Source organism: Brachypodium distachyon, chromosome 1 (assembly GCF_000005505.3).
Source record: "Brachypodium distachyon strain Bd21 chromosome 1, Brachypodium_distachyon_v3.0, whole genome shotgun sequence".
Taxonomy (NCBI): Eukaryota; Viridiplantae; Streptophyta; class Magnoliopsida; order Poales; family Poaceae; genus Brachypodium; species Brachypodium distachyon.
Genome location: NC_016131.3, coordinates 52,054,739 through 52,124,103, shown reverse-complemented (window position 1 = coordinate 52,124,103; position 69,365 = coordinate 52,054,739). Strand labels below are relative to the sequence as shown.

The following is a 69,365-nucleotide window of genomic DNA, read 5'->3' as shown; positions in this document are numbered from 1 at the left end:
CAGGGCTGCCGCGAGCCCTGGCGAGGGCTCGCAGAAGAAGGGTTCCCGCAAGCGCAGCGGGAAGCAAGTCCTCGCTGCGAACTCGGGGGCTCCTACCGCGAGGCCCGCGAAGAAGGCCTCGCCGGGTGGAGAGTCTGGCGGGAAGCAGGGCGACGCGCCCCCGCTGCCCCATCCACAACAACTCCACCCACGACGCGCAGAATTGCCGCGTTATGCAGGGGATCAAGCAGCGGCGGGAGCAGCGCCACGAGGAGCGCCGCGCCGCCGGCGCCTGCTTCAGTTGTGGCGACATCGGGCATCTCTCCCGAGATTGCCCGAACGACCCCAGAGCGGGTCCGAGGCCGGCCGGCGGTGGTGCCGGCAGGGGTGAACCCCAAAGGGGGCGCGGCCAACCCCGCGCTGGGCGGGAACGTCCTCCTCGGGGACACGACAGGGCGTGTGCTGAGGAGCAGCGCGAGTCCGACTATACCGGCGGCGACGAACCGGGCTTCCAAGAGCCTCGTGGCGTCGCCTGCATCCATGGGGGAGCTTACGCTCTCCCGTCCCACGCTGCGGTGAAGCGCCTCACCCGCGACGTGTGCGCACTGTTGCCGGATGCGGAGCCGCAACAGCCGCTGAGGTGGTCGCACGTGCCGAGCACCTTCAACGCCGACGGATCACCCAGCGCGACAGTTGGGTTCCGGGGTAATACCCTTCGTCATCTCGCCGATCATTAGCAATATGACGGTGACCAAGGTGCTGGTTGATAACGGAGCGGGGTTTAACCTCCTGTCCGCCAGGCTGGTGGAAAAGTTTATGGCGGCTACGCATTGCGCCTATGGCATGATGAAGATGCCGTCCGTCTATGGAGTCCTCTCCATCAGGTGCGACCTCAAAGACGCGGCTTGGTGCGTTGGCGAGGTCGTCCGGGCCGCTGCTGCAGCTGACGCCGGTGGCGAGGATGATTTCGAGGACGACGGCTTGCCGGGCGATGCCCCGGCAACGAAGAAGGCTCGCGCTACCCCGCAAGGGCTTGTTGGGGGAGGCGCAGGCCCGGGCTCGCACCCCGGCAAGGGGCAGGGGCTCCGGGAGGAGGCCGCCAAAGTGAAGAAGCTGCCTCTCCAAGCCGGCGACAAGGAGCGCACCGTTACTGTTGGTGCGAACCTGGCCGCTGAATACGAAAGCGCCCTCATCACCTTCCTCCGGGATAATGCCGACGTGTTCGCCTGGCAATAGTCGGACCTTCCCGGAGTCCCCAGGGAGGTGATTGAGCATCGGCTCGCGGTGCGCCCGGATGCGCACCCCGTCAAGCAAAAGATCCGGCGGCAAGCACAAGAGCGAAAAGATTTCATCAAGTAAGAGGTGGGCAAGCTCAGGGCTGCCGGGGCAATCAGGGAAGTTTTGTACCCCACTTGGCTGGCTAACCCTGTAGTAGTGCCTAAAGCAGGGAATAAGCTTCGCATGTGCATAGATTTTACTGATCTTAATCGTGCATGCCCCAAGGATCCCTTCCTTGTACCCCGTATCGACCAGATAGTTGATTCTACCGCTGGTTGTGACTTGCTGAGTTTTCTGGATGCTTTCTCTGGCTACCATCAAATCAAGATGGCGGTCGAGGACGAGGAAAAGACAGCGTTTATCACCCCGGTTGGCTGCTATTGCTATACATGCATGCCTTTTGGGTTGAAGAATGCGGGCTCCACATTCCAGCGCGCCCTGCGCGAATGTTTGGGGCCCCAGCTAGGCCGCAACGCGGAGGCCTACATGGACGACATCGTCATCAAATTGAAGCGTGGGGACTCGCTGGTTGATGACCTGCGGGAGACGTTCGACAACCTCCGCAGGATCAAGCTCAAGCTGAACCCTGATAAGTGCACCTTCGGTGTCAACTCCGGGCAGCTTCTGGGTTTCTTGGTTTCACACCGGGGGATACAGGCCAAGCCGACCAAAATAGAAGCCATCGAGAAGATGGAGGCCCCCCGCAAGGTGAAAGATGTCCAGCGCCTCAACGGCTGTGTTGCCGCGCTGGGACGTTTCATCTCCAGGCTGGGCGAGCGTGCCTTGCCTTTCTTCCGGGTAATGAAGAAGAATGGTCCAGTCGACTGGACTCCCGAGGCCGAGGCAGCGTTCTAGGAACTCAAGCAGTACCTAAGGTCGCCGCCCATCCTCGTCGCCCCCAAGCTGGGCGAGCCGCTGCTACTCTACTTAGTGGCGACTGACCAGGTGGTCAGCTCGGTGCTGATTGCGGAGAGGGAGGAAGACGTCCCGGGGACTGGGGCTGCGGGGCAGGGGGCTGGGCGGGCCCCAGCAACCGCCTCAGACCCGGGGACCACCCCCGAGCCGGCAACCTCGGCATCGGGGAAGCGGTTGGTGCAGCACCCGGTGTATTTCGTTAGTACGGTGCTACGCGACGCGCGGACAAGGTACCCGCAAGTACAAAAGCTCCTTCTGGGGATTCTCCTTGCGTCCCGAAGCTGCGCCACTACTTCCAGGCGCACCGCGTCATGGTGGTGTCCGGGTTCTGCCTTGAGCGAGCCCTCACCAACCGTGAAGCCACCGGGAGGGTGGCCGAATAGAGGATGGAGTTATCAGAGTTCGACCTCCACTTCGCCAACTCCAAAAGCATTAAGAGCACGGCCCTGGCGGACTTCGTCGTGGAATGGACGTCCACGGGCGTAGAAGAAAGTGAGCCGGAGACCAGCCTGCCTAGCAAGCTGGACGAGGACCACTGGGTCCTCTACTTCGACGGTGCGTTCAGTCTTCAGGGAGCAGGCGCTGGGGTCGTCATCGAGTCACCAACAGGGGACCAGTTGAGGTTCGCTGTTCAACTCGGCTTCGCTAACTGCACCAACAACACGGCGGAATACGAGGGCCTGCTTGTCGGGTTGCAGGCAGCGGTCGCCCTGGACATTAAGCGCTTGGTTGTTCGCGGCGATTCCCAGCTCGTGATCAACCAGGTGAACAAGGACTACGACTGCCCTCAAATGGCGTCGTACGTGGAGGAGGTCCGCAAACTAGAACGAAAGTTCAAAGGTTTGCGCTTCGAGAATGTCAAGCGGAAGGATAACTTCGCTGCTGACGAGCTGGCCAAGATGGCAGCAGAGCGCCGGAAGCCTCCGGCGGGGGTGTTCTGTCAGAAGCAAGTGGCTCCTTCAGTCGCCCCCCAGCCGGCTGCCGGGGACGCCTCTCCGGCCACCGAAGGAACCCCTGCAGCAGTGGGGGTCCATGCCGCTGATATGGCAGCATGCGTTGGCAGGGAGATTCCCCCTGGGCGGAAGAAATCGCCCGCTATTTGAAAGGGGAGGCAATCCCGGAAGATGACGTCGCTGCGGAGCGTGTAGCGCGGCAAGCCAAGATGTACACTGTGGTAGATGGTAACATCTACCGCAGGCGTGCGAACGGTGTCAAACTCATCTGTGTGCCGCAGGAAAAAGGGTGCGCACTGTTGGAAGACATACATCGAGGCACAGGTTCACACCATGTGGCCTCCCGGGCTCTAGCCGGCAAGGCGTTTCGGCATGGCTTCTACTGGCCCACGGCCCTGGCCGATGCGGAGTGACTTGTGAAGACGTGCGAGGCATGCCAATTCCACTCAAAGAAGAGCAACTAACCGGCGCAGGCCCTGCATGTCATCCCGTCCTCATGGCCGTCCGCGGTCTGGGGGCTGGACATCGTCGGCAAGCTACCAAGGGCGGTTGGCGGTTACGAATATTTGTTCGTGGCCATCGACAAGTTGGCTCCGAAATGGGAGGGGCCCTTCCGGGTAGTGCAGGTGACTAGGCCGGGGGCTGTCCGCCTGGAAACCGAAGACGGCTTGCCGGTGCCCAATAGCTGGAATATTGAGCACTTGCGCAAGTTCTACCCGTGAAGCGGCGGAGCCCGACCCTCAGGTGATGCCTCGATGCATACCTCTCGAACTAGTGTAACCGGGCAGCCCCCGCGTGTAAACCGCTAGTTAATCATGAATAAAGATAAGTGTTTCGCCCCTGAGCTTTGGATTTGCCTTGTTTATTCGCGTGTTTTTTTCCCTCTTCTGTCTCCTGCTTTAAGTGCACAAAGGTGTCTTTCCATACTTGGTTGTGAGCAGGGGGCTGTTGTGGCCTCGAAACGTAAACCCGTTGCCGGATCGTTCCGGCACGGGACATGCCGTTGGCGGGCTTCCCGCAACGTGCATCACGGGGCGTGCAGTTGCTCGGCCCTCCGCATCTTGCACCGCGCAGTCGCTGCGCCTGGGAAAGGAAATGCTCACATCCAAGTTTGGCATCGACCCCTTTGTGCCCGGGGGCTGGGAAGCAGGAGGAATTTGTCTGTGTTGCTTATTTTCTCTTATTTTCGTAAGTTTCGAAATTTTTTGCAGTATCTCAGGCCTGGTAAGAGTCTAATCTGCAGGAAAGGGTGGAATCTTGTACACTGTGGTGCCCGTGAGCTGCCCACGGGTCGCACCATATACCGGTGCCTTGTGGTGCGGGAGGACCGCAACACAAGGGGCTCACCGCACTCCGAGGCTTCTGAGTCGACAGGTTGCCGCCACGTGTGCCAGGGTTGCCTGGAAAACGTGGCGGCAGAAACTGCGCCGCGTTCGAAGGAAGGGCGCCACGGGTGCTGCGCGGGTCCGTCGCGCGCGGTGGCAAATCACCCTCCCTCGCCTATAAAAGGCGCGCCCCAACCATTGAACGGCTCAGAGCGAAGCCGGGTTCGGGGCCGTTAAGGCGGGTGGTGCCACGGAGGCGCGGAGGTGGTGCTTCCCGCCGGCGCCTAGCACGGGCGGGTGCGCTGCCATCGTGCCCCTGCTGCATCACCCCATCGAGCCTGCCCCGAGGGACGCCACAGAGGCACAATGGTAGTGCATGCCATCAGCGTCCTGCGCCGACGGGTGCACTGCCGTTGTGCCCCTGCCGCGCTTCCTCAAGTGGGCGGCTCCTGGGCGAGGGTCGCCGCGGAGGCACTGTGGTGGTGCATTCCATCAGCATCCGGCGCTGACGGGGTGCATTGCCGCAGTGCCCTTGTCGCCCCCCTCCATAGGACGCCTCTGCAAGGAGCAGGGGCTGCCGCGGAGACTCTATGGAAGTGCATGCCCTCTGTGCCTTGTGCCGACGAGTGCACTATCATAGAGACCCGGCCGCATTCCCTTTGGGAGAGTGTTTTTCGGGCGCGGGTCGTTGCGAGGACGCTATGATGGCGCCGGTGCCGGCGCTCGTCGCCCGTTCCGGCCCATCACCGCATCCCTGCCGCGGCCCTCGAGCAGTTTTGCTCCCGGGCAACAAGGGCTGTCACGTCCCTTGGGACGAGTTCCCCAGAAAAAACCAGGTCTCCCCAGTTGCGGGGGCTGTCGCTGGGAGGCTATAACTTCCTCGCCACCCGTGCCCGCCGTTCGGGGTGGGGCGCAGCTGGCGGCGACGGCGTTATAGCCGTCTTGCGGCTGCTCCCGAGGCGGAGTCCTCCTAAGCCAGGGTTCCTCCCTAAAGGCCAGGGTTCCTCCTTGAAAGCCAGGGTCCGTCCGTGAAGGCGAGGGTTGCCGCGTGAGCGTGGTGGTAGCATCGTCTGCGGCGGTTGCCGCTGTCGGCGATCCTGCCCCCGCGCTCCTGCCGCATCCTTCAGAGATCATTTCCCTTGAACAGGTACCCAAGGTGGGTTCCTACCAAGGCAGTGCCCCGTCTGCACTCTACCGCCGAGCGTCACGAGGCATTGGACCGAACGGAAAAGCTAAGTGTCTGAACATGAACGCTGAATTCGCTAAGAGCTGAACGAAACTGAGCACTGTCTCGCTGGGTGCGGCCCCAGATCCCGCGCGCAGCCGGAGTGTTAAAAAGGACGCGCCCCTGTGTGGCTTCGCGGGTCTGTCCTGGAGGGGCACGGCTTGGAGTAATTACCCGGCAAGTGGAGTGGCTCCCCGCTACCGCTAGGCCCCAGGTCGGCACCACGGGTCCATCCCGGGTCCCTGGTCTGGTCAAGGGTGAGGCGCGCGCGAGTCCCCCACAACACAAGGCAAAATACGCAAAGGCTAAAAGGGGCCACCCCGCTAGACAGCATCAGGAACAACGAACTTGTCGAAAAGTTTACTTAACTAAGAGTTAACGCTGCTTCGCCAAGTGTGGTTCCGGAACCTGCGTGTGGTCAGGGTGTGAGGAGGACGCTTGCGGGGGGAGTGCGCTCCCCGTGTGGCTCCCGGGTCCGTCCCGGGAGGGCATGGCTTGGAATAGTTACCCCGCAAGTGGAGTGGCTCGCCGCCTACCCCTTGGCCCCAGGTCGGCACCACGGGTCCGTCCCGGGTCCCTGGTCTGGTCAAGGGTGGGACGTGCGAGTCCCCGGCAACACAAGGCGTAACACGCAAAGGCTAAGGGAACCACCCCGCGAGGCGGCCTCGGGAATAAGGGACAAAAATTGAGCAAATTAACAAGCTTGATTGACTAAGTGCCGAATGATTACGTGGACTAATCAAAAGGTGATTGTTCAAACGGCGCTAAGCGCCAAACTTGCAGGGAAAGCAAACAAAAGAAGGTACAGTGGGAGCAACGAGCACGGCTGGGGGCTACGGCAACTAGTTGTCGCCGTCTTCGGCCGGGGGGTCGGCGGGGAGATCAGGCTCCGGCTTCATCTGCGTCCGCTCGACGACCTCGTCGACGAACTCGCGCACTGCTTGGGTGTGCGCGGGCTCGTCCTCGCTGTCGGACCAAGCGTCCAGCAGGGACTCGAAGGGAAACTCCGGGTCCTGGAGATGAATCCGTGGGAGGATTGTCCCGGCAACCTCCCGAGCGCAGTTGGCGACTTCGTTGGCGCCATACCTGGCGATCCAGACATCGAGCGCCCCGAGCTTCCCCACCAAGTCGGAGAAGAAGGGGATCAGCGTCGTGACGTCCGTGCCGTCCACCTCCGCCGCCTGCAGCTCGAACTTGGGCAGCAGGTCGTGCAGCGACTGGGCGGTCTTCGTCAGCTTCTCCGTCTCGAGCTGCCGCTGCCCGATCAGTGTGCCGTGATGGAGTCGGGCATCTTGCGTGGCCTTCTTGGCCTTGCTGACGCGGCCCTCCAGCTTCGCAAGCTCTGCGGCCTTGGTCGCGTTGTCCTTGCCGGCCTTGGCGAGCTCCTCCCGGATGGCGGCCAACTCGGCCTCGAGCCTGGCCACTCTGTCTTTGGCGGAGTTGAGCTCGGCCTCGTGCCGAGCCGCCGCTCTCGCCGCATCCTCGGCAGCCTTGACCTGCACCTCCAGCATGACGCGGAGGCCTTGGATTTCGCCGCGGTAATTGGCAATCAGTTCGCTCTTCTCGTCCAGCCGCGTCTGGGCCGTTGCAAGCACTTCGGCGTGCTCCTTCCGGGCCGCCTCGAGGGTGGCCGCCATCGAGTCCAGCTTCCCCTAAAGCTGCGCGCGCTGGGCCTCCAGCTCCCGGTGGAGCTTGGCCTCTGAGACCATCGGCTCCCGGGCGGCCTCCAGGGCTTGCCGGGCCAGCCGCACCTCCTCTCCGGCGAGGCGTGCCTCCTCGCGCAGCCGGGAGAGGTTACGCCCCTCTCCCTCCACGGCCTCCCGCACCTCGCAGAGTTGATTCTTGGCGGCGGTGTGGTGCTCCCTCACCTCGTTGAAGGAGGCGACGAAGGCCAATTGCTGGTCCTGGACGGCATCCAGGAACCGGTGCCCCCGCTCAAAGACGCTCGGATCCCAGATAAGGGGGTTCCAAGCGACCCCGGCGAGGGTGCTGAGGTCGGTACCAGGGAAAGCCGCCGAGGACGATGAAGCCCCTGCCGCCGCTGTGGGGCTGTGCGCGGGGTTGCTAGCCTGCTCCCGGGGGCCTTCCTGTCCTTCCCCGGCAACTCCCCTTGCGCCTGCGCCCAGGGGCCCCGGGGCTGGGGAAGCCTCCCTGCTTCCGGCGGGGGTTGCCCCCTTCTGGGCGGATGGTGAGCCTGTGCCAGCCGCGCCCGCGGCTACGGGCGCGTCGTCGGGCACAGCCGTCACAGCGGCGGCGATGCCCCCTGCTGCCGCTGAGTCCGCCGCAGCGGGACTCGATGTGCGAGCCAGTTCCGGCTCCACCTCCGCCCCCACGGCCTCGACGACCGGGTCAAAATCGACCACGGCCGCGCCCATTCCGGGCATGGGCGCACTTGTGCCTGCAACAATGAGAAGCGTGAGGATCGGCGAAGGATGGCGCCTTCAAAGGCGGACAAGAGCAACCAGGGCGGTTACCTTGTGCGGCCGTCGGGCTTGCCGGGGCAGCCTCCTCTGCTTCACCTGCGCCGGCGGGAGCATCCACAAGGATTGCCGCGGGCGAGCTGCCGCCCACTGCAGAAAGGAGGTACGTTCATGAGCCTAGCTAACAGAAATTGCAGTTGCAGAGAATTAACGAAGACATACCCGGTGCCGGCCCTGCCTCCGTTGGGGCTGGGTCGCCAAGGGACACGCCCGCGCCGCACCGCCGGCGTCGGCGCGCGTCCTCTTGCTTGGTGTGCCGGGCGGGGAATCGCTCCTCGCCCTCTTGCTGGCACCCACCGGCGAGGAGGACTTCGGGGGGTTGCGCCGGAGCGCGAAACCCCCGGAAGACGCCACGAGTGAGCGACGCCGTGGGCGCCCGCGGCGTCGTCGTGACCCGGAGAACTCCGGGTGTCGACGGCAAGGCCGCCGCGGCGCCGGGAGCCAAACTCGCAGAGGCCCCCGCTACCGGGGCGAAGGCCGTTGCCGGGGCATTGGTGACCCCCGCAGGCACTGGGGCTGCCGGGGTACCGGCGGGCACCCCGGGACCAGTTCCCGCCGCTGTGCTGGCGGCCGCCGCCAAGGCAGGGGCCGCCGCCGAGGCACCCGCGGCCCCTGTTGCCGCGGATGCCGTCAAGGTACCGACGGGCGCCCCAGAAGCGGCGGCCGCCGCTAGGTTGGGGGCCGCTGCCCGGGCGACGTTGCCGTTGAGGAGATAGCTGCGGCCGCTGCGAACGCCCTCGATCTTCTCACGATCCAGGGCGCGCTGTCGCTGCTTTCCTCGTCGTCGTCCTCCACGGCGACGACTTCCGGGGACGCAGCCACCTGGCCCGCCTCGTCGTCCAGCGACCGGAGGGAGGGCCAGCTGGGCTCGGACCCGCCCTCGCTCTCCTCGAGCACCTGCTTCCCACGGGATGCTTGCGGGGGAGCGTGCGAGACCCGGGTGGGGGTGTCGTCCATCAGCCCCCACTCGTTGCAGGGCGGGAAGGCGCCGACGATGTCGCTGAGCGCCTTGACGCCGGCGTGGAGAGCTGAAACCCCGGCAGGAACTCCGTTGATTGGAAGATCTCGCCGGAGATTCCCCTCACCCATGTCCTGAGGGCCTCCAAGTCCGTGCCGTCCGCCTAGAGGCGTGTCCTGTCCCCGGAACCCGTGTACATCCACGCGGGTCGGGAGCGTAGCTGCAGCGGGGCTATGCACTGATGGACGAACGTCAACATCGGTGAGCCCCGCTAGCCGCAGCGCCTTGATCTTCTTCACGATGGGGAGGAGGTCGGCGTCGCGGTGGTACCTGTCCTGCCAGCCGTTCTGGGGTACCGACAACTCCGTCGGCGACAGGATGAACTCGTGGGGGTCCTCCACCCGGACCTAGCACCAGTCGCCCCGCCACTCTTTTTCAATCTTCTTCCCCGACCAGACGATGAACTCGGACTTCATCTAGTCGCGGGCACGGAAGACCACCCCGGACGACATCGCCTTCGCGTTGTCGATGCACGGGTAGAAGTAGTGGCGGAAGAGCCCCACCGACGGCATCACCCCCACGAACGCCTCGCAGAGGAACTGGAAGGTGGCGAGGAGGAACAACGAGGTGGGATGGAGCTGCGCTACCCGCAACTGATAAGACTCCATCAGTGCGTGGAGGAACAGAGAGAAGGGCGGCACCAAGCCGCAGAGGAGGAAGCGCGCGAACACCCGAAAATCGTTGTCCTGGTGCTCGGGGCCCGCCGGGAAGATCTGCGTCTCCCCGTGCTCGTTAAAGCTGGAGGCTACGGCGTGCCGGAGCTTCCCCAGCGCCTCGCCGTTATAGCCGGGGCGGAAGAAGGCGACTGTGGCGCCCATCTCCCGCCTCTTCTTGTCCTTGGCGGCGGCCGCTTTGATTGCCGCCTCGGTCTTGCTTGTCGCGGGCTTCTTCGAGGTTTGGACCTCCTTCCCCTTCCTGGTGGTGGGGGGCCCCATGGAAAGCGAGGGAGGAAGCTGACAGGAGCGCAGGGATACGAGATGCGGAAGAGGATGGAGGCGAAGGGGCAAAGTGTTGTTCCCCTTTTGGCAACAGTAGAGGTTTTATGACGCCCGGCTGTTTGGTAACGACCGGTTCCGTAGCCCACGGGTGCGCGGGGATAACTCCTAATCACTGGGAGTAATGCGCGGAGTGGCCTTAACTACCCTATTTACGGGGGGGAGTTAGGGCGGAGATCGCGCGTCCACTGCTCCGCTTGTAACGGCGCCGTACACGGGGCAGCGAAGGGACGCGGGCCCGCGACTGATCGGGGCCCACGCGTCGGTTAAGGGCGTAGCCCGGCAACCGACCAGGGGGAGACCCTTCCGGGAACAGGTGATGCCGGCCCACGCCCGGGGGCGACTGTCGCACTAGTGGCACCCGGGGTACCACCGCTGCGCGACGCGCGGGCCCCGTTCTCGGGTTCCCGGGAAGGTCTCATCCCGGGGAGCGTCTATGAGCTCCCCAGCAAGCTACCAGCCCGAAAGGGGCTAGCGGGGCTTCGGGGAATATTCCCGCCTGGGCACCTCCCGGGAAGCCGCTTCCCGGGAGGGGTGTCCTGGGTGCGTTGGGCCCGGGTGCTTCCCGGGATCGACGTGCTGGGACTGGGGGTTCCCGGGCGCGTGCCCCCGCCTCGGGCGTGGGGCCCAGTGGACAGCGCCACGCGGGCGCGTGGCGGGCGCGGGACGCGCGGTCCCACCAAGGCAAGGAGTAAGGCGCACGGCTCAATAAACGAGCCGACCGACGGGTAGTTACCCGTCCGATCCAAGGAACAGTGGTTGTCTAATCCTACCCTAGAGTCTTAAGCCCCTAGCAGCGGAGGTGGCACCCATGCACGCCACCAGCTCACCGGGGGGAGTTGCATGCCTCCCCGTTGGACACTTGTAGCTCATGCACCGTGGCACATGTGGCATCCCCTTATGTATAAAAGGAGGACCCATGCCGACGGTCAAAGGGGTTAGTCAGTTAGTTGGTTCAGACGAAGCTCGCTTGACAGACGCTTAGTGGCTCCAGTAGGTAGCCAGCAGAGAGCGGTGAGGAGTACCTAGCCACTGAGAGAAAGTCCGAGAGCTTGCCCGGCAACTTGTAAACATTTGATCCGTAATCAATATCAGCTCAGACAGGCAGGACGTAGGGTTTTACACCTCCGGGTGGCCCGAACCTGGGTAAAAAATGTGCGTGCATCTGTTCTTGGACTAGCGCGTACCCCTAGCACTTCGTCTCACCGGCCCCGTAGGGCCTCATCGGCCGTGCCGGCGATCACCGGGTCTCTGCCCCAGACGCCCCCACCGAATGTAAAAGTGGGACGTGGCCGCACGCCCCCGGTGTCGGAGCACCGAGCGACGACAGTGATGCTTACACAAGATGGCTATGTTTCTGCTAGTGATGATGACAAGGTTGATGTGCCATCTGCTGTGGAGTCTGAAGATCATGATAACTTTGATGTTTGTCCCGAGGATGCTGCTCCTAATTGCACTAATTTGATGGTGCAACGTGTCCCTGATGATCGCATAGAAGGACAAGGACAGCGCTGGAATATATTTCAAACCCAATGCACAGTGCATAACACCGCTTGCAAGTTGATTATTGTTGGTGGCAGTTACACCAATATTGTTAGCAAGAGTTTGGCGGATTCTCTTTCATTGCCTACATGGAAACACCCACAGCCACATTGTGTTGAGTGGTTGTATAATTCAGAAAAGCTGAAGGTAACACATAAGGTGCGCCTGAAATTTTCATTGGGTACTTATGAGGACACGGTGGACTGCGATGTTTTGCCTATGGATGCTAGTCATGTGCTATTAGGCCGTCCTTGGCAATTTGATAAACGTACCACACATAAGGGCATATCCAATGTTTATTCTTTGGGGCATCAAGGGAAGCGTCATGTGCTGCAACCTATGCTTGACAAAGATATTAAGGTGGCTACGTTTGCTATGAAGAAGAAGGTCCAACAAGCCAAGTTGAAATCGAGGACGGTTTCCTCTCAAGTTGGGGGAGGGGGGGGGGGGGATGATGAGGGGATGAGGGGAGGATATCTATTACTCCTGCTATTTCACCAACTCCATATATTCTGAGGTTTGGATCTTTTTGCGTTCAAGTTCATCAGAAAGATGAGGTGAAGCCCAATTTCAGAACACCACCACTTTTGAAGTTTACTTCATTTTAGAGTTTGAGATTTATTTAAGTCTGCAATGTTTTCTTTATTTTCCTTTGATTGTTTTTGGGCCTGTCCAAAACCACTTTTAGTTCAGCCTATGGGCCTTAGTTGTGTGGCGTGGGGCCTGTCCCATCCAAGTTGCGTTAGAGTCGCCCTATAAAGGGTTCTTGGCAGCCGTCGTCGTAAGGGAGTTGAATATTCGAGATTAAGGATAGACCAGAAACGTCCCAATGTTTGGGGGCGCATATCGTCGAGTTTGTTTGCTAATCTTGAAGATCTGAAGTCTTGCCGTGCGGTGGAGTTGATTTCAATTAATTTCAACGTGAGGAGTTGACGGCATTTTGATCTGAATCACTTTAGATTGATTTCCATGGGTTGTTGTTTTACTTGCTAGTTCGATCGCCGTTAAAAATTGGGCCTAAACCCTTTTTGATCAGGTTGATCCTTATCAGGTTTATTTTATGTAAGCACCTCACTAATAGGTTCATTGAAGATGCTCTAATGGGATCAAGCCGATGGAATCACACTCAGGAGCTCTGTCAAGTGAGCTCATTAGCAAAAAAAATCTGTGGCCATCGACCTCTTATCCATCCAATGATATCTTCCTCATTTCGCCATATTCCAGTTACCCAACATTTCGTCAGTGTATGGTTCCTAAAAACAAAAGTGATGCAAAAATATGGGAATTCTTTCTCTAAGCTAGTGTGTTCATGAAAGACCGACTCAGATGGAGCCTTTCGGACTGACTTTAGTCCATTTGCAGCAACAGACTGCTATTTCTTAAGCGTGGAGTCAGTCTGCCCGTGCATTGCCGGGTAGGGAAAATCTTCACTTCCTACAGTACAGTGCCCTGTCATTCGATGGAGGCGTCACCACGCCCAGACCTCGCATTCATCGATCTACTCCCACCATTTTTAAATTCTTGTTTGAACTATAACCACGACAAGAATTTAGGAACGGAAGGAGTACTATACAGTGCCAATATCAGCCTCGAAATTACTTCATTATCATTCATACCAAGAAATGCGATTTTGGAGCAAGGAGAGGTTGCTTATCACCATTATTATTACACTAGCTTCCACATACACGCTTACTTGTTGTAAACTTTTGAGGAATATATATTCACATATTGACAGGAAATAGAGTTGCAAGGCCCTCCTCGTTTTGTTATTGCAAACAATCACATTTTCCTCAGATTGTCCAGCCTTGCCTGCAAATCAGCGTCGATTCCACCATTACTATTATGCTCGGCGTTTTCGGCCTGGGCAACCCTCCCGTGTGCAGCGGGCTGGGCCACAGCAGTTGATGGGGCTTTCACAAGCTGCAGAAAACAGCAGAGATAAACATGTTAGTTTCCTTAGTTTGCTGGTCTCACAATTGTACACAGCATTGCCTAAAAAAAGTGTGGATAACATAACTCGTGTATGGAAACATTGTATATTGGGGAATTTCCAACTACGTTCCAACTGAACTTTGATACTACTATTATTAATTGTCATAATTTTCCTGTTTACATGACCTGCAGCTTAAACCTACTGCTAAATTGTATAAGATTTATTATTTTCATAACTATTGAGACACTGATCTTACAAATTAAATGTTATGGAGCCATGTATGACAAAAGGCGAGAATGAATCACTCTATTGGTGGCAGGCTAAACAGACATATTTGAACCCCTAATGTATTGAATTGTATCACTCCTGTTGCTCAATCGGTAATCGGTAATAGAAGTAAGATTAGAAGTGGAGAGCAAGCAGGAGACAGGGAACAGACAGGACTTGGGTTACAGGTTCAGGACTCAGGAGTTTGAGAGAGATCTGGAGCCCTTGCTCCACGCACAGGAAGCTTGATCTTACATGCTGGAGTACTACTCCTGGTTAACAGCAGCCCGTCGGTCCTCTTGATGGCTTGCCACAACCTGGGACTGGTCCGACTTGTTCCAGAGCCACAAAACCAGGGAAATGCCGCTGCATATCAACCAAACCCTGCCAAGTCGCCATGGATTCTGGCAGGTCCTGCCACTTGACAGCACTCCTGGAGCTGCTCTGTTGCTGCATTTGATAAGGGAGCGCTGCAAAATGCGATCGGGCACCAACAGGAACTCAGCATCAGTAAAGTCAGGAGGCACCTGATAACTCACTGGGGTGTATGGTGGAACATGGTGTTTCAGCTGAGACATGGATAACTAGGTGGATTTCACTCTCGGCTGGCAGCTGAAGATTGTAGGCGGTGGGACCTAGTTGGTACAATGGTGTGTGGCTCGAAGTAATGGAATGCCAGCTTCTGATGCGGGCATGAGGCCACTGATGACTGAATGTGTGGCTGGAACTTCAGGTTAGAGATTGTACCGCTGCCTTTCCGCCAGCCACTCCTCCACATCCAGAACAGAGCACACCCGAACATCAGAAATTCCAAGTGTTGGAGGAGGTGACCAAACAGAACTTTGGAGCGAATGCGCCCCAGTGCCAAATGGTAATTTGTGTTATACCATTACTCGGTTACAGGTAACCAACACGGAGACTTAGTCAGGCATGAGTGAACAGAGCAGGAAGGTAGATTTCGAAGCATTGATTGAGCTTCTCTGACGGACCATTGTTTGCGGGTGATAAGAGTAACTGTTTTCGCCTGTTGGCGAACAGAGGAGCCATTCGCAAATTTTGTCATAGTGGCTTTCAGGTTTGGCCAGGCGAAAAGCCTTGACGCGCTGGTAGGTTCCCTGGATGCCTGAGTGGCTACCAATGCCGCTGTGATGTCCTCCTGTGGGAGAGTATTACCATGGAACCAAATGCGCCCATTAAGCAAATGACGCCATCGTGCAGAGTGAATCCTCGCGGTGCTGGTTCACCACCACTGAAATCAATCAGATTAGGATACTTGTCCTCGAACGGATTTGGTCTTTTTCTCGGTGCCAGAGTGGGCAATGATTGGCTCTTGATACCAATTTGTCAAACTCCTGTCGCTCAATAGGTAATAGAAGTAGAATTTGGGGTAGAGCTACAGGTTCAGGAGTTCAGTTCTGTTCAATTGCTCCAGAGATCTAGTCGCTACACATAGCTTTACATGGGCCAAGCTCTTACGGGCTCATGGAAGCTTGATCTTACGGGCTTACAGGCTCGAGTACTCCTCCTTACGGGCTCGAGTACTCCTCCTTGGTCGCAGCAGCCCATCCTCCTGAGGGCTTGGCGCAGCCTGGGTCTAGTCCGCAACCGACACAACCTTGGTCATGTCATGTAAGCGGATGTACATAACTAGACACCCGTAAGCCCAACCACTGTTCTGAAGGCGTCCACATATCCCCGGCTCCCCGCCTATGCACTAGGAACCACCCTACTACCGGCCTAGCACGAACCTAACAACTGGTCTGAAGGCGTTCACGTATAGCCGATAAGAGCCACCATACTGCCAGACTAGCGCCGACATTTATATTTACAGGCTATCCAATGGCTTAACTATGTTTTGTATATTTAATACCATTGCCATGATGATAATGTGGTACAATTTAGAATGCCAGCTGCAACTGCAATACCGCTTTCAAGATAGTTCTAACCTGCACAGTGCACTCACAAAATGGAAAAGGCACAACAAAATCATACCTCTTGGTTAATATCAATGCCAATTTCATCAAGGACTTGATTCACGAGTTCCTCAGTTTCATCCTCTTCCTCGTCACCCTCCAAAGCATCATCTATAGCATCCCCCATAACTTCACTCGTCATCTCCATCCTCTCATTTTGCCGTTCAAACTCTTGCATAATCTTCTGCAATCCTGGCAGATTTAGTTGTCTGTTCATCTGAGACATAGCCTTTGTAACACCTTTCATGGCATCACCCATAGCTTGAGTTGATTTCAGTGTCTGCCATAGTTGGAAAATTCAGATGCTAATTTCAAGGAAAATGGATGCGACAAAAAGACTGAACACAGAGAAAGCTATTTTGAACTAAGAACTATGCTCTATGTTCAGTGTTAAGACCATAGATGGAATATCTATATCACTAAAGTGAAGAACTGGAGATGCAAACTCTCCAAGAATTTTGTCAGATGAGAATTAGCAATTCATTATCCACCATGTATTTCCTGCTCTATACCCATAACTAACTAAGGCAACAGACCAGTTGAGCATTTCTTCTTAGTGCAAAGCTCTTTTCTCTATCCCTAACCAGATGTAAGCTATCGAATTTGTACAGCTAGTTTTAGTAATTGATTGGTTCAGGCTGGCCTAAAGCCTGCCTGTAATTTGGTAAAAAACTTATCAAGGACCACTGACACTATATCAATAAAAAATTTACATTTCTTTTACTGACCAGTTGACCAAAGAAAAAACTCACTAGATCAACATAAACGAATTACTGACCACTGGCTAGGCTGATATACACTCGAAGTCACCCTTGAACTAGTTGATAACAAACACCCACAAGGACTATAAGGAGAGAATGAGTTAGCAGGAATATGACAGAAAGCAAATTCATAGTTACCTGAACTCTTAGAGAAACTCCTTGAAGCTGAGATTTAAGCTGGTAGAACTTTGTAATCTGATGTCGTGTACGAATAAGATCTTTTGCCATTACTTTGACAGCTCCCTGCAAACAGTGGAGCCTAGGATAAGGTCCAAATTCTATAATAGGTAACACAACTCAATAGATATTGTTGTCTGAACACACTGGAAGAAAAATATACGAACTGCCGCGTCCATATAAGGTCTAAGGCTTGGGCAACCATTGGTGGCGGATGCACCCTAGCACTTTTTTGTGTGGTTTCTTCACCACGGTCTTCTGACTGGCCCCTTTGCAAATATCCTATTACCTTTTCACCTCTCCTAATCGAATGACAATTGACTGCCTTTTCCTCAAAAAAATTGTCTCATGCTGTTTTGTCTGTAAGTTTTATTACATATCGCAGTGTAAGTAGTAAAAAAAACAGAACTTCCACAGCAAGGATACATGTTTCCAGACTAAGGATTTCAAGGCAGCATGAAGTGCTCATCACAAGATTTGAGCACTGAAACTTGATGTGATAAAAAAAAATGTGCTTGTTTAGACTGAAAAATAAGAGTATGTGTCCCAAAGTAAGGTGATAGCTGAAAACATTTCCACCACGGCAGGTTGCAAGATCAAGCTACCACGACCAAGACCTCACACAATTACCCCCTGCGAAATCTAACCTGTGGCACGTGTGTCATCAAATATAGAAACAAAAGTACATCCAGCACAAAATAAAGCCAACTAATTCTAAAATATAAGATCTCATACCATTTGGCCTTCTTTTGCTGTTTTCTTGATCTCAGTGATAAGTTTTTTCTCCTGGGCTTGCAGTCCTTGTCTCTCCCTCTCAATTTCCCTGATTGATCGATCCAACATTCTCTTGTTCTCCCTCAAGAGCTCTGAAATTACCGGCGAAGACAAAGTAAATTACTACCAAACATTCATTTGACATAAGAAAAGGCACTACTCAACATGGGAAATATACTACGAGATACATAATCCTGCAGAAGTTCGCTATCGATAATACTACAAGTAACTTGAGCATGCCAGTATGTTGCTTCCATACCAGGTGCCAGAGATATTAATCCCCAGTTTGAAAGAGGAGGCAGAGGGGACCAAACCCAAACAGTGGACATTCTAACAATGTTTCTTTTATTAGTTGAGGGAGAACATGAGAAGATGATATGCAAAATCAAAACAAAGCAAAATATCTGACCACTCCGGGCATGCTAAGACCAAGACAATCCAATCCAAATATTGACCTTGCACTAAATCCATACTCCTTATGACCAAAGCAGCGACAAGAAAACTAAATTCACCCTTTACGCAGCTTGCGTCCAGAGTTAAGACGGCTCCCAGTCCTTGTGCGGGGAGCTGCAACTCCACGACACAGATATACGTAACAGCGCGCGGCACACAGAAACTAGATCGGAGTAAAAAAAGAATGCGAATTTGCACTAAATTTCTTCAAGGTTGAGGGCAGGGATCTTACCGGCGGGCGTCTTCCGCTTCCCGAACAAGAAACTCATCTTGGATTGAATTGGATGAGATCAGATCAAGAAGGGACGGGAGGAAAGGAGGGTGAGTTGGTTTGCTTTTTCCTTGCTCGAACTCGAAAGCCCTTTCCCCTCTCCTCCTCCTCCCTCACCAGCGCAAAATTCTCTTCTCTTTTTGTTTTCGAGATGCTGGTAGATTCTCAGATTTTTTTTTTTGAGAATAGGTACTGTAGTACGAACTACTAGAAATTTAGTGTTTTGGGCCGGCCCAACGGCGGTTGGAGCGAAACTTTTCATACTTTTTTTTTTCTAACTTTCTTTATCTTGGATTATTATATTTATTTTTTTGTTTCGTTAACTTATTTTTTATTGCTTTGTATTTTATTTTATTTTGTAACTTTTAGAGTGGTTTTTCATGTGTTCAAAAATTGTTCTACTATATTCTTCGTTACAATTAGATACTGTGCTTTTTTGTTATAATATGCTAAAATTTGTTGTTACGGTTGTTTTCTAAATTTGAGTTATATCTTTATTGTTGTTTTAGTTCCTACATGGTTAATAATGCCCCGCTGGTGATGAGACAGCAACCCTAAATGTGGCAGTCCAAATTAACACACCGGCCCAAAGGCGGCCAATCATTAGCCTCGTAATGGTATGGTGTTTTTACATGATTTACACTAATGTGGGGATATGCTCGAGCGCTCATATCTTCTGTATCTAATATATTTAAGTAGAATCAACCCACTACTTCATTTCTCTAGACATGCAAGCATGCCACATCATCACATAATTAATTTGTTCACACCTATTTAGTGGAAAAACTCATACTTTTGCACATGCATGCATGTTGCTTCCATCGAGCTATCCCCACTAAATTAAGAATGTACAATTTTATTGTATGTTTTCAATTTTGAATACTCTTTGTGTTAATTAAAAATTTCCGCAACAACATGCGGGACATCATCTATGTCAGCACACCTGGGCCTACGACCGAAGAGGATGTTGGGCCGGCGACCCGGCCCATGAGAAGGAGGCGTGTTCCAGCTTGGCTTGCTAGCGAGGACCGGGCCTATTGAGGATTTTCTAACCATTCTATTTAGCTAGGGTTTTGTTTGGCTTGTAACTTGGCTTTGAACTAATGACCGGATGGACGGAATAGCTGTGAGGGTGGATGGGAAGAACAGCGACCGTGTAACATCCCAATTTTCAAAACCCTTCATATGCATTGCATTTCGTAAGCATCATGTCACCTTTGCATTTAATCACATCTAAAACCCTAAAGTTTAACTCAGAAAAACCCATTAACAAAAGTACTTTTAATTGAATCTGGCTTTCACCTTTCTTTTGTTAATTGTATTTTCACCCATGAGGGTTTTGGCATAAAAAGGGGTTTAATGCATTTATAATGCTACCCCATAACTTGGTATTTGAATTGGATTTGAAACACTAAATATTTTAATAGCTAAAAATCCCTAAAGGCAAGTTTATAGGCAAAAGTATTTTTAAATATTTTATTTTGAGGGAATTCTTGTCCCAAAAGTTGAATCAAATTTTACAAATTTTGTTGCATTTTATTTGGTTTGATTTGGAGCTTTGAATCAAATGTTGTATTCAAAAACAGGAAATAGAAAAAGAAAAAGAAAAAGAAAAAGAAAAGAAAAAAAACAGCCGGCCCGGCCAAATGGGCCGAACCGGCCCACTTACCTCCACGCACCGAGCCAGGCCGCAGCCCAGCCCCCGCGCGCGCCGAGCTGCCGTCGCTGACAGGCGGGCCCCACCCGTCAGAGCCGTCGTCTTCCCCAACTGCCGGCCGAAGAATCCGGCCACGACCCGAGTCCATGCCCAAGCTTTCCGGTCCCGATTTCTCCGCGCACACGACCCCATATCCGAAGCCTGTCGCGTCAGTTTGAAGCCCTCGACCCCCTCTCTCTTTTCCCCCTTCACCCTGTCCCTATCGCGCCCCCAGGTTGCCGGAATTTCTCGCCGAAGAAGCCCACTGCCGCCGCCGTGTTCTTCGTCGCCGCCGGCGAACCAAGAGGTCCAAGCCGCCGCCGCCTACCCCTTCCTTCTCCTCTCTTCCTTGCGCAGCTTTTGACGCGCTTCGTCGCGGTTTTGGTGCACCGTAGCGTCCGGACCGCCGACGCCCGAAGCTTCTCGCCGCGGACAACCTCTCCGCCGTCCTAGACGTCGCTGTCGTCGCCCTCGGGACTCGCCGCTACCATCATCATCTTCACCGAGGCGAGACGCGCCTTCCCCGCAGCTCGCCGGAGCCCGAAGACCATCGGATCCGCTTCGCCGCCGCCGCTTGCCGGAGCCCAAACCCTAGCCGGAGGTAAGCCCGAGCCTCCTCGTCCGTTAGATCTTGTTCAACGGGTAGGATAAGACCACTTAACCGAACCGGTACCGGCTAATGAGAAAGCGCCACGTGTCTCCCTTAAAAATGTAACATCCCAAAATTTCAAATCCTTTCATATGCATTGCATCCATGAGCATCATGCCACATTTGCATATTTGAATTCAAATTTGAATCTCAAAAAGCTTTAAAAGAATTTATTTCAAATTAAACCCTAGGGTTTACACCATTTGAGCTTTGGATCTTCAAACCAATAGGGTTTATTTATAAAGGGGTTTATTGCATATATAAGCTATCCCTAAAGGCATTTATAGGGAAAATGTATTTTTATATATTTTATTTTGAGGGGAAATTATTCCCAAAAGTTGAATCTTGATAGAACATGATTTTACAAATTTTCTAGAATTTATTGGGGCCAATTTGGAGTTCAAAATCAAAAGTTATCAAAGAAATGAGAAAAAGGGAAAAAGAAAAGGCTAAAAGAAGAAAAAAGGAAGAAAACCGGACCGGCCCGGCCGTTTTGGGTCGAACCGGACCGGCCCGGCCGCACCACGCGCGCCCGCGCCACTGACGTGTGGGACCCACGCGTCAGGGTCTTCTTCCCTGGAAGGAAAGCGCCCGCCGAGTCCGCGACGGACACCGCGCAGCCGCGATCTCTGGAATCCGGCGATTTCGGCCTTCCCAGAGCGAGCCGCCTGTGTCCTTTAAAAGCCCGAGCTCTCCTCTCTTCTTCCCCTCTGCTCACCCCCGCTCGCACGCGCCCACGCCGCCGGAATCACTCGCCAGAACTCGTCGCCCCCCGCCGCACGTTTTGGTCGCCGCCGGTGAACCCTAAGGTCAAAACTCCGCTCTTCTCTAGCCGTTCGCTTTCCCTCATCCTCGTGCTTCTTCTGACGCAAACCTCATCGATTTTGGTCCACTGCAGCGCCCCGACGCCCGAGCCCGAAGCTCCGCCGCCGTCCACCGCCCGCCGTCGCGTCTGCGTCGTCCTAGGCGCCGTTTCCGTCGCGCCCGAGCCTCGCCGCCACCACCAACGCCTCCGCCTCAACGAGCCGCACCCGGAGCCCGCTTCCCCGTTGTGCCCGCGTCACCAGAACCGCCCGCCGCTGCTCCCCGCCGCTCGCCGGAGCTCCTCGCCGGAACCCTAGCCGCCGGAAGTGAGCCCGATGCTCCCGAGCCATCCGATCTAGATCAACGGTGTAGATTAGATCTTGTGTTTTTCTTTTAAATGAACTGGTACGCGCCAATCAGGAGCTGACACGTGGCACGGTAAAATAAAAATAAAAAAGGAATTTTAATCCCCCGGTTTAATTAAATGGCACTTTTGCAGAAAAGCCCCTGTAACTTCAAATGATCATATCTTTTAATCTGTTTGGCCAAATTTGACAAACTTGACCTTTTTGGAAAGTTCTCAACCTTTAGAATCTTTTGGCATGTTTAAATTTAAATTTGAATTTTTCAATCACAGTCAATTTACAGAATAAAGTTTAATGCCATTTAAATCATAACTAATTATTTAGAGGTCCTTTTTAAATGAAACCAGTGCCCAAATTTTTTTTTTAATGTCTTCTGTCCATTGGGACAGAGAAATTAATATTTCCAAATAAATTATTTGGCTGATGCCAATAAAACTATAATTTAGGGTTTTTAATCGATTGTTTTTGTTTTTGTTTAAAAGCCCTAATGCTTTTGTTTTATTTACCAATACTTAAGATCAGTTGATCACCTGAATAAAATCAACCCACTCATGTCACATGTTTTGCATTACATCATTGCATATATCTTACTTTTGAATTGTATTTTGTGTTTATGTATGCAATGTTTGTATTTGATTAGTTTTCTCGGAGAGTGAACTGTGTGATTGCGAAGAGTGCTTGAATACCAACTACTATTAAGGCAAGTTCACTTTGACCATCATCCTATTATTTTATTATGCACTAGATTTTATTAGTTGCATTGTTAGGATTATTATTGCATCTATGCTAGCTATGATTCTCCTAGTAGTATAGGATACCTTTGCCATGTTCTCATCACAAATTGCCATCGTAGTAGTAAAATGCTATGCTATGATAATATACGAGTATGGTATTATTGCAATGTGATACTATTGAATTACAATATGGTTTTCCTAGTGTATGGCAAAACAAGTAATTCAATGAACCGTCCTGGGTGGGCTGCTTTGAGGAAGTGGAGATGTATGCGACGTCAGGTCCATTTCTATGGGTCCATTTCTATGAGTCGTATCGCCATTTCTACGGGAGCGCCTGCGTTGCAACTGAGAAATGCCACCCGGGGTAACCAGAGACTGGACTAGTTTGACTTCCAATACAACCACATGGTATTATGGGCTCTGCCAGGATGGATGTAAGAAATATGAACCTGGATCCGAGGTGACATCGGTATGTAGCAGTGTAGGTTGGAACGCGTCCCTCGGGTGGTTTGGGGGAATATGTTCTGAAAATTCCTGTAATCGATGTCGTTGCTACTCTACCTGAGGACAGCAAGGGATTAACACGTCGATTTCTTGTGGGTAAAGTGTACCACCTCTCGAGAGTGTCAAATTAAGTACTTAGCCGTGTCCCCGGTTACGGACAATTATGAGCCACTAGATATTGGGGCTGTAAGGAAGGTCTCACTCATTTGAATTTCCTAATAAAATGAATGGATTGACTGGGTAGGAGCATTGATGTTTCTACTCAATGTGCCTAGGTTAATAGGAGCATGGGTGTTTCTACCCCGTGTCCAATAGAATTCAAAACTATTTGTTTAAAACTGATAGGATTGAACAATGATGTTTTTATGCAAACAACCAAACTCCACATAGCCAAATTATGCATGTACTTGGTAGGTCATTTATAACTCTGGTGACCTTGCCAATACAATCAAATATATTGACCACGTAGTGGCTGCAATTAACAATGCAGGTGGATCCGACGATGAGTGAGGTTCGTCGTTATGTTGTGGGTCATGTGCTTACATTCCAACATGCTCTCACCTTGGAGTAGTGTGGCCCTTTTGTTCTACCCTTTTCCGCTGCAGTCTTCGGGACCGGCGCACCAGGCACCACCAGGCCCCGCACCGCCGTCCCCGTCTTCACCTTCCCGCAGGTGTCCTGCAACTTGGACCCTACCGCCAGCATCGACGGTGTCGCCAAGCGGGAGTAGCGATCACCCACTCGAAAGAGGCGCCCGAACTTCGGATCTTGCCGCATCGGCACCATCTTCCCGAAGCACTTCGCGATGATGTTATGACATCCCCCGCCACTGATCTTGGTCTCGTAACCACGGTGCTCCGGCCCGCCATACGGACCTATCAGCTGCGCGGCCCACAGCGCCACCCTCTCCTCGAAAAACGTCGCTGAAAAAAGACAAGCCAAAGTCGTTAAGTACCACCGCAAGGGAAAAACAACCAAGGCCCGAAAGGAAAAAGGAAGTGGCACTCACGTGTGGTGACGGCATGCGGAGGACGGAAAGCCCGAGGAATCCCAAGCTCGGACCTTGGACGACTCTCATCATGAAGCGCCCGGCCATCACCATCTCCTCCATGAGGTCACGGAAGCTCCTCTCGGCGGACACCTCCTTGATCTTGGTCACCTTCCAAAGGTCGGTCGACCGAAGCTCGCCTGGGTGAGGCACCTCCTTGAGGCCCCCAGCCCCCGAGTGTCGAGGAAGATCGCCTGAGTGTCGAAGACGCATCTTCGAAGCCCGAAGGAAAAACCACTAGGACTCCCACTTGTCAAACAACTTCACCGTGCTCCTCCCCGGCATGAGCAGGAAGTCGTCTCCAAAGCCGGAACGAAGCCTCAGGTTCACCGAACCGAAGGCGCTCAAGGGTAAAGCCGTCAGGAGTGAGCGACTCCCTAACCTCCATGGTGAAGTAGAACAGCAACAGCTTCATCGAAGGCTCCTCGTGAAGCGCCGTCTCGCACAACCAGCGAAACACGTTCAACTTCACAATCGCCGAAAGGTGCAGCTGGGCCAACTCGATGCCGTACGTCTCCAAGAACTCCATCAGGAAGGGGTGGACGGGCATACACAAGCCGGCATGGAACCAGGCCGAAAACACCACGATGCACCCTGGACGCCGCTTGCGGTCGAGCTTGAACTCCTCCCCGTCGGGCAAAATACCATACCCCTTGGGGAAGTATCCCGCCTCCTCCAGCTGGACAAGGTCCTCGAGGCTCGTCGAAGACGGGAGAAGGTAGTTGTGAGCCCAACCACCCTCCATCAGAGCCATCGGGACCACCGGAGGATCGCCACGCGGGTGAAAGGCGACTTTCTTCTTCCTCGACGGTCGGTTCGGCGCACGCTCCGCCGCGGAGCCCTTGGACGGCCCCCTCTCGGTCGCAGGCTCGGTGTCGGGACCCGCCATCTCACCTACGCAAACAAGGAATCAACAACGGTTAGTCGGAAGTACGAGGAAATCACAAAGAGACTAGCTAGCAAAAAAAAAAGGAAGAGAGGCCAAGCCTCCCAGGCCGAAGGCCGAAGGCCTGCCCGTGCGTAAGGAAAAAAAGGAAAGGGGAGCCCGAGCTCCACGGGCCTCCAGCCCACCAGTTCCTTGGGCCGCCGCGTGCAAAGAGAAAAAAAAGGGAGAAAACTATCGCCATGCCCTCCAAGTGTTCGGGGTAATGCCTGAAGCCACCGCCCCCGTACAGGGTTCGATCTCTGTGCTTACAGTGCTAGTCACTGGATCGACTCGCTAGCACACACAGTTTCAAGATGGAATATCAAGATACAAAGGTCAAAAGTATATTACATCGCATGGATCCAGAATTTAATAGTACCTTACATACTGCCTAACCTCATGGGTTAGCTCAAAAGAAAAGGAAATCTTGCAGCGGAAGGCAGAAGATACAGGAGTCCCATAACAACTCTGAAGCGATCCTCACCCTTACAGGGTTCGATCTCTGTGCTTACTGTGCTAGTCCCTGGATCGACTCACTAGCACACACAGTTTCATGATGAAATATACAGAAACAAAGATCAAAAGTACTTTATTACATCGCATCATTCAGAATTTAAATAGTACTTACAACCTCGCATGACCTCTTGGGCTAGCATAAACAAATACCGTTTCACCATCATAAAACATTGTTTTCAAAACTGCAGCGGAAAAGGGTAGAACATAAGGGCCTCAACTACTCCAAAGTGAGAGCATGTTGGAATGTAAGCACATCACCCACAACATAACGCCGAACCTCACTCATCGTCGGATCCACCTGCATTGTTAATTGCAGCCACTACATGGTCAATACATTTGAATGTATTGGCAAGCTCACCAGAGTTATAAAGGACCTACCAAGTACATGCATCTTTTGGCTACGTGGGGTTTGGCTATTTACATAAAAGCATCATTGTTCAATCCTATCATTTTTAATCAAATAGTTTTTAAATTCTATTGGACACGAGTGTCGTCACACGGGGCTCCGACACCGGGGGCGTGCGGTCACGCCCCTTTTTTAGGTTCGGCAGGGGCGTCGGGGATCGCTTCGGCGATCGCCGGCGTGGCTGATGGCGTACGTAACCTGCAAAGTAATGCACACCGGATACATGCAAGCTAAGAACACATGCACACACGTTTTTACCTAGGTTCGGGCCACCCGGAGATGTAAAACCCTACGTCCTGTCTGTCTGAACTGGTATTGACTATAGATCAAGTGTTTACACGTTGCAGGGGGGAGGGTCCCCGGGCGTTCTCTTTTTGGCTAAGTGATACTTACTACTTTTGGGCACTGCTAATGGCTAATTGTGAGTCCGACGAACCTAGTGTTCGTGGAACTGTGAACCGTCCAGCCGTGTGATCGACGAACCGTAGAAAAAATGTGGAACCCTTTGACCGTTGGCGGGGGTTCTCCTTTTATATCCAAGGGATACCATAGGTGCGACAGTGCATGCATTGCAAGTGTCGATCAGGGAGACATGCAACTCCCCCTTGGTGAGCTGGTGGCGTGCATGGGTGCCAACTCCGCTGCTAGGAATCTAAGACCCTAGAGGTAGGATTGGACAGCCACTGTTCACCTGATTTGGACGGGTAACACCCCTCCCGTCGGCTCATTTAATGCGCCAGGCGCCTCACTCCTCGCCCTAGTGAGACTGAACACCCGACGCCCACCACGCGCCCGCGTGGCGCTGTTGCTCTGCCCGCTGGGCCCCACCCTCGCGGCGGGAGCCCGCGCTCGGGACCCCTCCTCCCGGGAAGTGGCTCCCGGGAGGCACCGAGGCCTAACACGCCCGGGAACCCCTTCCCGGCAAGCGGGTTCCCTGGAGGTGTCCAGGCGGGAATATTTCCCGAAGCCCCGCTAGCCCTTCCAAGCTGGTAGCTTATCGGGCTGCTCGTGGCTGCTGCCCAGGACGAGATCCTCCCGGGAACTCAGAGACGGGGCCCACGCATCGCGCAACGGTGGTAACCCGGGTGCCACTGGTGCGACAGTAGCCCCCAGGCGTGGGCCGACATCACCTGTTCCCGGACGAGCCTTCCCCAGGTCGGTTGCCAGGCCCCGATTCGCCTAGGGCCCGCGTCCCTTCGTTGCCCCTAGTGCCACGCCGTTACAGACGGAGTAGTTAAGGCCACTCCGCGCATTACTCCGTTTGATTAGGAGATATCCCCACGTACCCGTAGGGTACGGAACCCGCCGTTTGGTAACGGCCGGGTGTTATAAATTTTTTACCGCTTCCCAAAAGGGGAAAGCACTCTATTCCCCACGACCTTCGTCTTCACCCTCCTTTTGCACCTCGCATCCAAGTGATCTTGCTAGCTTCCACCTTCGTCCCCCATGGCACCCCCCACCACCAGGAAGGGAAAAGAGGTGCAGGTCTCGAAGAGAGCGGCGGCCAGCAAGAGCGAGGCGGCAACCAAGGCACCACCGTCAAAGACCAGAAGAAGCGGGAGATGCGGGCCACGCTCGCCTTCTACCGGCCTGGCTACAACAGCGAGGCGCTGGACAAGATCCGGCATGCCGTCGCCTCCAAGTTCAACGAGCACGGGGAGACCCTGATCTTCCCGGCGGGCGCCGAGCACCAGGACAAGGACTTCCGGGTGTTCGAGCGCTTCATCCTCACCGGGCTGGTGCCGCTGTTCTCGCTGTTCCTCCATGCACTGATGGAGTCGTACCAGCTGCAGGTGGCGCAGCTCCACCACACATCGCTATTCCTCCTCGCCACCTTCCAATTCCTCTACGAAGCGTTCGTGGGGGTGATGCCGTCGGTGGCGCTCTTCCGCCACTATTTCTACCCCCGGATTGACAACGCGAAAGCGATGTCGTCGGGGGTGGTATTCCGCGCCCGCAACCCGATGAAGTCCGGGTTCATCGTCCGGTCGGGGAAGAAGATTGAGAAGGAGTGGCGGGGCGACTGGTGCTGGGTCCGAGTGGAAGACCCCCAAGAGTTCATCTTCTCACCCACAGAGTTGCCACAACCCCACAGCGGCTGGCAAGACAGGTACCTCCGCGACGCTGATCTCCTCCCCATCGTGGAGAAGATCAAGGCGCTGCGGCTAGCAGGGCTCACCGACGTGGACGTGGCGTGTACCTTCGTCAACCGGCGTATCGCGCCGCTTCAACTGCGCTCCCGGCCCGCGTGGATGTACACGGGTCCCGGGGACAGAACACGCCTCCACCAGGACGGCATGGATTTGGAAACCCTCACGACGTGGGTGAGAGGAATCTCCGGCGAAACCCTCCAATCAACGAGGTTCCCGCCGGGGGTCTTCTCCCTCCATGCCGGCGTTGCGGCGCTCAACGATATCGTCGCCGCCTTCCCGCCCTGCAATGTGTGGGGGTTGATGGACGACACCCCCACTCGGGCCCCGCGCGCTCCTCTGCCCGCACCTCGCGAGAAGCAGGTGCTTGAGGAGAGTGGGGGCGAATCCGAGACCAGCTGGCCGTCCCTCCAGTCGCTGGACAAAGAGGCGGGCCAGCCGGCGGCGTCGCAAGAAGTCCTCCCTGTGGACGACGACGACGACAGTGACGGTGCGCCTCTGATCGTGCGAAGATCAAGGGCGTACGCTGCGGCTATGGCCATCTCCTCGGGGGCCACGGCGGCGTCTTCCCTAGCGGCGATATCCACCCCGGCAGCGGCTGCCAGCACCGCGGCGGCAGCTGCTACGGGGGTGTCTGTCGATGCCCCGTCGGGGACCATCCGCGACCCGGCAATGGCTTCAGCAGCAACAGCCGCCGGGGATGCGCCGGCAGCCTCCCCGGGGTCGGCCCCTGACGCCGTGGTGGCTTCGCCGTCGACACCCGCGACACCCCGGGCCACGGCGGCCCCGCGGACACCTACGGCGCCGCCCGCTCGGGGGGTCTTCCGGGGCTTCGCGCTTCGGCGCAACCCCCCGAGGACCAACTCACCGGCGAGCGCCAGCAAGAGGGGGAGGAGTGACTTCCCGCCTGCTACGCTGAGCAAGAGGGCGCACGCGGACGCCGAAGGCGCCGCTGACCCGACCGTCGCAGGGGCTAATGGCCCCGTCATCGCGCCCGCCGACAACCCAGCTCCAACGGGGGCGGGGCCTGCGACTGGTACGGCTCCTTCGCTCCTCCTCTGCTACATTTATTAGTTGTTAGTTAACCATGCGAACGTACCTTCTTTTTCAGCAAGCAGCAGCTCGCCCGCGGCAAGCCTCCCGGAAGCTCCCGCCGGCACGAGGGAGGCGGCGGAAGCCCCCTCGCAAGTCCACCTGCCCTGCAAGGCAATCGCTCTGGCTACCCTTGTCCGCTACCGATAACTCTTTTAGTTGTCCGTCCTCACATTCTTATTGCTATAGGCAATCACACAGTTCGCTCTCCGAGAAAACTAATCAAATACAAATATTGCATACATAAACACACAATACAATCAAAAGTAAAAATTATATGCCATGATGCAATGCATAACATGTGACATGATTTGGTTTATTTTATTTGGATGATCAACTGATCCTAAGCATTGGTAATTAAAACAATGCATTAGGGTTTTAAACAAAAGGCAAAAATAATTGATTAAAAACCTAAATTATAGTTTTATTGGCATCAACCAAATAATTTAATTTAAAATATTTATTTCTATGTCCCAATGGAGAGAGGATAATAAAAAAAAAATTTGGACACTCATTTCATTTAAAAAAGATTTCTAAATAATTAGTTAGGAATTTAATGGCATTAAACCCTATTCTGTAAATTGACTGTGATTCAAAAATCTCAAATTTAAATTTAAACAGTGCCAAAATATTCTACAGGTTGAGAGCTTTTCAAAAAGGTCAAGTTTGACAAATTTTGCCAAAGGGTTTAAAAATTATAAGCATTTGAAGTTACAGGGGCTTTTCTGCAAAAGTGCCCTTTTAATTAAACCGGGGTTTTATATTTTCATTTTAACAGAGGCCACATGGCGCGCTGTGATTGGCCGGTACCGGTACGGGTTGGGATTTAATCCCAGCCGTTGGATCTCATTAACATAACATGTGCGGCCGAGATCTAAGCGTACAGGTTCGATTTAAAGGATCTAATCTCGTCCGTCGGACGAGATCTAACGGTCACGGTCGCCCGCGCGTCTCCGGCGGCTAGGGTTAGGGTTCCGGCGAGTCCTTCTTGCCGGCGAACTCCACGGGGACAGCGGCGCGGGCGCTCCGAAGCGTTCTAGGCGATGCGGCAAAGGGGAAAACGAAGAGGAGGCAAAACGCGGTCGTTCTCGTACCTCTTGGATGGCGGAAGATCAACGACGGCGTGCGGTGGTCTTCGGGTGAGCTCGTCGGCGGCGTGGAGCTTCGGGCGTGCATCGGCGGCGAGCTACGGCGCCCCAAAAGGAAAATTGCGCGTGTCAGAAGATGCGCACGGGTGTGGGGATCAAGAAAAACACGACGAGGTCGACGATGTCTCACCTAGTTGCCGGCAGCGAGCTCAGGACGACGGCGGCCGAGGCGAACGGCGGCGAGAAATTAGGGCGGCGTGGGCGCGTGCGAGCGGGGGCAAACGGAGGGGAAGAAGAGAGGGGAGCTCGGGCTTTACAAGGACGCGGGCGGGCAGCTTCGGCAAGGCCGAAATCGCCGGGATTCCGGAGATTGCGGCGGCGGCGATCCAGCGCGGACTCGGCGGCGGCGCGACCGCTTTCCTTCGGGGACGAAGGCCCTGATAGGTGGGCCCCACCTGTCAGCGGCTACGGGCGCGCGCGCGTGCGGCGGGGCCGGTCTGGCTCGGTCGGTTCACGCGGAACTGGGTCGGTTCGGCCCATTTGGCCGGGCCGGTCCGGTTTCTCCCCTTTTTTTTTCTTTTAGCCTTTTCTTTTTTTCCTTTTTCTCAATTCTTTGATATCTTTTGAATTTGAACTCCAAATTGGTCCAAATAAGTTCCAGAAAATTTGTAAAATCATGTTTTATCATGATTCAACTTTTGGGAGTAATTTCCTCTCAAAATAAAATATATAAAAATACATTTGCCCTATAAATGCCTTTAGGGCTATATAACTATTTAAATAAAATAGTTTTTCGACTCCAAATAATTTATCCAAAAATTATGGGATAGCTTATTTATGCAATAAACCCCTTTTATAAATAAACCCTATTGGTTTGAAGATCCAAAGCTCAAATGGGTGAAAACCCTAGGGTTTAAATTGAAATAATTTTTTTAAAGCCTATTGAGATTCAAATTTGAATTCAATTATGCCATTGTGGCATGATGCTAATGAATGCAATGCACATGTAAGAATTTTAAATTTTGGGATGTTACAAACTCCACAGTCGAAACATGTTGGAATGTAAACTCGTAACCCTAACAATGCGTACCTCACTCTTCACCTGGTTCATCTGCAACATTTAAACGTTGCAGCCACTAGAGGGTCAATACATTGAATGTATTGGCAAGTTCACTAAATGGTTATAAAAGGACCTACCAAGTACATGCAAATTTTGGATAGGTGGCGTTTGGCTATTTGCATAAAAGCATCAATGTTTCATCCTACCATTTTTAAACAAATAGTTTTATCACTATTGGACACGGGGTAGACACACCCATGCTCCTATTAACCTAGAGTACATTGAGTAGACACATCAATGCTCCTACCTAGTTCAAACCATTCATTTTATTAAGAAATTGGAATGAGTGGGACCTTCCTTACAGCCCCCAAATCTAGTCGCTCATAACTGTCCGTAACCGGGGAAACCGCTAAGTACTTAGTTTGACACTCTCGAGAGGTGGTACACTTTACCCACAAGAAACCGACGTGTTAATCCCTTGCTGTCCTCAGGGTAGAGTAGCAATGGCATCGATTACAAGAATTTTCGGACCATAATCACCCAGACCACCGGAGGGACGCGTTCCAACCTACACTGCTACATACCGATGTCACCTCGGATCCAGGATCATATGTCTTACATCCATCCTGGTAGAGCACATATTACCATGTGCTTGTACTGGAAGCTACTAAATAGAAAACTAGTCAAGTCTCTGGTTACCCTGGGTGGCATCCCACATTTGCGACGCAGGCGCTCCCATAGACATGGCGAGACGACTCATAGAAATGGACCCATAAAAATGGACCTGACGTCGCATACATCTCAAATACTCAAATCAGCACACCCAGGACGGTTCATTGAATTACTTGTTTTGCATACACTAGGAAAACCATACTTTAATTCAATAACATCACACTGCAATAATACCACCCTCGTATACTATCATAGCATAGCATTTGACTACCACGATGGCAATTGGTGGTAAAGACATGACAAGGGTATTCTATACTACTAGGAGAATCATAGCTAACATAGGTACAATAATAATCCTAACAATGCAACTAATAAAAACTAGTGCATAATAAAATATTAGGATGATGGTCCAAGTGAACTTGCCTTGGTTAAGATTGTTGAAGCTTCTTCTTTAAACGACACACAATCACTACAATCGCACTCCGAGTGATTTATCGTGAAGAAACGAATAACAATAATAAACAATATGTTCGATAACTCCGAATGAAATCCAAATGGAACAACATACTAATATTATGAAAACATAGTACAAATACTTTACTACAAAACCTAGGTCTAGAACTAAAGGCTAGGAAGTGGTTTGGGTTCAAAAGGAGATGGAACGTTGGAATAGATGACTGAAACAGAATACCAACTTCTATGGATCATAGGCTGAAGTAGATGAACTCTAAAAGGCATACAAGGTGATCAGAATTTAGAGTTGGGTGTAATCTTGTCAGCACAGAAGAAATCAAGTGATTTGGAACTACGGATCAACATGTAAGGACTTACGAATGTTGCTAATCAATATGACAGTGTTAATAGATACAAGTTTGGTTGAAATTTGACTAGTGTGGCTGTGTGGGAAAAAGTGCACCAAATGGTCTAAACTGGAGGTCAAGGTGTGCTCTACACAACACAGAAATAATTGGCCGAAAAGGTTCTATGGTTCACAAGTTACCAGGCCTGGAATGTGGCTACTCAAAACAGTACAGGGTCACGACACAGAAACGGCTATGGGAGGCTGTTAAGGATACAGTTTTGCAACAACGATGCACTAGTGTAGATGAAAGCTAACCTGTGCAAAAAGTACACTAATGTTTAGAACAGGATCTAATTGATGATCTACAGAAGGTTTGGAACCATACGGATCAATGGAACAACCTATATGAATTTTGAAAGATAGCTAATCCAGAAACAACATGCTGTGAATACCAATTTCAAACGAAGATGTACTACAGAATATCATTGAGACGGGGTATACAAACTGATCTGATCTATAGTGGAGGACGTGATCTAACTACAACAGAAAGATTCGGCTAAAAATGATACACAGGTCAAAACATATGGTCTTCTAAACAGGGCTAACCAAAACAGATAATGCTGAAAGTTTTCTCACCGAAACGGAGTTCGCCGGAGTTCGGAAAATGGCAAAGGAGTCGTTGGCAGGGTCGATGTGATCGGTGAGGAGGCTAGGGACATGCACGACATCGAAGCGGACATCGTGACGCGGCTTGCGCGGTCGGAGACGCATCCGGACGTCAACGGGCAGAGCTCCGGGCGTGGCTTCGGCATGGAGTCGGGGACGGCGCGGCCAACGGTGGAGATGGATCACATAAACTTGTCACGGAGTTAGAGGAAGGTCATAGAAGTCTACAGGTGAAAGGAATCGAGAAAAGAAGCTTCGGGGTGATCTCACCGTGAACAGTGGCGACGGTGACCGGCGGGGAAGGACGTCGACGTCCCTGGCCGTACAGAGGCTTAGAGGGAAAACTTTCTACATGGGAATGGGAGAGGAGAGGCAAAGTCTCAATGTGACGCGCGTGGGATACTTTTATACTGGCCGAGGAGGGAGATCGGGAACGGGATGCCGTCGGGCGGCATTCGGGGCGCGCCTGTTGCAAATGGCCATAAAGAGAGGAAACGTCAAATTGATTGCCTGAATCGGTTCCTGGGATGGTAGGGATTGATGGGATGGTTTCCTTTTGAAGAGAGACGCGCGGGAAAAAAAGAAATCGAAGGATGCAATCTCGGCGGCAGGGGCGCACGAGGAGGAAGACTATGCTCGGGGCTGGCTGGCTGGGGTGCTCGGTGGACATGGGCCAGAGAGATGCTGCGGCTGGGAGATGGGCCAGAAGAGAGAAGCCCAGGAAGGAAAAGGAAAGGGGGAAAAAAGTGGGCTGGGCTGGACGGAGGGAGATGGGCTGAGGTAGATGGGCTTCAGCCCAGGGATAGGTTTGGCTATTTCTAATCTTTTGTTTAAATACAAAGTCACAGGAATTCAAATGTGGCATTTGAAAATACCATATGATCTCCTTAAAATTCAAGATAATTTCGTTAAATCAAAATATCCAATATAGGCTTCGTCAAAATAGTTTCCACCCAAATAACGTTCATAAATAATTTTGGCACCTTGGTCCCCGTAACCTCGCAACGACGCCAAGCCCCCACCTTGGCTCGATCACGTGGAGAAAAGGCTTCGGCCGGACGGAGACAATGCTTAGCTCCGTGACGCCTTCGGAAGAAGAAGCTACCACCCCTGCAGGGCATCGTAGAACACCAAGTCCCGAAGAAATTTCAGGCGCCGCCGAACGAGGCTTCGGCGCCGGAAAGATCAAACAAGACCGGTGTGGAGCTCCCCCATGAACCCCTGGTTCCATTTTATAGGCCCCAAGGGCATCCTTGGCGTCGGCGCCGGCCAACCGGAGGTTGACACCTCGCCGTCCTTGGCCACTGTGAAACAAGACAAGGAAAGGGAAAAGAAGAGAGGGAAGGCTCTCTCTTTTCCCTAAAGGGGAGCGGCCTGGCCAAAAGAAGGCGCCCCGCGCCCGGGCCTCCGCGTCCTCGCCTCGCCGGTGTCATCTCCGGTGACGCCCGACGCCTGCAAAAGGTAGGGGAGGCCGCCCGTTCGGTCCCCATCGTACGAAGGAAAAAGACGGCTTGGGGTCGTCCGATCTAGGGCGTCCTCTCGCCCGTGGCCGTCGGATCCGGTCACTTGATCCCGAAGCGGTATCAGGTCCTGTTGGGCCGCGGCCCAACTATGGCCCAAGAAATCGGCCTACATAAAAAAAAAGGGTCTAGAGGCAGCCTGGGCGCCGGCCCTGCTACCGGCCCACCTCGCGCGCCGGCGGCCCAGTTGGCCCACGCGGCCTGCGGGATTCGTTTCTTTTGCAGGAAAGCCCAAGATTTTCAAAAAATTGTCAATAAGACCCCGGAAATTTCGAGGAGACCCTCAGGGTCCCTAATTTTTGCAAAATAGTCCTTCGGGACATCGGTTTTCTCGCAAAGAGACCCCTAGGGTCTCGGTTTTTTGCTAAAATAGCCCCGAAGTCCGATTTCTCGCGAAGAAGAGTGCCGAAGGCATGGAATTACCCCAAAAACGCCACCACGACTCCTTTTTTGCAGGAAAGCCACCAAAATATCTCTTCCCCTCGCGAAAGGAAAATCTCAGAAGTCTCGCATCGAAGATTGACCCGAAGGCATTCTCAATGCCTCCAGCTCAAGGGGGCTACTATTGTAGTAAAATAAAACCCCTATATGGGCCGGACCGTAAATTCTACGTGGCGACGACTGGGTCAACATTACCCAAACACGAGTCAAGACGCCCACATGGCACGGTTAATCCTACGTGGCAAAGGAAGACACACAAGTCAAGCCTCTCATACCATGGTCAAAGGGTCAAATGAGCTAGAGTAGAGGGTAAGAAAGGTGCGAGGAGGGGGCCCTTACTCCATGATGGACCATGGACCAAGCCCCACTTTTCCCACATGGTGCACACAAAAGCTATGCACCAAGAAGCAACTTTTACCATTTTGCCCCCACTTTTCTCTCTCCCCCAAGGGTAACCATGCTCTTTTGTCATGGTCCCCTAGGCTATAAATACCCCCCAAGGGGAGAGGGCTAGAGAGCCTCTTTGAGAGGAGCTCTAGTTTCGGGATCTCGGAAAGTGTCGTTCGGCCCGAGCCCGAAGGAGAGGGAATCGGGTTAGAGTCTTAAGGGTATCTCGACCTCGCTACTTGGGAAGCCTCGTTCGGCCCAAGTACGAGGCGGCCCCTTTCGCCCTCTCCCTAAGTGATTCGGAGAGCCTCGATCGACCCGGACGCTTTGGCTAACGACCCCCTCGAAACCTCTCCTAACATAGGACTAAGTCACACCCGCAGGGTCGACCGAACCTATTCAAAAAATATCGACGTATCAACTTGTCCAAGTGTACGGCAACCTTCGCTATAAGGCCGGCGTACACGCCCTACTTTTATACTCGTACTTGTGCCACCGAGCTTTGGCACCCCTTACTCTAATTGTTGTCGAGAACAACAACAGGACCATTTCTATGAGTCGTCTCTCCATGGATTCGGGAGCGCCTGCGTCGCAAATGTGGAATGCCACCTGGGGTAACCGAGACTGGACTAGTTTCATATTTAGTAGTTTACAGTACAACCAGATGCTAAATGGGCTCTGGCGGGATTGAGTAAGTTGTTTGAACCCAGGTCCGGAGAATTGTACTGAGGTAGCCTGTGTAGGGGGAGCGTGATTCTTCTGTGGTCTGGGGAATGACTTCTTAAAGTCTTGTAATCGATGCCGTTGCTACTCTACCCAGAGGACAGTAAGGGATTAACACGTCGATTTCTTGTGGGGAATGTGTACAACCTCTCGAGAGTGTCAAACTAAGTACTTAGCGTGTCCCCGGTCATGGACAATTATGAACAACTGGATAGTGAAGCTGTAAGTAAAGTCTCACACACTCTAATTTCTTAAATTAAAATGAATGGTTTGAACTTGGGTTTAGGAGCATTGATGTGTATTCTCAATGTCCTTAGTTTAATAGGAGCATGGGTGTGTCTACCCCATGTCCAATAGTGACAAAACTATTTTGTTTAGAATGATAGGATGAAACAAAGATGCTTTTATGAAAATAGCCTGAACTTCACCTTGCCAGATTATGCATGTACTTGGTAGGTTCTGATTTAACTACTAGTGATCTTGCCAATACATTCAATGTATTAACCATAGTGGCTGCATCGTTTGATGATGCAGGAAGCTCTGACGAAGAGTGAGGGTATGTTTTTGCCTTGGGTTACGGGCCTACATTCCAACATGCTCTCACCGTGGTGTTGATGTAGCCTTTGTATTTTTCGCTTTCCGCTGTTGAACAATTGTTTTAATTCGAGCTAACCCAAGTGGTTATGTCAGTTTGTAAGTATGCTTAAATTCTGGATATTGCGTTGTAATAATTGAGACATTTGTTTTATTATATTACATCTTGAAACTGTGTGCGCGCTAGTGAATCGAGATCGAGTAACTAGCACTAAAGGCACGTACATCGAAACCTTGCATGGGGGCGCTGGAGAATCTGACTCCTGAGGAGAAGGTTGTCTATGAGTTGCTTCGATCCGAACTCTCGGCGATCATGGACCAGAAATTGAAGGATCAACAGGATTCCATGTTGAAGGCCGTGACGAGTTTGGTGGCCAACGCAACCACCAAAATCGACTCCGCCGCTACTCGCTTGGAGGCCATGCGCACCGAATTCGGCGCTGATATTGGAGAACTGCGCCTGTATCTGTATCGGCTGACCACTACCGCCGATGTCGCGCTCAAGGGCAGGGGCACCAGTTCATCGGAGGAGCCGGCAGCGCCTGCTAAGCCGGAGGAGTCCCCAGCTCCGACGAAATCCCCCGAGCTCTATATTCCGCCCCATGCCAAAGGTACGCGAGCATCCTTTCCTTCCACCAGTCGTACCCCACCCGATTCGCCCACTCACGTCGATGCTTCCAATTCTGCTCCTCGAGTGGAATTGCCTCGATTTGATGATTCTAACCCCCAATTATGGCAATCTCGGTGTGAGGATTATTTTCTTTTGTGGGGAACACCTGGTGAGCTCTGGATTTCTTATGCTACTGCTCAGTTTGAAGGAGCAGCTGCTCGATGGCTCGAATCTGTGAAGCGCCGTGCCCCTCGGGCTACTTGGGAGGAATTCTGTGCCCTGCTTCAGAACAGGTTTGGCCGTAATCAACATCAGGCTTTTGATTCGGCGTCTATTTCGTATCTCGCAAACATCAACTGTCGCTAATTATGTTGAACGTTTTGCTGAGCTCCTTGATCAATTGACTGCTTATGAAGAAACGCCAGATCCTCTCCATTACACCACTCGCTTCCTTGATGGTTTGCAGCCCACCGTGTGCGTCCTCGTTGCTCTCCAACAGCCACAAGATGTGGACGCTGCTTACCAGTTGGCTCTTCTTCATGAAGAATTGGGCGATGGGGTTACACCGCAGAATTCTCTGTCGACGCCAAGTCCACCTCAAGCTTCTCGTCGTCCTGCTATTCCTCAGTTGACCCTTCCACCTCTGCCTCCGGCTCAGTCTCGTTCCCCGGACGACCGTCGCTTCCCCGATAACCATCGCTCGTCTGCTGCTGAGGACAAATGGGTTGCTCTGAAATCTTATCGCCATGTTAAAGGTCTCTGCTTCATCTGTGGTGAGAAGTATAGTTGAGATCGTAAGTGTAAGGAATCTGTTTAGCTACATTTTGTCCAGGAAATGGTGGATTTTCTGCAGCAGGAAGACGGTGATCAACAGTTTTTCGATTCCAGTTCTCAGGTCGAGGAGCATTTTATGGTTCTGTCTGCAGCTGCTCAAGGTAATGATAAGGCAGTCGTTGCTACCTTGAAATTGACAGTTCTTTTGCAGAACCAGCCCATGGTTTTCTTGGTCGATTCTGGCAGCACTCACTCCTTCCTCGATTCTGCTGTTTGTTCTTCCTTATCTGGAGTTCAACCCTTGCGGATGCCTGTTACAGTGAAGGTTGCTAATGGTCAGCAGCTGCAGTGTACCGAACTTTTGCCTCATGGACAGTGGTCTTGTGCTGGTTATCAGTTTGACACTCCATTTCAGTTCATTCCTTTAGGAGCTATGATGGCATTCTCGGACTGGATTGGTTAGTCAGATTGGGCCCTATGCAAGTTGATTGGTGTCAAAAGTGGATGTGCTTTGTGTGGCAAGGACAACCAGTGTTCTTACAAGGGGATTTACCAGCTGAACTTTCTTATACAGTAGTGGAGTTATCGGCAGTTACCTCTTCTGATGTTGTCATTTCCCCAGAAGTTCAGTATGTTCTGGATCAATTTGCCTCTGTTTTTACTGCTCCTACTGGTCTGCCTCCCAGTCGCCAGTATGATCATCGCATACCTCTTATCCCTGGAGCAAGGCCTGTGTCTATTCGTCCTTATCGTGTTACGCCTGAACTTAAGTCTGAAATTGAACATCAAGTACAAGAAATGCTACAAGAATTACTCATAGTAACAGTCCCTTTTCTTCTCCAGTAATTTTGGTTAAGAAGAAGGATACTTCTTGGAGGATGGTGGTTGATTATAGGCACCTCAATGCTCTCACTGTTAAGGGCAAGTATCCTTTACCTGTCATCGATGAATTGTTAGATGAACTTGCAGGTTCCCAGTGGTTCTCCAAGTTGGATTGGAGGGCTGGCTATCATCAGATTCATTTGGCCCCTGGGGAGGAGTATAAAACAGCCTTTCAAACCCACCACGCCCATTATGAATTCAAGGTCATGTCTTTTGGGTTGACAGGTGCTCCTGCACCTTTCAATCAGCCATGAATGACACATTGGCGCCTGTCTTGCGCAAATTTGCTTTGGTCTTCTTTGATGATATCCTTATTTACAGTAAGACCTTTCCTGAGCACTTGGTTCACTTGAGCTCAGTCTTGTCTCTCTTGCAAACTCACCAGTGGCAGGTTAAACTTTCCAAATGTGCTTTTGCTCAGTCTAGCATCTCCTATTTAGGCCATGTGATTTCTGGGTCTGGAGTTGCCACTGATCCTTCCAAAATTGTCACCATTACTCAATGGCCTACCCCTAGTACAGTTAAGGAAGTTAGGGTCTTTTTGGGTATCACAGGTTATTATAGGAAATTCATCAAGCATTATGGTATAATTGCTAAACCTTTGACTGACCTACTTCGCAAGGGAGCTTTATTTGTTTGGACCCTAGCTGTTGATACTGATTTTCAAACCTTGAAACAAGCTTTAATCACAGCCCCAGTATTGGCCTTGCCTGATTTTAACAAAACTTTTGTTATTGAGACTGATGCTTCAGATTCTGGCATTGGTGCTGTTCTCATGCAGGAAGGGCATCCCATAGCTTATGTGAGCAGGTCCTTGGGTCCCAAGAACAAGGGGTTATCTGTTTATGAGAATGAGTATATGGCCATATTATGGGCTATTCAGCAATGGAGATCTTATGTTCAATTTGCTGAATTTGTTATCCAGACAGACCAGAAAAGCCTCATTCATTTAGCTGATCAACGTTTGCACACTGTGTGGCAGCAGCGAGCTCTTACAAAATTGATGGGCCTTCACTATCGTCTCAACTATAAAAAGGGGAGTGATAATAAAGCAGTTGATGCCCTTTCTAGGAAGCCTTTTGATCAGCAACATGTTTTAGCACTATCTGTTGTTCAACCTGTGTGGTTAACTGATATTGTTGCTTCTTATGTGTCTGATGTTAAAGCTCAAGAGTTATTGCAGCAGTTGGCCTTAGCTCCTGATCATACCGTGGGCTCTTATACATTGCAGCAATCTCTTATTCGCAAGTCTGGTCGTATTTGGGTTGCTTCTGACATTCCATTACAACTCAGAATTATTGGTGCTTTTCATTCTAGTCCAGTTGGTGGCCATTCAGGTGTTCCAGTTACCTCCATCAGTTTGTTCAGACCTGCGATGTGTGTCAACGTGCCAAGCCTGAAAGGACATTGTATCCTGGCAAGTTGCAACCTCTGCCTGTCCCCCGTGCTGCTTGGGAAGTCATTACCATGGATTTTATTGAAGGTTTGCCTTCGTCTTATCAGTACAACTGTGTCTTGGTGATTGTAGATAAGTTCTCTAAATACAGTCATTTCATTCCAATTCGTCATCCTTATACTGCCAAGCGCATAGCTGAGATTTTCCTTGATCAGTTTTATCGCCTTCACGGCATGCCGTTAGCAATTGTGTCTGATAGGGATCTTGTGTTCACTAGTGCGTTCTGGCAAGAATTCTTTCGTTCCTTGGGCACTGACTTCAAGTTAAGTATAGCTTATCGCCCCCAAACTGATGGGCAGATAGAACGTGTTAATCAGTCAGTTGAGTGCTATTTGCGTTGTTTCATTTCGGCCAACCCTGTTCAATGGTCTAAGTGGTTACCTCTTTGTGAATACTGGTACAACACCAATTGGCATGCCTCCTTGGGCAAGACTCCATTTGAAGTTGTTTATGGTCAGCAACCCAGGTCTTTTGGTCTTACTCCTTCTGATGCCGTGGCTTCCCCTGATCTGCAACAGTGGTTTCACAATCGCACTGTCTTGCTTGCTTCAGTTCAGCAACATCTCGTTCGTGCTTAGCAGCGCATGAAGCATCAGGCTGATAAGCATCGCCAGGAACGTCAGTTCCAGGTGGGCGCTCGTGTTTACCTCAAGCTCCAACCTTATGTCCAGTCCTCTGTTGCGCCGCGAGCTAATCACAAGCTACTGTTCAAGTTCTATGGTCCTTATACTGTCACTGCTCGCATTGGTTCTGTTGCCTATCGCCTGGCGCTTCCACCTGGCAGCCGTATTCACCCTGTCTTCCATGTGTCCCAACTAAAGGCCGCTCTTCGTCCTTCAGCTCAGGTAACCCCACAATTACCTTCGCCTGAGGCTCTTGTTCAGTACCCTGTTCGTATTTTGCGTCGCCGTGTGCGCTCGCGTGGGTCGTCTTCTGTTCCCCAGGTCCTTGTTCAATGTAGCAACGCTTCTGACGATTCTGCTACATGGGAAGATTTGCTGGATCTACACATCAACGGTTTCCATTTGCACCAGCTTGTCCCCAAGCTGTGTCTGGGCCTACCACCGAAGAGGATGTTGGGCCGGCGACCCGGCCCATCGTTGGTAGCTAGGATCTTACAATCTAGTTTACCTAGGTTCGGCTCCTTTGGATTGGATAATAAGCTTATTCCTAAAATTATAAGGGAATCACAGAGGGTCAAACTGCCAAAGATATCAGTAAAGAGTTGAGGAAAAGTGCAAAACTCTCGAGAAGTTCAAACATCAAGTATTGTAACGCATGCACGTGGGGTCGACGACACGTAGGGTCCGGATACAGCCACGCGAACAACTGCTTGCCGTTGGATCTACTACGTCCCGCGCGTCAGGGTTGCCCGATCGGTCGCACGGGAGCAGCGTCGTCGTTGCGTCCTACCGTAAACGATCAGGACAGAAATCGTGTCGTACGTGTTAAGAGATCCATTCATGGAGAATTTGAACTAACCAGAATCCAAGTACCGGCTCAAACGACATCCGCGTGCCGCGCAGCCAGCAGATATATATGAGCATTATATAAACAGTTGACGCGCCGGACGCCCATCCTTTGACAAGATCCCTCGGATCGTCATGGGCACCGCGCTCGTGCTCGTCGTCGTCTTCAACGCTTTCTTCCTCGCTTCCGGCCTCGGAAGCAGCGCTGTAGCAAACGCTGCTGCTGCCTCACGCGGCTCCGACGACGATGGAATAAAGGTTAGTTAGATTGTGTTCACGCGTGGACGGCGCGAAGCTCATCGTAGTATGTAGATTTATCTCTGAATAATCAGGCCGGTGCTTGCATTGCTAGCTTAATTCAGCCTTCAGAGTCTTGTCATCCCACCAGTGCATCTCCCTGGAAATCTAAAAAAAAAGGTCATCACGTTATCCAGATCTACATCGTGTTCACGGCGAGGCAGCCGGCGCCGGAGACGCTGTCGGAGTCGGCCGCCCGCGCGAGGATAGAGTCCTTCCACCACGGCTTGCTCAGCGACGCTCTAGATGACGGCGGCGGCGGCGGCTCCGGTGCGCCGGAGCGAGTCGTGTACCACTACACCAGGAGCCTGCACGGCTTCGCGGCCAGGCTCACCCAGCGGGAGAAGAACAAGCTCGCCGGTAACCAACGATTTTACACAAATGTTATAACTCACACACGATCTAAACTGAATTCATCTTAGAAGTTAGAATCTCATACTTTGTAACGCGCATGCATGTCAGCCATGGACGATGTCCTGTCGATCCACGAGAAGGCGACGTACCACCCGCGGACGACGAGGTCATGGGACTTCCTGGGCCTGCCGCGGCACAACGACCCCAAGAGGCTGCTTTTCGAGAAGGACGTCATCATCGGCATGGTGGACAGCGGCGTGTGGCCTGAGTCCGAGTCATTCTCCGACTCGGGCCTCCCGCCGCCGCCCGCCAAGTGGAAAGGCGTCTGCTCCAGCAACTTCACCGCCTGCAACAACAAGATCATCGGAGCACGGGCGTACAAGGACGGCGTGACGACGCTTTCGCCGCGGGACGACGACGGGCACGGCACGCACACGGCGTCGACGGCGGCTGGCCGGGCGGTGCCGGGCGCGAGCATGGGCGGGTTCGCGGGGGGCACGGCCAGGAGCGCGGTGCCCGGCGCAAGGCTGGCCATCTACAAGGTGTGCTGGGGCGACGACGGGTGCTCCACGGCCGACATCCTCATGGCGTTCGACGACGCCGTGGCGGACGGTGTGGACGTGCTCTCGGCGTCCGTGGGCAGCGACTTCCCGGCCGACTACGCGGACGACCTCATGGCCGTGGGCGCGTTCCACGCCATGCGCCGTGGCGTGGTCACCTCCGTGGCCGCCGGCAACGACGGGCCCAGGCTGGGCGCCGTCACCAACGTGGCGCCGTGGGTGCACTCCGTGGCAGCATCCACCACGGACCGCAGGATCGTCAGCGACCTCGTCCTACTCGGCCACGGCAAGACGATCTCCGGAAGCTCCATCAACGTCTTCCCGGGGATCGGGGGCCGCTCCGTGCTCATCGACCCCGGGGCGTGCGGGCAGCGCGAGCTGAAAGGGAAGAACTACAAGGGCGCCATCCTGCTGTGCGGCGGCCAGAGCCTAAACGAGGAATCCGTGCACGCCACCGGAGCCGACGGGGCCATCCAGTTCCGGCACAACACTGACACGGCCTTCTCCTTCGCCGTCCCAGCAGTTCGAGTCACGAAATCCCAGTACGAGGAGATCATGGACTACTACAACAGCACCAGGCTTGCCTTGGTTTCCATACGGAACAGCCAGGCCAGGTTTGATGCGACGGCGCCGCGGGTCGGCTTCTTCTCGTCTAGAGGCCCAAACATGATCACGCCCGGGATCCTCAAGCCGGATATAAGCGCGCCGGGAGTGGATATCCTGGCGGCGTGGCCAGAGAGCATGTCGGTGTCCGGGAGCGCGGTCGACGACAGGCAGCTTTCGTACAACATCATCTCCGGCACGTCCATGGCGTGCCCGCACGTGACGGGCGCCGCGGCGTACGTCAAGTCGGTCCACCCAGACTGGTCGCCGGCCGCCGTCATGTCGGCCCTTATCACCACGGCGACTCCGATGTCAGCGTCGAGCACGCCGGAGGCCGAGCTCGCCTACGGGGCTGGGCAGGTGAACCCACTCCATGCGCCGTACCCGGGGCTCATCTACGACGCTGGTGAGGACGACTACCTTGGCTTACTCTGCGCGCAGGGCTACAATGTGACCCAGATTGCCACCATGGCCGGCGGCGACTTTGTCTGCCCTGAGGACGGCAGGGGCTCTGTTGCTAACCTTAACTACCCGTCCATCGCCGTTCCCATCCTCAACTACGGCGTGCGCTTTGCCGTCGACGTGCCCAGGACTGTGACCAACGTCGGCCCGGACGACTCAGTGTACCACGCCAACGTCACCTCGGTGCCCGGCATCGCCGTCAGCGTCACGCCCCACAAGCTGGCCTTCAGCTCAACGGAGAAGATGAACTTCACAGTGCGCGTCTCGGGCTGGCTGGCGCCAGTGGAGGGCACACTGGGTGCGTCCGCGTCCATCGTGTGGTCGGACGGAAGGCATCAAGTGAGGAGCCCCATATACGTGTTTCCTCTGTCGGCAACGAGGGGATAGGTGTTCTCTGAAGCTCATAGGAATAGGAAGTGATTACAGTTAGTTAAACCACAGCAATAGCAGGGCGTATAGATTTTCCAAACTTGTTCGATTGATAGTTCGATTGTTCGGAGCAATCAGCAATGTACACATATTTATTTCTGCTTTCTTTTCATATGTCAGTATAACGCTGAGTGGAGATAATTCGATGGTGCAGCTGGAAGGTCAGAACATATGATTTTCAGACTCCGCAAATAGTTTGAACATATCCAGCACTAGGATTATAGGGAAAGTAAAGCAGACGAAAATGTTTTTTGATACTTTCCAACTGTTCTTAGCATGGTACCTGAAGACTAACAGCAAAAACTAGCAAAATAACAATCTCACACCTATAGATCAATGACTTGCTGTTTCAGCACCATCCCACCAGTATAACATCAGAACCTCATTTCTGCTTCCCTGCTGCTGCATGATACTTCTCCAGCTCAGCATCAAGATCTGCAGCAGATGCCTGCACACGGTTCCGATCATGCCCTCGCGCTCTAGCCTGCCCCCGGCCACCACCTCCCTGGCCAGTGTTTCCAGGACGACCGTTGCCTGGATGAATTCCTCTTTGGCCACCACTGCCTCCAGGACGACCATTACCGTGATATTGTCCTCTCGGGCCACCTCTTTGAGGCACGCTGGGAAAAGAGCAAAAACAATTATAAGTGTTCTTTGCACAGAAAAACAAGCTTCTTCGAAAGGCATGCCGAACAAAAAGACTGGTTTTACATTCACTGCTGAAATGCGAAACCAATCGTATTCGTAGACAAGGCTACAGAAAGTGGTTGCCATCTGCTATCCCCCAAACAAAAGACTGCCTTTCTAATACCTATGTTCCAGTTGTAGGTGAGGCAGCAACTCAGTGAGTATCTAAAGATGCAGATGGTTGATATGGTAATCCAAAAATAATGATGCAGATGGTTGATATGGTAATCCAAAAGTAATGATGCAGAAAACTTATGTTCCAATTTGCACTGATTGAGGAATAGTCACTTCCCTCTTGCTCCTGGTCACCAAGGTCGGTGCCATCCTTTTCGACAACAGAAGTACTACCTCTGTTCCATAATTCTTGTCGAAATATTACATGTATCTAGACGCTTTTTAGGAATAGATACATCCATTTTTGGGCAAATTTGAGTCAAGAATTTAGGATCAGAGGGAGTACAATCTTGGCTAGTTGTCTACCACAGAAAGACGCTTCCACCTGGCCATCAGTGTGGCCTACACAATGCATTCACTTCCTAGCACAGCTACCAATGACTCAAATATCGCCAACAAGTTCACAGACATAACCATTGCTGCAAGCTAATTGACTCCATTAACACAATTGTCGAAGAGTGAACATGTTTGTAAAAGACTTGGTTAGGTAGGATGAAGTAGGGCTGGAAACAAGTCAAGTTTGACTGTTTGAGCGAGCTAACCAAGCTGAGCTCAACTCATATTAAAAGAAGAGCAAGCCCAATTCAACACGCGGTAGAGATTGAGCTGCTGAGTTGGCTCATACTTGACTTGTAATTTGAATGATCTCGAGAAGACCTCGAGCCACATCCAAGCTAGATAAAGAATCAGAAATTTACATGATCCACTTGATACCTAATGTAAAATTTTCATTATCCGTATTTTACCATATGTTAATTTGCATGTAAAAAGCTGAAGGATCTCAAGTGAATTATTGCATTGAAAAACAAAGCTACAGAATCATTCTGTTTTTCCTTCTATGTATTAAGTATGTTGATCAGTGCTATGTTGAGTCAAAATCAAGCCCTTGCTTAAACTCGGCCCATTTTTCAACTGAGGCAACTACCAAGTGAAAAATGTGTCTGACTAGCTTAACATGTTGACCTACAACATGATATGTGACTGTGACTCACTTTTTTTTGTAGCAAACCAAAGATCTACTCTGTTATCGCAAACCATTTCGACTGGAAAACGTAACTCTGAGAATGCGATTTTGCAGCTGCAGTAGAAAGGGAACTTAATCACTGCAGCTACATGATCAGAAGTTGACACGTTACCAAACATCAGTAAGTTGGTCAGGGTCTAAATATCTATGTCTCTGAAGACTCTTCTTGTACTATTTCCAATTTACCAAATGGTTGTGGTTCAATACACAACTTCATAAATTTGACATATTCAGAAATGACAGATCCCTTCACGATACTCTTAGCGAAGATCCTCCTTTGGTGGTAAGACAAAGTGTATGAGCGAAAAGGGTACTTCATTCTTAAGCAATGCTTAAAACATAATACCATATATAAGAAGCCCAAGAAAACTGAAAACTAACCTGTTTGGAATTGCATTATAGTTAGGAAAAGCACGATTGTACTTCAAAGGTGCTGTTGAGGGTGGCTCGGACTTGCTTCCAACGAGCTCTATCTCCATTGGCTTCCCATCAAGTAGAACACCATTGTATCTCTCAATAGCATCCAAAGCATCCACTTTTCTTGCAAAGACAACTTCCGCACTCCCCTAACAAAAAAGGTCTTCAGTGTAGAAAGTAGAGATGATATAAGAGTAAAAGCAAGATAGTAAAGGTCTACCTGTGATTTCCCATCTTTATCATAGTTAACAGAATAACGCTTGAGCTCACCAACCTCTGAGAAGAGTTCCTGACAAGAACAAAAGCATAACCATCAGCTAAATTGCGACAACCGCAAAACTTTTATGTAGCGTGGAAGGATAGTAGCCTGAGGTGCAGCGGCAGCCTCACCTCAAGGGCAGGGAGGACTAGAGGAAAGAGAGTGGCCTTAGATTGGTCTACTTCTTGCTTGGTTAATTCCTCACAAAGGATCCTCTCTATAAAGAGGCATAACAATCCCAACTGAGTAACAAATTGTAGTACTTACCTCTAATTTTTCATCACAATATGATCAGGCCATTGTAATTTAAAAAAAGATAATGGTATTTTTGTGATCAATCTACTTGTGTAATTTTTCTGACACTCTATTTTACACACATGTTGAAAGTTCCAAATCTATTTCAGCTTCCACATTGCTATTTTGCTAATCACCATCTGCTTCCCATGGTAACAAGAATTTGACCGGGAGGGGAATATGAATCGAGACCTGAGATTGTTCAGAGGGAGTATGAAGTCAGTTAATCTGTTATGTGGTGGGATGCTGGAGGGTGGAATGTGGCGGAGGTGGTACGGCAAGGTTTGGGTTTCCACTGACAAGCCTTGGCTTGGTGGGCCGTGGTGCCAGGAAGGTTGTGAGGGTGAGAAGAGAGAAAAGGAGATAAGAGACAATCTTGCTTGCTTTATTCATCACAGGACCAGGCGCTTATAGCCCAGCTGCCCATCTATTGCTTGGGATACAAAATACTCCCTCCATTCGGGTTTACAAGGTCATTCTCCAAATCGTAGAAATTCAAGATTACAAGGCCTCTCTCCTACTCTTAATTGCCTTGGCTATTTACTCCATTCCTCTTGGTTTTCACTTTGATATTAATTAGTTTGCATGCATTGAGCCAATTCTCCCTTGGTACTAGTGTTTTACCTTGGTATTAGTGTTTCGTCTTGGTACTAGTGTTTTTCAGTATTAAATCAATGTTAATTCTCTCTCTTTTCACTATGTCTTGGTTATACTCCCTCGTTTTCAGTTTGTAAGGCCTATCTAAAAAATTACAATAACCAAGGAAACATCAGGTTAAGTGCTAGGCCAAGTACTAATGCAAGATGCTTTGCCACTTCTCCCATTCAAGCACTGGTTGATTGCGCACTGGGAACCAAAATTACACGGAAAATGAGTGTCAATGTAATTAATTTTGCCTATTCTAAAAAAAAAGGGCTTACAAACTGAAATTTTGGATTTTGAGATAGGCCTTACAAACTGAAAAGGAGGGAGTAGCATTTTTCAAGAGAGGCCTTGTAAACCTGAATGGAGGAGACCATGGAGTCCTAACAGGCGACGCTTCCCTTCTCTCCCCTTCCTCTGCCCCTTCCCCTTGCTAGAGCTCTTCCTCTCACCGTCGCCATTGGCTCCTCTTCCCTTCTCTCCCGCCTGCTTTGCTGGTCGGAGGAGGAGGGGAAAGGGTCCCGGTGTCCTTGTTCTCTTGTACAGTAGGTCCGAAAAAAAGGTTGCTACCTCAGAGGTGCATGGCTTGATGCCAATGTGTTCACCAACGCCGTCCTGAAACTCACGGCAAGGAAGTCTTTGGAATCGGCTTGCTACTGCCGCCTGGCTCCGTGGTGATGGTGCAGCTACTCCCCTGACTTTCCAGGTGAACATATGATATGATCTCCCTTTAGATCTGATTGTTTCCCCTTTCTTGACCTGGCCTTGGTCAATGATGGTGGCCAGGCTACTGGATATGAGGAAGCCGGCGCGACACCTGGATCCAAAGCATCCATGGAAGAGCGTCAGTGCTCATCCTGCCCTGGTCCCCTTTTGCCTTCTCAATTGCTTCTCTGTAATAAAATCCCCACTTGGAATTTGTCCCTTTCGATGCTGGAGCCATGGATCCAAAAGTTATCAAGCTCCATTGCATCTTGTGCTTTTCTTTGGATATGGCCATCTGAGAGCTTTATTTGGTGCCGACGCCATGGTGCCGTTCAAGTTCTTCTCAATAGGTGCTCGAAATTTTGTTGGTGTTCTACGCCTCCTATCAGGACCCCAAACCTCCCTCGTGGGAGGGCCAGTTTCTGGTCCTCGGTCGTGACAAGTGTATGGCAGTCTCTCTTCGCAAGATTTTCGCACCTGAACCAATTTTCGCAAGAGCTCGTTGCCTACACATGTGCTCCTACAAGAATTTGGGCATCCGCGAGTACCATCTTTGATCGCCACATGTTCTTCAGCATCCAAGGAGTTGGCGCCTAGTGCTTTTTCCTCCGGCTCTGTGGTGAGCGTCTTTGGAGTCAGTACGGGTGAGTTGTTCTCGACATTGTTTGGCAATGGAGTGACTACAGAGTATATCTCCGGTGCCAGCGACTCTCCAGGCTTCGCCTTAGAGGTGTCTATTGTTTTCGCACATTGCTTCTACGTGCCGCCTACCTGCGTTGTTCTGCAACACGTAGGGTTTTGGGCAGCTTGTAATTTTTCTTTACTTCTTAGTCCAGGCGCCTGGGGCTTTTGTGCCTCATCTGACTTAATCAATCAAGTGGGTTAAACTTTATGTCAAGAATTAAGATAGGAGCAGCCTCTCTCAACTCAAGGAAGCACGGTCACATAGAGTCATAGCTACACTGAACACTATGGACTTTGGACGGTTCAAAGAGCACTAAGGCTAAAACTACTACTGTCGTGTTTAGGAAAATGAAACTAACTAGCATTCTGCAGCAATAATGTAGAGAGCAACATCAACAGGATAACGGGAAGCACCTGAACGTCCTCGACGGTGACGCTGGGTTTGAGGTTGGAGATGTGCAGCTTCGTCCCCGTTTCGAGTACCCGTGGCGCGGCCAGAACAGATGGCGGTGAGGAGGCCGCCATGGCGGCAACGTGCTCGGAGTAGACCCCGTACGGCGAGTCTGCGGCGGCGGCGGCCTGGACGTGCAGGCACCGACTGGCGGCGTTAGGGTTTCTTGCGGAGGGAGGAAGGGCTTGAAGCCTGGAAGGGAGTGTGGACGCTGCGGCGTACCTTGGGGGCGACCGGTGGGTAAGGCATAGCCCGGGCCGGCGGCGGCGCGCGGCGGGTGGGCCCGGACGAGAAGGCGGAGCTGGCTTTGGGCTTGGACTTGGATTGCTTGATGAGGTCGTCCAGGGACATGTCCAGACCACTCGACATGGTCGTCGGCCTCGAGAGGGCAACCGGCTCTGCGGTGGCGGAGGCTAAAACAACGGCAAGGTCGTGGTCTTGCGGCGGCGGCGGTGAGGGCGTGCGCCTGGGGGGGTTCTACTCTAGTTTCTTTTACCGTGAGATCGAGATAGGCAGTGAATGATTTCGCGAAACCAAATTAAAACTTTTTCCGAAAGTTAAAACCCTAAATCATTTTTCTGTCCGTCATAACAAAACAGCCGTAACTTTTGATTGGATGAATCAAAAAATACGTATGAGTATGTAAAAGAAAGGTATTGATATTATCTAACCAACGCAACAGGAATTAGCTCAATCGGACGTATCAACCAAACGATATGATCAAAACAGTAACAACTGACATAAAGTTACAAGGATTAATCTAAAACCAATTTCGAGGAATAACAAGAAAGATGAATTAACGCAATCTTCCCTTTATCTCATGAGAAACCTGCATCAACTTGTTATGATCTTGTGAGAAAGCTGCACCAAAGTGTTAGAAAGATCTAACACGATGATTTCACGAAAATCCGAGAAGAACAGAGATGACACCGCCAACGAATCTCTTTATTGCAACAATGTCGATCGATTACAAAAGATGCAACCGTGCATCAAAGAACTCTCCAAGAATTGATCTAGATCTAAATCTCTGAATAATCTCACGTCCTTGCTAAAACCCTAAATAGGACGCCCTCTATTTATAAGGGAAAATTCACGACCCTAAACCGAGTCCGAATCCAACACGAACTCCTCTGTCCCGGTCGGTATTCTGCTCGTGGAGCCCACATACAACCTCGGATTGAGATGACTCCAAAATCGATGTTGTTCGTCTTGACGACTCGCACAACTTTATTGTGAACCACTTTTCCATCGGACGCCATCTTGATGACGCTACTATTTAATCTTTAAACAGCTCTCATCCAACCACGGCTGGACCTACATGTCTTCACGTCGATGCCACTCCATGCCATCAACTCTTCTTGTGATGTCTTCAAAACTCGACCATCACGTGTCGAATATCTTCAATATCGTACATCTCCGGTATAAACAACGTACGACAAACCGGTGCCCTCCCGAATCATCGTAGCATTCACTTTCATTGTTCCTTCGCAAGAACGTCCCGCATGAACTTGATCCCTCAACCTCAGCTTCTCCCAAGCTTCATCGCTCGATCCCGTCATCGACCACATTCCTTTAGCTCCAGCAACATCTGAAAGCGAACACACAAATAACCAGTACGAGCACAAGTCCACGACTTGACTCCAGGATAAGTTCCACACAACTCACGCCATGTTTTCACATAAGAAATTAATGGATCAACACATCACTAGCAAAGCACTAAGTCCAAACAAGATACATCTCATCACATAAGTATCCATATTACCCAAAGTATCAACATCAATGTTTCATCTAAAACACTTGCCAATGTTACACGGAATAGCAACTTATTGGAGAAATGCAGTACTCCCTCCGTTTCTAAATTTTTGTTGTGGTTTTAGTTCAAAATAAGAGTTTTAGTAACGGAGGAAGTAGCAAATGTTTCTCTTCTATTCTTCTGTTTTCTTTCTTCTTCCGGTATATGCGCTTATGCATCACCGTGAGATGGCAAGCCCATGATTGGAGTAATAGTAACTTGTCCAAATTTATAGCCAATTTTTCTTCTATGGAATACTCTCTTTGTCTGGTATTATGTGTCGCAACTTTGTTTAGATACGCATGTACGTACAACAAAAACACGCCTAAATACATGCGTATCTAGACAATTGTGACATTTAATATGGGACGAAGGGAGTAGAATTTTGTAGGAACAACCCCGTGCCTTGCTGCCAAAAAGTTTTAAAACAAATACATAAATAAATGTTTAAAATTAACTAAAACTAAAAAGAAAAATGTTCTTGTTTGACATTTAAAACAATAAAATCTAAGAAGTATATGACAAAGTAATGCAAATAAAGATAAAAAAAATCAAAACAGTAAGACAAATTTGAATTGATGAGGTGGCATGGTTTGAATTGATAGATTATTGCAAAACTGTAAATGAATACACACATGGCTCGATAAAAATACATGCAAGAGAAATAAGTGGTGTGAGAAATGTAAATGAATACGTGCATTGGATTGAAAAAATACACGCATGATTAGTGAGGTGACATGGTTTGCATGGCATGCAATGTGATGGGTCTAATGAGGTGCCATGCTCGCATGTCGAGAGAAATATGCAGTAAGAATCTTCTATTTGGATATAAAAGATATTGAAAAAATATATTAAACTATTAAGACATAATCCTTCCGTTACATAATTCTTATTCCAAATTTGACCAAAAATGGATGTATCTATTTCTAAAAAGTGTCTAGATACATGTAATATTTCGACAAGATTATGGAACGAAGCGAGTATTAAACAAGTGGAAGAGTATCACTTAATCATTCATGAATTTCATTACCGTATAAATGTAACTTTTTACAAACATTTGGATATAGATGTTAAAAATTGTACAGGAATTCGACTCGACTGTGAAATTAAGTCCAACCTCAAGCTACGGCTTTGGAACAGCTTTGTAACTTGTTTCGGCCTACAAGCCAGGTCAGAAGCTGTTCCAAACTTGTTTCCGCTTAAAAGACTCCGTACATCGTGTCCACGTTGGCCGCCTAACATGGATCACAACATCATCAAAAGAGTACTTGTGATACTCACGAGAACATTGCAACTAGCAACATAATCCAGGAGTCTGAAACCAACAATTGCAATTAACTTTAGGTATAACGTGTACAGTATGGCAAGGGTAAAAGGATAAATTACAAGCATCGTATGGCCACTATCTTGTCTTGTCACAATATAACCCACTCAGGATCCACAGCAGGCTGATCGCGACGCTGTAGCCTCACCATTGCATTCAGGCTTGTCGATCTTGATGGTACGATCCTGAAACCAATAGAATATGCTAAAGAACCTTGCAGAAGGTTTTTGTTCTTTCTCTTTTTCTTAGAAAGAGCTACTACAAGTTACAAGTCACAAGCGTGCAGTACCACACGCATTCTCAGTACTCTACAAAAACCACTCATTCTCATGTATGGCAGAAGTGTTGTGTTGATATTTAAGGGACTAAAACCATTGAAGTTGGGATGTCCTTATGGCATGGGGTACACAAGTCGTCACTCCAACTAATAAAAACGTCACACAAATTCTGGAAAAATATTTAGATGTAACTTCACTACCCATGCCTCTTGCCTCTTTTTTCTACCTTGCTAAAAAACCTCTAACAAAAAATAACACATTAACTAACTTAAGCACAATCAATATTCCCATGGAGTGAATCATCTTTAAAAAAACCTCTAGGTACATGACATGAACACATAGTCGTGACGCTGTGGAGCTTGGACGAGTGTGGCGTAGGCAAGATGTGAACTGTGTTGAAGCCCGTTTATGCAACATGATCGGTCATATTTGTTTTTATATTCAAAACCATCTGATGTTAAGAGCAATAAAAACAAGAAAACCTGTGAATCAGTTTCCACATGCTTTACCTCAGGCTTTGAATCAGTTTTCACAAGCCTTTGCTTGATATCTTTTGCTATCGAAAAGAAAACCTGCTCCACATTTAGGTTTGTCTTTGCACCCTGTAGAAAGAACAATCAAGAGGAACATGAATATAACATATCAAACATCAAGCAATGGATTGTCGTATACGACTAGTGAAAGCCGACCTCCTGTCTCCCGGCAAAGCATAAAAAAAGACAACCAACGGCAGAGATCAAGACACGCTAATGCCTAATGGCACGGATCGGGACACATAGAGGCAGAAATAAGCCCTCAATTCTCCCCCCTTTAGAGTTTGTAGGGATTAGAATAGATGCAGGGATATCATGGCAGAAACTCTAATTTCCATGTGAACTAACCGTTTCAAAAAATGGAATGCCATATTCATCAGCGAGTGCTTGCCCCTTCGAAGTCGGTAGCCTGTGTTAAGACAATATACCTATTAAAACAGTTAACAGCAAAGTCCAAAAATTAATAGTTTGATAGCTGGATTAGGACTAATGGTTACAATTGTAGGTAAATTACATTCATATATACTCTCATTGAGACCTAGCAATGCAAACATTAGCACCAGAAATTCGTGGCATATGCAATGAAAATGGCCTAAATCCATGAGAATAGGGTGTAGAAGCTTCAAACAATTCTCAAATAATTATAATAGTAGGTAGGGGCATGTACTATATTCATGCAAATTTTAGAATCAAATTCAATATCAATTGTGAAATACAAAGCAGAAAGAACAAAACTTAGTCAACAGTATAACTATAATGAACCAGCATACCATGACCTAGTTCAGAACGCCTGGAAATTCTACCCGGAGCAGGAGACTCAATTAAGCGAGATTCCGAAGCTACAATTTCACCTCTCCCATCAATAGGTTTAGCCAGAGCATTTATAACACGACCCAAGTAAGCCTCTCACGAGTATCTGAGCAATTCTTCCTGTTGCTTTTACAAAACTTCCATCTTGATGCTAAACCATAGCTCTAACGGAGTCAAATTCCACAATTTCTAAGAACGATATGTTTTTTTTCATTTTCCACTGTGAACGCTTCTCTCTTTCTTTTTCTTTTTGTATCTCACAAATGAGACTGAATTCTAACCTAAATTATTTGCAGGAATGGAAAACATGCCCTTCCATAGTGCTACAAATTATTTTGGAACTTGTAAAACTCATTTTCACAGAATTTGCAACACTATAGGTACTTTCATATGATATCACCCCCTAGAAAGATCCGACGAAATTTGAAATTTCAACTATACGATACTCCCTCTGATCCATAATTTAGTACAAAGTTGTACATCTTTGTACTAAATCCAAGACATACAACTTTGTACTAAATCCAAGACACTTATTATCAATCGGAGGGAGTACCAAATGAGAACATTAGAGAAGCTGAACAGAAATGACGGAGAAAAAAATCAATAACAAGATCGCATACCTTTTTGCTTTCATCCATGTCAGCTTTGTTGCCTACCAAAATTTTGTTCACATTGTCCGAAGCATGTTGCTCAATGTTCCTGATCCAGTTTCTTATATCTATCAATGATAACACTACAATCAGTAGGGGGAATCAGAAATACCGTATCAAAGGATTAGCTGAAGCGGAAGAGCCCGTACTATTAAATGATGACTCATCAGTGACATCATAAACAAGCAAAATGCCCATTGCTCCCCTGTAGTAGGCTGCATTTCAAAACTAATCAAATTCAGAAGAGTTCACCTGTATAATAGCTCAAAATCAATCTAAGTTCAACTCAAAATATACAAATATACCAGTTGTAATAGTTCGGAAGCGTTCTTGGCCAGCGGTATCCCAGATTTGTAGTTTAATCCGTTTCCCATCTAGTTCAACCGTTCTTATTTTGAAGTCAATCCTTTTTCAATATCAGAAAAGTAAAACTTCATGAACAGTAATAGCAGCATTCCTATGTACACAAGCAATTCACTCAAAAGTAATTATGTTCTGACTTTCATAGTGATTACCCAATGGTGGTGATAAAGCTAGCGGTGAAGGAGCCGTCTGAGAACCGTAAAAGGAGACAACTTTTCCCAACACCTATACAAGGATTGTTTGGCAGTAAATTAGTTAGGTTATGCAAGATCAGAAATATGTATAGAATAGCATTTCGGCCCTACGCGTTGTTTGACATTAGGTATTTCAGGCAATGAAGGACAAGCCACAAAATTATTGTAAATCACTAGGTTAAGTAACCATAGAATCCAGCAACATCCACAAAGAATTGCATATAATGAATCAACTAAATCCGTCACTAAATGATGACAAAACACTGATGCGGCCACACAAATTCTGGTTCTAAAGCTCCTGCAAGTAAAAAGGGTACAGGGATTTGCCCTGAAGTTCTTTGGTCTTTGATTATATGCCCTAATTGAGCAACCTCTGGATACAATGCGCCAATGGGATTATTTGCCAAAGGAAAAATGTCTGCTCAGCCCGCCCCTAGTGGTATATTGGTATATGAAAAGAAAGCCTGAGATCTTCTTATGTTTCCTCGACTCTTTGTTCATTCTAGGGGCCAGGAGCAGCTCATCATGCCCAAGCAACTCCAGCCGACGGCAGCTGGAAGCCTGCAGCAAGGAAAGTCCTCCACTGTCTCTCCATTTTTTTTCCTAACGCTCCCTCTCTTTCCCTTGCTTGGACATAATCCCATTGCCGTTATATCTGGACTCAATACCGAGTGCTCTACCTTTTATGTACGGAATCCATTTTGCTGACATCAAACTATTTTTTGTGATAAATACTAGAGAGATGGGGAGCTCCTGGGGGGCAGTTGAGCATTTGCTTTTTCACAGGTCGTCTAAGTCACTGAAATTTGCATTTCAGAATTCAAACTATGGCTTACAATTATATATTTTTGTATGGCCTTAGACTGGTCCAAAAGACACCAGAGTTATATTTTAGAACTGCATCAGTATCATGAAAACACCATTTCTTGAAGTCAACAAAACCGAGAAAGTGGGGAGATAAATGCACCCTTCAACTAGCATGCCAACTAGAACACAAACATCAATATTCCTAGAGATGATTTAACTAGTTTACATTAACAAAATTCAAAACTCTACCTATGAAGTGTTAGTCAATCTAACAGTGTGAACAGCACTATCTATATATATACACACATATAAAATCTACAGAGCGGAACTGGGTTGCTAGAGATATCTGACTGAAAGTACTCATCAACTCACAAGTCATACCACCAAGGGATCATAATCTTTTGTACACATTTTGATTTTTGCATTCATATATTTCATGAGTATATTAAACCATGCATGTTCTACCATCATAAAAGGATATCCATGCACATCATCTTTACAATTATCATCTTGCATTCAGCATGATCGTCTCATGATTAACAATGAGAGAGGCACATGGTTTTTCTGGATCAAACCCAATTGTCCCTTGACGAGGTGCTCGCGCCTTCTTGTTCTGGAGCTGATAACAAGAATCTCTATGCCTCTTCAAGCTTGTTGTCCCTCCTTGATAACAAAACAATTTAAAGCAGCCTAAGCATTTTGCCTTCTAAACAATTTCATTTGGTTTCCTCTTAAATACAGCTTTAACCAGCTTAAAACACTTCCAGCATTCTGCACGCTTGGCTTTGGTTCTTCTTTGCAACAGCAAGCCCATTCTTCTTCTTCCTTTTCCCCGCAGTAGCTTTTGTCCTTACATCTGAGTTTTAGTGACCTCAACAACATCATCATCATCGTCTTCTTTGTTATCCTGGCCAAAAGAAGGATCAGGCATCTCGTCGCTCATATCGTTCTCTGCCTCATCATCATCTTCTACCTCCATCCATTCGTCCTAACAAAGTAAAAATTAAACATAAATAATTCAGTGCATCGAAACATTTCAAAAATGGCAAAAATTCAAATACCAATTTGGTACAACAAATTGAAGAGCTACCAAAAAAGAAGACACTGAGATGAAGAACTACCAATGAGGTACAACACAGCAGCAAACAAATGCTTCCAATTATAATCAGTTTGATACAACACAGCAGAAGAAAAGACACAAGTACTTACCGAATCGGCATCAGCGTCGTCAACACCCTCCTAAATTGTATTTGCATCTTCTTGCCCTTCTCGGTCGTCGATGTACTTGCTACGTCTTTGAGCCCGTGCAGGTACAGGGTGTCCAGCTCTAGTGCCTTGGGCTCGTGGTGGCGGCTTTGTTACCGTCGATGGAGAATCCGACCGCGAGTTCGACGAAACCTTCGCAGAGGATGCCGCCCTTGTTTCTTCTTTGACGAGTCCATTGCTTGCAGGAGGTGGAGAGACAAAGAGGTCAGAGCCAGTGGGAGAGCTTAGTCGGCGGGGGAGGCGGCTAGGAGCGTCGGGGCCGCCGGCGCCGCAAGCCGTGACGCCGTCGTCGGCTCTATCCTGGACGGTTGGACCAGGGAGCCGAGGGACAGAGAGAGGGAAGCAGGAAGAGGGAGAGTGGTTACCTTACTAGCCGAGGGACTGCCGCTGGATCCCGTGGACGGCGTCTGCCTCCGGCGGGCCTGGGACCGGGACAGACGGGAGGGAGACTGGGAAACTCCGTGTTGACTCGGTCTCGAGGTCGAGCCGTCGAGACGAGGAGGATACGAATACAACGGTTAAACGTAGTAGTACTATCCAATTCACCCGTCGCCACGTAATTGCTACACAGAAACTCAGACGAAACGGCACGATTTTCAGCGCGAAAGCACCGCGTCAGTCGACAAACCCGGATGGCGATCTACACCCCCGAAGCCCCTCCAAGATACCCAAACGGCCAGACGCAGAGCGACAACCCCGCCCAGCCGGAACAAATTTTGGCACAGATCTGGCGCAGGTCCAGAGAGCGAGAGGGGATGGTGGGGCTGACCGCTGTCGCCGATGAGGAGGAGCTTGATGAGATAGTCGTAGTCGGCCCGAGCCCTCGCCGGCGTAGCCGCCATCGAGCCCTAGAGAAGTCCCCTACCTAGCAAGCAACCACAGACTACCATCAGGTCCGTCCATCAGATCATGGGAGGTGGAGTTTTCTTGTCGAATTCGAATCGAACAGAGCGAGCGGCGTACCGATCAGAGACGGGCAGACAGGCAATGACGCGCGTCCACGAATCGCGATGCAGGTCCACCTCTTCGGCTCACCTCGCCGGTCGCGTTGCCGTCCAGAGACGGCGGGCTGGATGCAGAGGTGGAAAGGTGCCACGGTGGTGAGGGCTGAGGGGGAGCGAGGAAGAAGATGGTGGAAGTGGAACTAGTCCACCGTGGACTTTAAGCGGGGTGTTACATAAACAGTCCATTTCAGGAACGAAGAGGCACCGTTTATTTCAGAATTGAGAAACTCATCCAAACTTTTTCAGAATTGAGATTCTCCGATGTCAAGCCCAATTTCCAACCAGGGGGCAAAGCCGGAAAATGGTCGCCGGTGTTAAAATAGACTAGTGACAATAAAATGTAACTCGTACTTATTATCTAACATGTATAGAACTACTAATAAACTACTCCATCCGACCGGTATTACTTGTCGAAATATTACATGTATCTAAACGCTTTTTACACATAGATACATCCGTATTTGGACAAATTTGAAACAAGTAATACGGTCGGATGGAGTAAAACATATCTATACCTATCTAAAAAATACGGACCGTTCCTTTCACCACACGGTTTCGTCGCCTGTCAAGCTTTCCCTCGCTCGCCTCGCTCGATCCAACGACCTGTCTCCCACGCGTCTCACCACCCAGCAGGCCGAACTCATCCACACACACCAGTACACATACGAACGAGAATCAGTAACGAGATCGATACGTATCATCCACCCGTCGGCATCCATACAACAATATGAACTGCCATATACAATCACAAACTGCCAAATATACAAACACGGAAGCCGACTCGAACACGAGCAACCACGGAAGCACCCTTCTATCTACAAATATCCACGCATTTATCAATCTATAAATATTTTTTAGACCTTGTGATCGAGTACCCGCCGCCGAGTACATACTGCTGGCCAGCCACCGTCTCGTTGGTCCGCCCAAGCCGCAGAATCGCAGCTTCGTCCGCCCGAGCCGACAATATACCACAAGATAAAATTGGTAACTACTCCGTATATGCTAATGCCACGCTGAAATCATTATACCTTACTAAGTTGATGAACAACCATCTGCTAATTGCATCTGACTATATATGCTAAATTCTTTTTTTTTACTTTTGTACCTATGCTCTCCTCTATAACCATCTGTTGATTCCATTCTTTTTTTGTGCTTGCATAACATGGATCACAACGCTGAAACACCCACTTTTGAAGATTTTTAAAACCGGCCTTTAAAGAAAGCAAAAAATTGTGAATCAAGTGTTTTGGATGATCCATTGACATCACCTTCCATCTCAGATTTCAGATCTTCAGATAAATGGTGATCCATTGGCATCACCTCCATCAACAACCAATTCGACATCATCTACAGTTTTTGAAATTATGAACGAAGAAAAAGCTTCAACGGATGATGATAATCAAACTGTACCTCCATCAGCAACCAATTCAACATCATCTACAGTTTCTGAAATTATGAACGAAGAAAAGGTTTCAGAAGATGATGATACAATCTCGAAAAAAAGAAGAAGATGATGATAATCAAACTGTTTCAGCAGATGATAATAATCAACTAGACGAACATAAAGAAATCAAGGTAAAATTTTCTTTCTAACTATTCTTATTATTATTTTTACTTTTGTACCTATGCTTTTCATTATAACTATATGTTGATTCAAACTTTTTGTAGATTATGCATTGACCGACTTAGATGAATGTGCTCATTTAGTAATAAACGACTCTTCAGAAAAAGAAATATTGGTGCATCGGGGGCTTCGTGTCGTGCGTTGTGAGGGAGACGAGTAAGGTATGAGAGTGGGCTAAATTCTAAACCGGGCTGCCCTGTACGTTTAACTAAATCAGGCTATTTGGGGTATTCGGGTACCGGGAACTGAAACCTGATTGCCTGAAATAAATCGGGTTTTTAGACTTGGCACCCGAAAATTCTCTTTGGGTTTAGGACTTCCGGTTTTTCAGGTTCGGGTTTTTTAGGTTCGGCATACGGGTATCGAGTATTGTGTCCGGTCTGAGTTGGCAAACACCAATTAGTTTGGGTGCTGAATCTCATAAAGCTGTGAAATATATGGTCCCAGTGTTTCGTAGCAACAATACAAAAGTCTTGTAGCATCTATATTTTGTTGTCAGTAGCTTTTTAAACATGTGGTGTGTTTTGTTGTACGTAGCAACGCACGGGCATTTCTGCTAGTAAAGGCATAAAAATATGCTAATGTATCAAAAAAAGTGATCGTACTTTTGAATAATAAACATACTCCTTCCGTCCAACAAAAGATGTCTCAAGTTTGTCAAAATTTGGATGTATCTAGACATGACTTAGTATATAGATGCATTCAAATTTAGTCAAAGTTGAGACATCATTTGTTGGATGGAGAGAGTAATAGAATTGTAATTACCTCTCTATTTCGGATCTCCTATGCGATCTTTCATCTTTATAATTATCAATTAGGAGTGTAGCTAGAAATTCTTGCTCCGGGAAGTAAACAATACACTGATTCATAAATTTATGGCAAACTTGACAATTGGTGTCATGAATTATATCCCCATGATTTGCTTCATCTCTATGTCTGTGTTTGAGTAGTGATTTTTCTTAAAGGTTTGAATAGTGATTTTGTTCTATGACATTAGTGAAATAGTACATTGGCGATTGCAATTATAGTTATTAATTTATATGTTATTTGTGCGTGCGCTAGTTTATGAGTGCGCGCATGCATTATGGGATCACTTAAGAATAGCACTATGTCATGATGAATTGACGAGAGAGAGCATGAGTGACAAAAAAACCTTCACTCAACTCTTGGATTCTTGGTATAGGAGGTACATTGGTTATTACCGTGGTTAGACTTTGTGTTAATATTTTTGGATTCGTGGATACGGGATTTGGATATAATCACAAGAGGTACATTGTTATGGATGTTTATTTTGCCCCAATTTTTTTTCTTTAGGTAAAACAGTAGGTCAAAGACCTACTACAGATTTTATAAATAAAAAGAGTTATTTACAGAAAGTGATCTAAGTAACAGCTAACAGAGGACTATCTAAAAGAGTCTATCCAAGCTCTAAATTTAGCACATTCCTTTGTTTACCTCTTATGAAAAACAAGGTTCAGCTCCTCTTTAAAGATTCTTCTTCATCCATAGAGACATGGTTGAGCCCCATTGAAGATGCAATCATTTCCAATCTTTCAAATACTCCAGCAGACAAGTGTGACAATCTCCATGTGAAATGGGACATTCAAGTGCCACCTGATTCTGATGAAATTTTGATGAATATTAGGCTGAGGAAGAAAAGCAGGGCAAATGTAGCTCCAACATGCCAGTGCACTTGTACAGCCAAAAAACAGATGATCTCATGATTACACTTGTACGCTATTGCACAGCACACGTTCATATGAAGGGAGATAGAAAATTTTCTTCTAAAGCATAGGTCTGGTATTTAACCTGTTAATTAACAGAAGACATCAGAACACCTTGTGTTTAAGTTGGCAGCATGGTTAAAGAATTCGGATGTCAATATATCAGTAATAGCAAGATAAGCCTTTGAAGTATTAAATCCCTGTTGAGACAATTTATATGTTCAAGTATCAGATTCCTGATTAAGTTCCAGCTGTTCAACCATAATCAGAAAGTCTTGGTTTGAGCATGTGCCTCAATTGAAAGAGGTAGGTGGGATAATTGGGTCAGAACATCAGTTACCTTTCTGATTATCTGAAATTATACGAAAGAAAAACTTGAAGTTAACAGACTAAATCCAATGGACACAACCAAAAGTTGGAAGTTAACAAGTTTGATAGGGCCAGGGGAACATAATTTAAATGGAGCAATCCAATGGACATAACCAAAACTTGGAAACAAGCTTGATTTTTTTTTTCGAAAAGGAGGGAATACCCCCGGCCTCTGCATCAATCGATGCACACAGCCATAATATGAAGCTTGATAGGGCCTGGGGAACGTAATTTGAATGGAGCAATCCAATGGGCACAACCTAAATCCACTAAAGAGTTCAAATATGAAATGACTTATTTATATTCGTTCCAAGTTCGAGGTACCTTTTGACCAAAGAAAACCCTGCTTCCTGGCAGAATTGCCTCTTTATATAGATGCATTGATTCTATGAGGTTATCACTTATAAGTCTAATTTGTACAAGAGCCCTCCTATCTAGTAGAAAAAGGTCCCATGATCCCGAGGCGATCTTACCTTGACTAGCAAACAACAAGTTTGTCTATGAAGAGCTAATCTAATTGTATTTCTTTTCTATAATGGATTTCCTATGTGGAATACTAATGGATAGGGCCTCATTGCTAAGTGCTACAAGATCTAGTGCACTGGAACTCATGGTTATGCACCTGAATCCTTTAGTATGCAGCATCGTCTTTTCCAAGTATTGCCTGCAAAAGGAAGCAAATTCTGCAGTTTCACAATGGAGAACTTATTTATCATTTTCAGTGATGTGCTCATAGGTAACCAAAATGAAAAAGGTTCGACTTTCTCATAGTTCAGCCATAGTTATTTCACTTTCTCTATTATTAACCATCTCATAAACTGTTGTTATCTACTTAGTAGTCAGGCAAGCAGAAGCTAAGACAATGACAACAGAAGAGAGAAAAATAAAATTACTGAACCTCCTGTCTACACTTTGTCCTCCAGACCTCTGGGTGTCATCTTTGCGATGGGAAAGATTTCGCTCAATAGAAGTACAAAGTGAGACGCGGATTGATCCTACACAGCACGATCATAACGTAAAGCAACATATACTAAGAATGTTATGTATGTCGAAATATGACATAACAACAAGTGTATCATAATATTTGTTTGGTGGAAGTGTTAACTTTGAGAACTTTGATTGGAAACTTCTATGCAATCCAGGAGTGTACATATCAAATTCCATTAATTGTATTTACATTTTCAGAGAATTGGTATCTGTGGCTGAAAGCGAGGACCGCATCCAGCATAGCTGTATGATCGTAGCATCATCCATCATGGGTAGTCAGCAAAAAGTTTGAAGTAAATATAACTTGTATTACCTGCATTGCAGCTTCATGGCCAGCTTGAGTTGCTTGGACATCACATCATCCAAGGGCATCCAGACACTAACATAAAAGGTTTAGCGATGAATCAGCTCCTAAATTCTTCTTCTCTGCTTTTGGTAATACATTGGAAAACCTGGAGCTATTGGAAGTTTTTTTTTGTTTGCCCTGCAGGCATCTGATGTAGCAGACCTTTGAAAGTAGTGGTCCTGCAGTAGGGGCTAAGGCACCTGGGCCGTCCACACTGTTAAAACAATAATCCTGATTGTTTCTAGCTTTGTGCATATCAGTAGTAACTTACCTAATCTAGGGGGTTAGTTTGATGTGTCAACCACCCTGTCATCATGGAAATGATTGCATGAAACTCCTTGCCTCCCTCACACTTTCACACACATCTGTTCGATGGTCGAAATTTTAAGACAGCATGGACCAATGGTAGAGCAGGAATCCAAGCTACTTTTGATACATCAATTTGTCACCAGATATTGTCGAAGTAAAATTTTCACCAGAAATCCTCGCAAGAACACTTAGCATCCTTGAAATGATGAAACCGGTACAGATCTCGCACAACAATCTCCCTATCTGTGGCTTGGCTTACGTACTTGATTGCTTCATGACAGTCCACACAAACACGCAGATTCTTGAAGATCCGAAGTGGAGTTCCACTTGGAGTGCTGATGATCCCAAACGCAATGGCAAGCTTCTCACTGTGGAACTTCAGAGCCGTTTCCCTTTGTTCCTCCTCTACATCATGAGCAACAAGATCAGTTCTACTTGTATACCCCAGATCCTTCAACCTCTCCATCAACTTCTCCAAGTAAGCATAAATTTCAGCTGATCTTGGGTGCGCAGTGTCCCCTGCGACAAATGTATGCATGATGTTCTTCAAATGGATCCAGGATCTTCCGGGTTGCTTCCAGACCCTCCTTTCCCGCATCGAACTTCTAAGCTTTGAAGTGTCAAGCCATTTGCTGTGAGTGGCATATACGTTTGACAGCATAACATATGATCCAGCATCACATTCCTCCAGCTGAATCAAATTTTCAGAAGCAAGTTTTGCATACTCCATGTGCTTGTGAAGTCGACAAGCTGACAATAACGTCTTCCAAACAATAGCTTCATGCTTAATGTTGTTTTCCTTGATGAAGTTATGTGCTTTGTAGAGCATTCCAGCTCGACCATAAAGATCAACCATGCAATTGTAATGCTCAATGCTTGGAACAATTCCATACTCATCTTGCATTAGCTTGAAGAAGTGATCTCCTTCATTGACCAATCTGCCATGGCTACAGGCAGATAGAACACCGACCAGGGTAATCTCATTTGGTGTGATCTTTTCTGCAGTCATTCGGTTGAAGAGCTCTATCGCCATCCTGCCTTTCCCGTGTGATGCATAGGAGCACAGCATTGAAGTCCAGAGAGCAACATTCTTGGCACAAGCTCTGTCAAATATCCTGCAAGCATCACCAAGGTTGCCACACTTAGCATACATGTCAATGATGGCAGATGCCAATGGTGCGTCAAAACTGTGCCCTAGCTTCTCGATGCATCCATGCACTTGCCTGCCTTGCTCAACCATCCCTGCATTTGCACACGCTGCAATTGCACTGGTGAGGGTGAACTGATGTGCAGCAACCCCTTCACGCAACATCGAGCGGAAGAACTCGAAAGCTTCTTCCTCCCTGCCATTCTGGACATACCCAGCGACCATTGCGCTCCATGCAAAGTTCATGTCCCCAGTAAGCTGTGACCAGCTATCAAAGATTAACACAGCAGTCTCCATTGAACCGCACTTGCAGTACATGTCCATGAGAGAGCTCCGGACAAATGCGTCAGTGTCCACTGCAGCTGTCAGCACGCGGCCGTGGAGCTGCCGGCCAAGGTCTTGCAAGGAAAGCATGCCAGCCAAGGCAAGTGCCGTAGAGTATGTGTAGTGATTAAAGACCACTCTAGCTCGTGCCATACGATACAGGCAGTCCAGCGCCTTGGCAGCACACCCATTCCGCATCAAGCCGCTGATGACAGTGTTCCAGCTTGAAGTGTCCCGCAATGGGGATACGTCGAACAGCTGCATCGACCCAAGAATGTCACCATTCTGCATACATGCACTGATCACAATGTTCCAGGAGACGGCATCAATCTTGGTCATTGCTTTAAATGCCCGCTTAGTGCACTCATAGTCGCCACACTTGGCGTACATATCAAGAACAGCATTGCACAGAACAACGTCGAGATGCGCTCCATTCCTCAGCATCCATCCGTGGATGCACTTACCCGACTCCATGTCGCGGAGACCAGCACAGCACCTGAGGACGGCGGCAAGAACAAACGCATTTGGCTCAGCTCCACCTTTGGCTCGCATCTCCGTGAAAGCGCTCAGGCCGTCCATGTGCCGACCACTGCGCGCACAGCCCGCAATGAACGCCGTCCACGCGGACGCGCTCCTCTTTGGGGTTTCGTCAAGCAGCTTGCGTGCATTGTGGAAGTGATGGCCTCTCACGCAGGAGATCGGAAGGGAGACGATTTCTTGGGAAATCCGAGCCAATCCTTTTTCTGGCGCGCTAGCACAGAGGGATTGGGACCGCTGGAGGAGCGGTGCGGAGGAGGTAGACGAGAGTGTCGGCGGCGATTGCAGCGCAGCCGCAGCTTTCCTCGCCGCGTACCTCATGAATCGGCTGCCAGCTGGCAGAGCCTTGGAGGGGAGGCAGCGCCGCAGAGAAGGCCGCGCATGAAGGCGGAAGCGGCTAGTCGACGCCCGCGGGGAGGAACAGGCGAGCGGCGAGGCTGGTGCAGAGCCCGGACCTCTCTGCGACCGCTCGACGGAGCTACGAACTAAAACGAAAGAAGAAAAAAAATACCCCTTCGTTTCTAAATATGTACTTCTCCTTGCGACAAGTAATATGAATAGGAAACCGCTCAAAAAAAATTAATATGGATAGAAAGGAGTGATAAATTTATAATTCTACGGAATACGGACTATATGTCAGTCCACTTTTTTTCTAATCTTTGTCAAATTTCAGTAAGTTTGATTTAAGACAAAGTTAAAAAAATTTATATTATTTATTGGGTATTACACAATTATTGTCTTATATCAAATATTATACATTTATTTTCCATTTTAATGATTTATGTCAAATCAATAGGTGATATATAAAAAAAGTACACTAATCGTGGCCAACAATGAAATCTTTTTTAGAAGAATTATTATTACATTTAGCAGACTTTTTGTCTTTAGGATTTACCTTTACCTTACAATTTATTTCTCTATCTAACCAACTGTATACAAATTTCAGAAAATAAACAAACATACATATAATGATTATCAAATGCTCTGCACTAAAGAAAGTTCAATTTTCGATATCTTTGTGAAACATACGTATAGAATTTTTTTTGTGTCAAGATTTTGAAAAGAGATCAATTTAGTTCTTTGTGTCAAAAGTCAAAAGGAATGCACGGTTGGCATCATGGACGGACCCAGAAAATTAATTTAGAGGGGTAAAAAATTGCAATTACTTGAAGATATACCTCAAAAGTAGAGAAGTGGGGGCAAATGATTAAGCTAAGTGGGGGCAATCTCACTATTTCATTGATCAGTGTAAGAAGATTAAAAAGTTTAGTGGGGGGCAGAGCACCTCTTAACCTGGGTCCGCCCATGGTTGGCGCACAACTTTAAACGAGATCTTTTAAAGTTAGCCACAATGCAAATCTTGCCTTAAGTTTATTCTAGAGCCAAGCTTATTCTTTGTGGGAGGTTTTATTTTTAACTCATCCATGTGCATACGAACGGATGTAAGGACATGAGCAATGTGCCAATTTCTTAGCACCGCTACTTACACGGATGCCAACGAACCATAAAAAGCTCCGGCGTTATATGCCCTTAGCACCTCCTTCTTGGACCCAGCAGCCAGACTTATTTTATTTCCCCATCCATCTACTTTCCCCACCTGCTACTCTTCTACGGCAAAACTATAGCTGTTGGGATCCATCGGCTGTAGCACAAATGTTTTTTAATGAAGCTGGAACCTAGTGCAACTAGATGAATCGGTTCTAGTACTTTTTTTTAGCACCGGCAAGTTTTAATGGCTAGCACCGGGTGCTAAGTTTTTTAGCACCGGGTTTTTCACTACACTGCACATGGCCTAAGGGTCCTCTGCACAGTATGTGATACAACTCCACCAAGTGTGATCTCTTTCTAAAATGTTGACAACAAAAATTGTGCCTTAAGTTCTTTCTATAGTCAACCTCTCGATCGCAACTCGAAGCATGTATATTTTTCTTTCCTAGGCCACCTTTACCACTGAGTTTACCCTTGTGCCGTGTAACGGACCCACTTATGCATTGTTTTTAGCTATGTAGTCCGTGTAGAACCCGACACACTCTTCTGCGACGTAACTTTGATGTTACCTTTCAACATGAATGTGTTATGAATGTGGCATTTCACAACCCTATATTGTATATTTCTAACAGGTACGTGTTGTGCACGAACAAGGGTGTCAGAATCTCTGGGACATCATAGATCAAGAGATGAACCAAGCAGTTTCAATGGACGTTATTGATATCTGGGCGATTATGTTTGAACCAACTGCAAAGATTTGTGACAGTCTTGAGGACTCCTAACTTCATGAGTACTTTTATTACAACAAGTACGATCTGTCTAATCATGACTTAACAATCATGAGACTTCGTAGCGATCAATTAGTGATTCTTCGTATGAACTGGTTTCTTATGTTTGCCGGCTAACTAGAAGGAACTTTGACACCATACAAAGACTCAAATGAACTACACATCTCAGAACGAAACCGTTGGTTGAACCAGAAAAAGCCGGAACCAGAGACCTTGTCGATTTGTTAAGCGCACAGGACCACCCCGCAACTGAACCAGAAAAAGCCCGCCAAACATCCTTTTTTTTATGAAACCGAAACCGGCGAAC

At 49.2% G+C, this 69,365-nt stretch overlaps 5 protein-coding genes and 1 long non-coding RNA gene across 10 annotated transcripts; 1 reads left to right on the top strand and 5 right to left on the bottom strand.

Moving 5' to 3' along the window:
- Positions 1-13,280: 13,280 nt before the first annotated feature.
- Positions 13,281-18,461, bottom strand: LOC100821134 (vacuolar protein sorting-associated protein 2 homolog 1). The gene is made up of 5 exons (XM_003557308.4): positions 18,281-18,461; positions 17,557-17,687; positions 16,783-16,887; positions 15,903-16,163; positions 13,281-13,630 (listed from the first exon to the last, which is right to left on the bottom strand). Exons 1-5 carry the CDS (start codon positions 18,315-18,317, stop codon positions 13,490-13,492), a joined length of 675 nt encoding a protein of 224 aa, XP_003557356.1. The 5' UTR covers positions 18,318-18,461; the 3' UTR covers positions 13,281-13,489.
- Positions 18,462-37,360: 18,899 nt separating this feature from the next.
- LOC100831803 (subtilisin-like protease SBT4.9) lies at positions 37,361-45,383 on the top strand. 3 transcript variants are annotated; one of them, XM_024457036.1, is made up of 3 exons: positions 37,361-37,772; positions 42,787-43,009; positions 43,112-45,383. In XM_024457036.1, the coding sequence occupies exons 1-3, from the start codon at positions 37,653-37,655 to the stop codon at positions 45,013-45,015; spliced, it is 2,247 nt and encodes a 748-aa protein (XP_024312804.1). In that variant the 5' UTR covers positions 37,361-37,652; the 3' UTR covers positions 45,016-45,383. The 3 variants fall into 3 exon arrangements, 2 of the variants coding, with proteins under 2 accessions (XP_024312804.1, XP_003561281.1); XR_002961954.1 differs by lacking the exons at positions 42,787-43,009; positions 43,112-45,383 and adding exons at positions 37,973-38,064; positions 38,238-38,598 and having other exon boundaries at positions 37,363-37,772; XM_003561233.2 differs by lacking the exon at positions 37,361-37,772 and adding an exon at positions 42,266-42,610.
- LOC100820831 (THO complex subunit 4A) lies at positions 45,250-50,912 on the bottom strand. Its single transcript, XM_010229907.2, has 5 exons — positions 50,617-50,912; positions 50,358-50,522; positions 47,580-47,648; positions 47,324-47,508; positions 45,250-45,677 (listed from the first exon to the last, which is right to left on the bottom strand). The coding sequence occupies exons 1-5, from the start codon at positions 50,761-50,763 to the stop codon at positions 45,440-45,442; spliced, it is 804 nt and encodes a 267-aa protein (XP_010228209.1). The 5' UTR covers positions 50,764-50,912; the 3' UTR covers positions 45,250-45,439.
- Positions 50,913-53,617: 2,705 nt separating this feature from the next.
- On the bottom strand, positions 53,618-55,979 carry LOC100846638 (ras-related protein RABE1c). The gene is made up of 4 exons (XM_024458378.1): positions 55,931-55,979; positions 55,752-55,849; positions 54,298-54,390; positions 53,618-53,695 (listed from the first exon to the last, which is right to left on the bottom strand). The coding sequence occupies exons 1-4, from the start codon at positions 55,977-55,979 to the stop codon at positions 53,618-53,620; spliced, it is 318 nt and encodes a 105-aa protein (XP_024314146.1).
- A 1,503-nt stretch (positions 55,980-57,482) lies between these two features.
- On the bottom strand, positions 57,483-59,585 carry LOC112269839. Of its 3 annotated transcripts, XR_002962012.1 has the most exons (4): positions 59,375-59,582; positions 58,777-59,276; positions 58,355-58,589; positions 57,483-58,133 (listed from the first exon to the last, which is right to left on the bottom strand). It is a non-coding gene; the product is annotated as an uncharacterized LOC112269839 (long non-coding RNA). The 3 variants fall into 3 exon arrangements; XR_002962011.1 differs by having other exon boundaries at positions 58,355-59,294; positions 59,375-59,585; XR_002962010.1 differs by having other exon boundaries at positions 58,355-59,276; positions 59,375-59,583.
- Positions 59,586-60,627: 1,042 nt separating this feature from the next.
- Positions 60,628-67,284, bottom strand: LOC100846027 (pentatricopeptide repeat-containing protein At2g22070). Its single transcript, XM_024457175.1, has 3 exons — positions 65,998-67,284; positions 62,495-65,889; positions 60,628-60,861 (listed from the first exon to the last, which is right to left on the bottom strand). Exons 1-2 carry the CDS (start codon positions 67,101-67,103, stop codon positions 64,938-64,940), a joined length of 2,058 nt encoding a protein of 685 aa, XP_024312943.1. The 5' UTR covers positions 67,104-67,284; the 3' UTR covers positions 60,628-60,861; positions 62,495-64,937.
- Between the last annotated feature and the right edge of the window lie 2,081 nt (positions 67,285-69,365).

Bases quoted from the DNA above. Each gene is read 5' to 3' on its own strand.
- LOC100821134 (XM_003557308.4), bottom strand. From the start codon at position 18,317: ATGAGTTTCTTGTTCGGGAAGCGGAAGACGCCCGCCG. The intron at 16,164-16,782 runs GTAACTATGAAT...CAACTATGGCAG, and splicing joins GAGTTTCTCTAAGAGTTCAG to ACACTGAAATCAACTCAAGC. The intron at 13,631-15,902 runs GTATGATTTTGT...TGTTTTCTGCAG, and splicing joins GCATTGATATTAACCAAGAG to CTTGTGAAAGCCCCATCAAC.
- LOC100831803 (XM_003561233.2), top strand. From the start codon at position 42,488: ATGGGCACCGCGCTCGTGCTCGTCGTCGTCTTCAACGCTTTCTTCCTC. The intron at 42,611-42,786 runs GTTAGTTAGATT...CACGTTATCCAG, and splicing joins CCGACGACGATGGAATAAAG to ATCTACATCGTGTTCACGGC. The intron at 43,010-43,111 runs GTAACCAACGAT...CATGCATGTCAG, and splicing joins GGAGAAGAACAAGCTCGCCG to CCATGGACGATGTCCTGTCG.
- LOC100820831 (XM_010229907.2), bottom strand. From the start codon at position 50,763: ATGTCGAGTGGTCTGGACATGTCCCTGGACGACCTCATCAAGCAATCC. The intron at 47,649-50,357 runs GTGCTTCCCGTT...TGTTCTTGTCAG, and splicing joins TCACCGTCGAGGACGTTCAG to GAACTCTTCTCAGAGGTTGG. The intron at 45,678-47,323 runs GTTAGTTTTCAG...CTCTTTTCCCAG, and splicing joins TATAATGCAATTCCAAACAG to CGTGCCTCAAAGAGGTGGCC.
- LOC100846638 (XM_024458378.1), bottom strand. From the start codon at position 55,979: ATGGGCATTTTGCTTGTTTATGATGTCACTGATGAGTCATCATTTAAT. The intron at 54,391-55,751 runs GTATGCGATCTT...TTCTTTCTACAG, and splicing joins ACATGGATGAAAGCAAAAAG to GGTGCAAAGACAAACCTAAA. The intron at 53,696-54,297 runs GTAAAGCATGTG...TATTGGTTTCAG, and splicing joins AAACTGATTCAAAGCCTGAG to GATCGTACCATCAAGATCGA.
- LOC100846027 (XM_024457175.1), bottom strand. From the start codon at position 67,103: ATGAGGTACGCGGCGAGGAAAGCTGCGGCTGCGCTGCAATCGCCGCCG. The intron at 65,890-65,997 runs GCAAGTGCATGG...TGATGCTTGCAG, and splicing joins GGGATGGTTGAGCAAGGCAG to GATATTTGACAGAGCTTGTG.